The sequence below is a fragment of the Bos taurus genome, chromosome 1 (assembly GCF_002263795.3).
Source record: "Bos taurus isolate L1 Dominette 01449 registration number 42190680 breed Hereford chromosome 1, ARS-UCD2.0, whole genome shotgun sequence".
NCBI lineage: Eukaryota > Metazoa > Chordata > Mammalia > Artiodactyla > Bovidae > Bos > Bos taurus.
In genome coordinates, this window is record NC_037328.1 from 114,866,599 (window position 1) to 114,938,687 (window position 72,089).

The window sequence follows — 72,089 nt, forward strand, 5'->3', positions numbered from 1 at the left end:
ATAATAAAAAATTAATAAAATAATTATACCCATTACCCAGAATCACTGAGTCGCAGTTTTGGAATTCTAGTGTTTGTTTTTATTATTTGTACATAATGTATATATTAGTCTGCATTCTTCCAGAAGATCCTCCAACAATTATTTGAGTGCAAATAGTTTACGTGAGCTAGCAGGGGACACTAGAAGGGAAGTTGGATAGTGAGAGAAGGGGAAGCAGCTAAGAAAGAGTACTTTTTTCAACTTACATCTATGGTAAGTAACTGGAGTTTGTCCCTTGGAAAGACTCTGGGAAATAGTATGAAAAAAAAAAAAATACCAAGTCTTGATAATCCCATCTGAAGTTCAAGAGGGCTGGCTTTAGGGCTGCTGTTATGTATACATGCTAAGTTGCTTCAGTCATGTCTGACTCTTTGCAACCCCATGGACTATACCCGTCAGGCTCCTCTGTCCATGGGATTCTCCAGGCAAGAATAATGGAGTGGGTTGCTATGCCCTCCTCCAGGAGATCTTCCCAGGGATTGAACCTGCATTTCCTGCATCTCTTGAACTGCCAGAGGATTCTTTACTGCTAAGCCACCAGGGAAGCCCTACGGCTGCTGTGGGGGATGTTTGTGTGTGTTAATCCCTCAGCACCTGTAGCTCATTTTCCATGTATAGAGAGCACAGCAGCCTTCCATGGGCTGGCGGATGGCACGTGAGCCCAGAAATGTGGATAGTGGCAGCAGGGAGTCAACTGGAACACACAGAAGAGTTAGAGAAATTTGGGTGTAGCAATAACAATGTCTACTTCAATGTATCACAGAATTTTTTAGGTAAATCAATTATTTTATAAAGAAACATGTTTACCTTGAGCAAATTAGAAAAGTGAAGATGATACATTTTAAAATCATTCTAAATTTGACCATCTTATAGTAGTCATCAACATGTTTAGGTGAACACCATTCCCATTAAATAAGTGTATGTGTGTGTCCGTGTGTCTGTGTAGACATGTGTATGCATGTGTGTAGAGAGACAAATTTTGTACATTCTTCATTTCAGGAATAAATGCTTATGTCAACTGAAAGAAAAAACACACAATAGAAAAGCTGCAAGTAAAGTTTCACTGGGACCTTATTGAAGACGATAGCCTGGGAGTCAGCCACTCAGATAGCTCTGAGGAATGGCTCCAAAGAAGTAAGGGAGGGGCCAGGATAATATATCATATTTCTGCTGGAAAAACACACACACACACACAACACGTAGTCTAATCACAAAGAATTGACATCTCAAGTTAATGATTTTAGTGCTGTTCTAAGTATGGGAAGATGCTAGAATCTGAGGTCATTGAAATTTTCCTTAGATATGCATCTTCACGATCTAGGGGCCAGTATATCCAAAGCACAGAGGCTTTCTGTTTTTCTTCATTGCAAATTCCTCTCAGGGTGCACTTGTCCCTAGGTGACTGCAGTATCTCATGGCTTTGATTCTTGTAGAACTGATACGGCAGCAACATTCTTTTATTTACAGATACATCTGCTTTTCTTTGGTCAGATTCCTTATTAAGGAGTGTTGTATATGCTCATGATGGATTTTCCTTATCTTCAATATCTATTAGCCATTCGGTGATGGTTTAAAACATATATTTTGCCTCTTTCATATGCATTTATTAAAATTATCTTAAACTCTTCTTCTACGTCAGTATTTTGATTTTTATTGGTTTACTTTTTACTCTGCTTTCTTTAATTTAGCTATTTTTGTGTTATATTTTAGCCTTCTTTTATTTTCTTAAATCTGCACTTCCCTTTTTCATTTATTTTTATCATTCTGTCATCTTATCTTTGAGTTTCTGAATTCATATTCTTACTAAGTTATTCTCTAAGTTAAGATTATTGTGATGAATTTTCTTGTGCTTTGAAGTATGTTTTCTTTCACCTTTAGGATCTTTATCTTCCTTTGAAAGTCACATTTCTTTCTTGCTTGCTTTTCTCCTCTTCTCTGCATATTTTGTTTTGCTGTAGTATGTTTGCATTTTTGCCACATCACTTTCTTTCACATTGTTCAAAATTAAGTGGTTCTGTTCAGACATTTTTTGTGATATTATGTGAGTACACTCATGATTCTTCCTGGTACGGCTGTACCAAGTTTCTTTGCCCTTCTAGCTACTGTTTAAGAGATATTTTGCTTTCTGTTCATTTAAGAACCCAGTTGAAGTGCTATGCAGTCTATAATGCCATGGCTCTGGTCTCTTCTGAGATGTTGTTAATTATCGTATTGTGTTCTGTGTGTTATTTGTGCTTGTGCTCAGTCATGTCCAACTCTTTGCGACCCCATTGACTGTAGCCCGCCAGGCTCTGTCTATGGAAATTTCCAAGCAAGAATAATTGGTGCAGGTTGCCATTTTCTCCTCTAGGGTATCTTCTGGACCCAGGGATCAAATCCGCAACTCTTGCATCTCCTGCATTGGCGGGCAGATTCTTTTACCACTGTGCCACCTGGGAAACTGTATAGAAGGAGTAAAACCATTAGTTTGGTAAGTCACATGCTTATAGGGGGATTATACCTGGGTTTCAGAGAAGGCAATGGCACCCCACTCCAGTACTCTTGCCTGGAAAATCCCATGGATGGAGGAGCCTAGTAGGCTGCAGTCCATGGGGTCTCTAAGAGTCGGACACGACTGAGCGACTTCACTTTCACTTTTCACTTTCATGCATTGGAGAAGGAAATGGCAACCCACTCCAGTGTTCTTGCCTGGAGAATCCCAGGGATGGAGGAGCCTGGTGGGCTGCCGTCTATGGGGTCGCACAGAGTCGGACATGACTGAAGCGACTTAGCAGCAGCAGCAGCAGCAGCATACCTGGGTTTCACACTGTTTTCTCAATTCAATGTATTTTTTTCACTTTTCTAAGACAGTAATAATTCATATTCTTAGCTTCAGGACAAAAAGAAAAACTTAATCTATAGTTTACTCTCCCTTATATTAAAAAAAAATGCTTAGCTACTTATATATTTTCAAACTACATCTTTAGGTGGACGGATGCCCAAGAATTGAATGGGATAATTTACTTACAATGAGATTATACATATATGGTTACATGCCAACCATGATGGTGCCTGTAACTGGGTGAGCCAGTTTTTGGTTTCTTTTAACCTTCATGACAAGGGAAAAGAGTTTGTTGACTCTCATTTTAAATAAATGCTTGTTTATATCCTGGAATTGTTTTTAATCAGTCAATATTCAGGCCTGTTTTATTGCAATATAGATTATTTACAATATTAGTTTCAGGTGTACAACACAGTGATGCAATATTTTTATACATTATACTCCATTAATGTTATTACAAAATAATGACTATGTTTTCCTGTATTATCCAATATATCTTTATTGCTTATTTATTGTATAAATGGTAGTTTGTAGCTCCTAACCCCTTACCCCTCTTTTGTTCCTCTCCCCTTCCCTCTCCCCAGTGGTAAACACTAATTTGTTCTCTATATCTGTAATTCTGTTTCTATTGTTATATTCATTTGTTTGTTTTATATTTTAAATTCTATATGTAAGTAATAACATGAGGTATTTGTCTTTGTCTGACTTATTTCACTTAGTATGATACCACCTAGGTCCATTCATGTTCCAAATGACAGAAATGTTGCTCTTTTTTTATGATAAAAACTCTCCAGAAAGCAGGAATAGAAGGAACATACCTCAACATAATAAAAGCTATATATGACAAACCCACAGCAAACATTATCCTCAATGGTGAAAAATTGAAAGCATTTCCTCTAAAGTCAGGAACAAGACAAGGGTGCCCACTTTCACCATTACTATTCAACATAGTTTTGGAAGTTTTGGCCACAGCAATCAGAGCAGAAAAAAAAATAAAAGGAATCCAAATTGGAAAAGAAGAAGTAAAACTCTCACTATTTGCAGATGACATGATCCTCTACATAGAAAACCCTAAAGACTCCACCAGAAAATTACTAGAACTAATCAATGACTATAGTAAAGTTGCAGGATATAAAATCAACACACAGAAATCCCTTGCATTCCTATACACTAATAATGAGAAAACAGAAAGAGAAATTAAGGAAACAATTCCATTCACCATTGCAACAGAAAGAATAAAATACTTAGGAATATATCTACCTAAAGAAACTAAAGACCTATATATAGAAAACTATAAAACACTGGTGAAAGAAATCAAAGAGGACACTAATAGATGGAGAAATATACCATGTTCATGGATTGGAAGAATCAATATAGTGAAAATGAGTATACTACCCAAAGCAATTTATAGATTCAATGCAATCCCTATCAAGCTACCAACAGTATTCTTCACAGAGCTAGAACAAATAATTTCACAATTTGTATGGAAATACAAAAAACCTCGAATAGCCAAAGCTATCTTGAGAAAGAAGAATGGAACTGGAGGAATCAACCTACCTGACTTCAGGCTCTATTACAAAGCCACAGTTATCAAGACAGTATGGTACTGGCACAAAGACAGAAATATAGATCAATGGAACAAAATAGAAAGCTCAGAGATAAATCCACGCACATATGGACACCTTATCTTTGACAAAGGAGGCAAGAATATACAATGGATTAAAGACAATCTCTTTAACAAGTGGTGCTGGGAAAACTGGTCAACCACTTGTAAAAGAATGAAACTAGAACACTTTCTAACACCATACACAAAAATAAACTCAAAATGGATTAAAGATCTAAACATAAGACCAGAAACTATAAAACTACTAGAGGAGAACATAGGCAAACACTCTCTGACATACATCACAGCAGGATCCTCTATGACCCACCTCCCAGAATATCGGAAATAAAAGCAAAAATAAACAAATGGGACCTAAGTAAACTTAAAAGCTTCTGCACATCAAAGGAAACTATCAGCAAGGTGAAAAGGCAGCCTTCAGAATGGGAGAAAATAATAGCAAATGAAGCAACTGACAAACAACTAATCTCAAAAATATACAAGCAACTCCTACAGCTCAACTCCAGAAAAATAAATGACCCAATCAAAAAATGGGCCAAAGAACTAAATAGACATTTCTCCAAAGAAGACATACAGAGGGCTAACAAACACATGAAAAGATGCTCAACATCACTCATTATCAGAGAAATGCAAATCAAGACCACTATGAGGTACCATTTCACACCAGTCAGAATGGCTGTGATCCAAAAGTCTACAAATAATAAATGCTGGAGAGGGTGTGGAGAAAAGGGAACCCTCTTACACTGTTGGTGGGAATGCAAACTAGTACAGCCACTATGGAGAACAGTGTGGAGATTCCTTCAAAAACTGGAAATAGAACTGCCTTATGATCCAGCAATCCCACTGCTGGGCATACACACTGAGGAAACCAGAAGGGAAAGAGACACGTGTACCCCAATGTTCATCGCAGCACTGTTTATAATAGCCAGGACATGGAAGCAACCTAGATGTCCATCAGCAGATGAATGGATAAGAAAGCAGTGGTACATATACACAATGGAGTATTACTCAGCCATTAAAAAGAATTCATTTGAATCAGTTCTAATGAGGTGGATGAAACTGGAGCCTATTATACAGAGTGAAGTAAGCCAGAAGGAAAAGCACCAATACAGTATACTAATGCATATATATGGAATTTAGAAAGATGGTAACAATAACCCTGTGTACGAGACAGCAAAAGAGACACTGATGTATGGAACAGTCTTATGGACTCTGTGGGAGAGGGAGAGGGTGGGAAGATTTGGGAGAATGGCATTGAAACATGTAAAATATCATGTATGAAACGAGATGCCAGTCCAGGTTCAATGCACGATACTGGATGCTTGGGGCTAGTGCACTGGGACGACCCAGAGGGATGGTATGGGGAGGGAGGAGGGAGGAGGGTTCAGGATGGGGAGCACATGTATACCTGTGATGGATTCATTTTGATATTTGGCAAAACTAATACAATTATGTAAAGTTTAAAAATAAAATAAAATTAAAAAATAATAAAATAAAATAAAATTGAAAAAAAAAAAAAGAAATGTTGCTCTTCTTTTATGACTGAGTAGTATTCCATTGTATGTACACACTATATCTTCTTTATCCATTTATACATTGATGGATACTTAAGTTGTTTCCAACTCTTCATTATTGTAATTAATGCTGCTATAAATATTGGGGTGCATGTATCTTTTTGAATTACTATTTTCAGATTTATTCTTGAATGATATTAATACATTATATAATTACAAATTTTAAAAAATTCTTACAATACACAGAAAGAATTCTTACATTGGAGAAGTTAAACTATCTGAGCATTATGATAATTTCCAGTTGATTTATTTTATAATTCTAAATAGTATATTATGATATGAAATATGTAACTTAGAAATAGGACAATCAAAGGTGACCTCTAAGGATACTATCAAACTCAGCAAACATATAAGTAAACCAAAGGTATCTATTTTCAGTCAAAATCCATAGCAGATGGAAAAAATAACTGAATAATATTTAATATAACATTTAATAAAAAGACAAGGGAATGAGAGATTATGAGCACCTTTACTCAGGGACTAGAAACAATGGGATAGCGTTACCACCCCTAAATTGGAAGGGACAGGAGAAAGAAGGCTTACAGACCAGGTGTTAGAAGTGCAAAGGGGCTGCCCCTTACCTGGAGGAAGACATTCACAACTGAAATCTTGGAAACGGTGTTGCCACAGACTCTGATCCTTTTCTCCTTCCAACCTCAAATCTCCTATCAATGCTTGTTATTGACCAAACCCACAGAACGCTGAAAGCAGGAGGCCAGGTGTAGAAGAGCCTGGAGAGGTTAATCTCCAAGGATTTAGTAAGTCAGGGAAGGGTGGAGGATGGATCTGGAGGGACAAATGGAGGCCAGCCAGCAGAGCATCTTACCTTAACAGTGTCTTTAAACATCATTTAAATAACAGGAATGAGCTCCTTAGCTATAGAAGTAAAGAGCATACTTGTGCATTTACATAAATTTACAAAGTCAATCATGTATAATTTGTAAAATGGAATCGCTTCTTGCATGTTCTATGTATGTAGGCACTCACATGCAGAGTTGTTTCTACTACTTGAATTAGCTCACACTTCTTGAGTGGTATATGCAAGGGACTTTTCAAATGGTGTTATGTGAATTTACTCATTTACTCTTCAGTAGTAGGCACTATCGTCCCCACTTTGCAGGTGAAGAAACAGAAGGTCAGCGAAGTTGCCTCAGGTTAATAACAAGAAGTGGGACTCTAAGCTGGGATGCTAACTGGGGCATCTGGCACCAGAGCCCTTCCTCCTAACTACCATCCCTAAAGGAAGTCTATGCTATTAGCCCAGGCTAGCCAATTGCCTAATTTTGGAGTCTCAAGAGTTTTTGTGTCATTCTTATTACACTTGAGTAATAACTACTGAATTGGCAAAGTAACTTAATCTGAAAGAAATGACCCACTTCCCAAATTTTATACACAAAGTCTGAGAATCAGATTCCAAGATGTTCTGGGTCAGAAAGGAACTTAGCCAATCCTTCCTTTAGTTGTGACCAGACCAGTCCCCTCTCTAACCTCATTAGCATCTTGCTGATTCACTTACTGGAACAGATGTAACTCTTGTTTCGTAAGCTTAAAAACCATCCTCCTGAAATACTGCATAGCTCCTAAACAGTGGTGGTATGAAGATATTTTGCATCAGATATGATTCTAATAGCAATGTGTGGCAACTCTGTCAAAGGGAAAGAAACCTAAGTTTCTTCTTGTGAAACAGAATAAAGAAATAGAGATTTTTGTAAAAGAAGTAATGAGTTCAGTAGCTTCTGAAAGTGAAACTAGGAATTAAATGCAATCACATAGAAGTCTTTCTTTAAAATGAAGGTCAGTTTGGGAAATATCTTAGGTAACCCAACCTCCATAACAAAATATCTTAGATTATATAGCGTAAACAACAGAAATGAGAAACTGAAATATTCTCACCGTTCTAGAGGCTGGAAGTTCAGATCAGGGTGCAAGGCTGGGTTCTGAAGAGAGTTCTCTTCCTGGCAGATGGCCATCTTCCCACTATGTGTTCACATGGCTCTTCCTCAGTGTGCATCTGGTTTTGAAAATAAAGACAGCGCTTCCTCTTCTCATCAGCAACAATTCCATTCAGTTAGAACTCCTTCCTTTCACTACTTCCTAGAAGCCCTATGTCCAAATACTGGCACGTGGAGTTTAGGACTTCAACACATGAATTTACGAAGACACATTCAGTCCATAGTAGGAAACTACTTTTCTCCTGACTAGATTAGTAAAATAGGATTATTCTGAACTTTATTCAAGAATAATTTTATCACAGCACATTTATATTTAAAATAGGAATAACCCATGAAAGTTTATTTAAAAATAAACCAGCAATTACTGCTTTATGAATTGCTAAAATGCAGGCCATAACATGGAATTCTATTAGCATTCTCAGCTTATTTCAAATTAAATGGATACATAAAACTTCTAAAATAGATTGGGCTTGAAATTGTAAAGATAATCAGAGTCCCTAAATGTGGCCTCCTTCCACTGTCATTGTAAATGCAGATGACTGTGGTAATTGGAGTGGGTGAGGGGAGGTGAAGATTATATTGGGTCCCCTCCTTTGGAGCTTCTGTTTGTTTAGGGCAGTGAATCAAGGTGGCTGTTAATTGGGAAAAAATGATATGTCAGTGCATTTGTGTCAAAAAGACACAAATACAATCAACCCACAATTCCCACCATCCCTCAAATGAGTTATTTCATTTGTCCACCTATAAGAGGCTTGGCGTTGTTCTTGTATTACCTCTTTCCACTCTGAGTTTCTTTATATATGGCACTTAACCACATTTCTTAGGAATACTAATACCTGAGATTAGTTGGGTATAGTGGTTTAGGGGCATAATTGCTCTGGGTCTTATGCAATTCCAAAGACAGCCAAACTATTAGTACTGCAGAAGGCTGGATAGTGAAGATATGTGTGAGCATGGATAGTTGAGACACATTTTTACATGACAAACTATGCCTTTCAATTTATATGACTTATATGACTTTATGCAACCTCCTAGACTTCAACTTATTTATTTATGATATAGGTTTAATAACAGTATATAACACATAGTGTTGTGAGATTTATATGTAGTATTATAAATATTACATGTGATATATATTTGTATCCACATATGTATGTATGTGTCTATCTAGAGGGAAAGATCCTTTCGGTTGGGACCACTTGATAAACGTTAGTTGTTCTTACTACTTTTGATTTGGAGTTATAATTTCTATTTGAATCTTTTTAGGTAGATACTTTTATCACTGGTCCAATTTAACTCAGTTTCTATGTATTTTTAAAGGGAAAAAGCAAGAATAATTTTGAAGTTATAAAATAAATCATAAAATTAATCTATAAAATTGGATTGGGGTGGTAAATTAGCCAAGGTTGCAGTATATGTCTTATCTAGCTCTGATTTCTTCAACGAGTAAAAATGACCTTTTGTGAACATAAGACTGCATCTGAAAGAAAATCACAGGCTTTCAACTTCAATACTGAAAATAAATTTATAATACTAAAACAAATTATCTTATTTTCTATTTAACAGTACACTTTATTACCAAGATGTTTCTTTTTTAAAATGGAACAAGAATATGCTACATGACCATGAATACTAATAAAACCCCAATGACAATCTGTGCTGTCATCATCATCAAATGATCATATAAAATGCTTTACAATGCCCCTTGGATTATCTATTTATTTATTTATTTTTTGGATTCTTTTTTTTTAAATTTTATTTTATTTTTAAACTTTACAATATTGTATTGGTTTTGCCAAATATCGAAATGAATCCACCACAGGTATACATGTGTTCCCCATCCTGAACCCTCCTCCCTCCTCCCTCCCCATACCATCCCTCTGGGTCGTCCCAGTGCACCAGCCTCAAGCATCCAGTATCGTGCATCGAACCTGGACTGGCGACTCGTTTCATACATGATAGTATACATGTTTCAATGCCATTCTCCCAAATCTTCCCACCCTCTCCCTCTCCCACAGAGTCTATAAGACTGTTCTATACATCAGTGTCTCTTTTGCTGTCTCGTATACAGGGTTATTACCATCTTTCTAAACTCCATATATACGTGTTAGTATACTGTATCGGTGTTTTTCTTTCTGGCTTACTTCACTCTGTATAATAGGCTCCAGTTTCATCCATCTCATTAGAACTGATTCAAATGAATTCTTTTTAATGGCTGAGTAATATCTATTTAAACAATATGCATGATCCATTCTGAAGGATTACCATTGACTGTCAAAGTAAATTCAAAATTATGATTTTAAGACAATCAAGAACTGACAGAAAAGTTGGAGGTAACTGTAAAAGAAACTTTTTATTTTCCTGAACTGTTTAGAACAAGTTCTGACCTGATATCCCATTATTCCAGAATACTATGATGTATATTTTTTTACAAACAAGGACCTTTCCTACACAACTGTAATAAAACCATTGAAGTCAAGAAATTACCACAAAAACATCACTAACATTTAATCCTCACAGTCCATTTAAATTTCACCAATTGTCCCAACAATGGTCTTTACAGCAATAGGATCTAGGTTTGAATCACAGGATACAGTCAGTTGTCAGGTCTTTTTAGTCTCCTTTTCCTGGAACAAACTCCTGTCTTTCTTTGACCATCATGACCTTGAAATTTAGAGGCGAGCTATTTTATAGAATGTTCTTCTGTCTTGTAGAATGTTTGGGTTTGTCTGATGTTTCCTCATGATTAGGTTCAAGTTGTATACCTTTGGCAGAAATATCACACGTGAAATGCTGTGTTGTTTTTGTTGTAACCTATCAGAGAGCACACAATTTTGATCAGTTTCATTACTAAAGAAGTTCACTTTAGCCACCAAATTAAGGTGGAGTCTGCAAAACTTCTCTGCTATGGTTTTCCTTGTAGTAACCAATAAGTATTTTGTGGGCTACTACTTTGAAAATTGATTGCTATTTTATTCCTCAGTGAACCCTCAATTTATTCACTTATTTGTATCTGAATGGACTCACAGTTTTCTGTATTATTCAGTGGGTTATAGTTGTTCTTTGCCATTTCTATTTATTTTGGCATCCATACTGGTCCTCACTAGGCCATGCAGGGACAACCAGTCCTGTGGACACCCTCCGCACTTTCCTTAAACTTTTACACCCCACACCTGACTGCCTTCCTACATAGATGCTCTCTCAATCTACTGGGGTTCTGGTACCCCATTCTTGACCACTGCAATTCCCCCAGACTGGCACAAATGCCTACCTCACTCTGTTCCACCTAATGGCTTTGGAACTAAATTGTTCAAGAAGGAGAGATGAAGGGAGTAGAGGAAAAGAGAGGGAAAATGAGCCAAAGTTACAATTTGATAATAAATTATGTAGCCTTAAAATTCTGCAACTTAAAATTTTTTTCTCTGATATTTTCTCAATTTCATATGAGAAAACCATCAAGTCACTCTTAGGCAATTCATATCTATTTGAGCTTGTGTGTGTGTGTGTGTGTGTGCACACGCGCATGTACATGCTTGCAGTCGCTCAGTTGTTTCTGACCCTGTGACCCCATGGACTATGGCCCTCCAGTTCCTCTGTCCATGGAGTTCTCCGGCAAGAATACTGGAGTGGGTTACCATTTCCTCCTCCAGGGGATCTTCCCAACCCAGGGACTGAACCCACGTCTCTTGCATTTCCTGCATTGGCAGCCAGATTCTTTACCACTGCGCCACCTGGGAAGTTCCTATGTGGGCTTACTGGCCAGAAATTTATTTAAATTTTCTTTGAAATAAATCTTAATGATTGTCTATGTCTGCCTCCTGAGTTTGCATTAAAGAACACTGAGGGAGGATCTGGTCCTTTGAAGGAGAGAAGACTAATGATGGATTTCTGAAAGGCTTCTTTCAGAAGCTTTATAAGTATGCAATTTAAAGTGTCTGTTCACTAAAGAAAATAATAGAGTATGGAATATATGAAAGATCTTTTTGATTATGGGTGAAAAAGCATTCCCTTTTAAGGATATAGAACTGTTTGGTGAAACTGACTTGAGACCTGTACCTGTTCTGCCATTCAAATATAAACTTTAACCCCAATCTGACCTCAGTTATGTGTACACTGTTGAAGAAATCTGTCTGCATGCTTTGAGAAAATGTCCAGACTGGAAAAAGCCCAGGAGAGTGAACTCAGCTTTCTAAAGGCTCCAACTGCCAAATGATCTATAGGGCTATCTGCTATGCAAAACATGCCCTGCCTAGTGATATCTCTTCTTCTGTTGTTTCATATTAATTCTCCTGCACGTACACATTTTTCATGTTTCTGTTTTGCTTCATCAGGTTGGCTGTAAACAATTTGATTATACAAATGATACATTTAATGATTTTTTTCCTGGATATCATCCAAAATAGCAGTAGATATATAACTGTGTGTAGAATGAATCAATGAATCAATGTGCGTGCTTGCAGTGCTTAGTGGCTCAGTCATGTCTAACTCTTTGTGACTCTATGGACTGTAGCCCACCAGGCTCCTCTGTCCATGGGATTCTCCAGGCAAGAATACTAGAGTAGGTAGCCATTCCCTTCTCCAGGAGATCTCAGGTCTCCTGCACTGTAGGCAGATTCTTTACTATCTGAGCCACTAGGGAAGCCCGAATCAATGGTCCAATTAATCAGTTAATTGACTCAAGTACGTGGCATTAACCATTGCTTAAAAACATTTTTTCCACCCTAAAAGTCCTTAGGTTTGGGTTTTCAAGGGAGAAAATAAATTTTTTGCTATTAATGATCCCATTTTTATTGTTATAGATTCTGCAACTTAAAAAACACACACACACACACACACACTTTTTTTTCCCCCAATATATTGGAAAGTGACATTTGGGAAGTGACAATATATGTCAGTTCTGTGAAAATGTCATTTCTATATATTTTCCCAATATTGTTTAAGAAAATCATCATGTTCTTAGGCCATTCATCTCTCTAGTTTTACATATAATCAGAAATTGCTAGAGCAGATGAGAGATTTCCCCATATTTGTAAAACAGTCAAGGAATAATTTTAAAATGGAGTCTTCCTATGCCACCCCAAAGAAAATGCTTCAACATCATCAGATATTTGGTATCGTTAATGAATTAAGGCAAATACATGGTTTCATCAATCATAGGTTTTGTCTGTTTTTTTTTTAACTTGCCTTAGATCTATACCAGTTATTTTTAACAAGGAATCCACAAATCTTACATGTATTGTTATCACACAGAACATCTCTCCAGAACGTAAGCACACTTTTCAGTTTCAGTAAATACCATTTTGAGACAATGCTATACTTCTCCTCCTGAACACTAGCACTTTATGCAAATTTTGAAGGTGTTAATGATAAGCAGTAATATGGCTTATCTCTTAGATGATATTCGCCTGAAGAGGCAAGTATTTTACATAAAAATATAGAAAATAAAACAACAAATATTTTGCCCTTTTCCCTTCTAAATGTACTGTTTTTCTCTCAGTGTATTCTAAAAACAGTAACTGTACCAGATGATGACTTGAGGATTTAATATATAAAACAGAATATACACCCCCATCAATCACTTCCCTGCTCAGACCCTCTAATCCTCTTACTAGTGTCTGCTGGGCCAGGTGTGATGTGGCCCTCCCCACCCACTGCTTTCTGACCTCATCTCTTACTACTCATGCCTCTGTTTCTTTACCCATTCCAGCTCCTGGGACAGCCAGACTAGTTTCGCTTTTGTGCCTTTTTCCTGTGCTCTTTGCTCTGCTTGGAACTGCTGGTAACCCAAAGTACCACTCTTCAGGTGTGAAGAGAGGGTTGTTTTTTTTTTTTTTTGTATCAGCTTCCTCCGTCTCAAATAAATATGCACTATAAGTAAACAGAGTATGTTTTTACGCGAATGTCACTTCCCGAAAAGGTCCTCAAACTTCTTCCAACCAGATTGCTGCCTCAGTATAGGAACTCTGGGATCCATGTCTAAAAGTTCTTCCCCTGTTTCTCCTCAAAGCTGATTCCGCATCATTCCAGGCTCAGGTCAAATGCCAGCCCTTCAGAAAGACATAATATCATGTCCTTCTTCCTCACTCCAGTCACTTTTTTACTGTGCTCTCCACTAGTTTTATATTCTTCACAGCACGTGTAACTTTCAGAGATCAATTTATCTTTGTGTCTACTCATCATTTCTGTTTTTGGAGTGGATTGTAAACACAATGAGAGCAGGAGTTGTGTCTTTTTCTCCCCTACTATATCTGCAGTTCTCAGTGGTGCTTGATACACAGTGCACTCAAAATCTATCTGTTGAGTGTAAACAGACATAGAGAACAGACTTATGAACATGGGAAGAGGGGAGGAGAGGGTGAGATGCATGGAAAGAGTAACATGGAAACTTACATTCCCATATGTAAAATAGATAGCCAAAGGGCAGGAGCTTCCTTGGTGGCTCAGAGGTTAAAGCATCTGCCTGCAATGTGGGAGACCAGGGTTCGACCCCTGGGTAGGGAAGATTACCTTGGAGAAGGAAATGGCAACCCACTCCAGTATTCTTGCCTGGAGAATTCCATGGACGGAGGAGCCTGGGCTATAGTCCACGGGGTCTCAACTAGTCGGACACGACTGAGCGACTTCACTTTCACTTTCTTTCAGGAAACTCAAACAGGAGCTCTGTATCAACCTAGAGGGGTGGGATGGAGAAGGAGAAGGGAAGGATGTTCAAAAGGGAGGGGATATATGTATACCTATGGCTGATTCATGTTGAGGTTTAACAGAAAACAAAAAAATTCTGTAAAGCAATTATCCTTCAATAAAAAAATAAGTTAAAAAAAAGTCTTATATGTTGAATGTAGAAAAAATGATTTCTTTCCTTGACAAACTTGGATATGTGACCCAATTCTAAACCAGATGACTCTACAGTCATATTTAGCAATCCTATAACAATTTCAACTGCCCTCTCACCAGTATTTCTTCAGAATATTTAAATCTTGCTCTGTTGATAACAAGATACTTTTAAATAAAAACAAATGAGTAAGCTGGAAAACACAAAATAATATTGATTAGAGCACCACTTTTGGACTCAAGTAATCAAAAGAGGAAGTCAGTCAATTCCCATCCCTTTTCTCAGGCTTGATGAATGGCTCCACCTTTTGCCCCATTCGCCCAAGCTAGAAATTTGAGAGTCATATGTGGTCTATACTGCTGCCTCTCCTTCATGAAATACATTTGTGTTCAGAGAATTTGACAGATTTTTTTCCTAAGTGGTATCAAATATATTGCAAAAAAGTTTAAATTTATGCTTTTATTTGTTATACATTTGGAAACTCTGAAGTTGCTTCAGTTTATAATTTGTATTGAAGAACATACTCTTCTATTAGATGACAATATAGTATTTTAAGAACCATTGTCTAATATTTGTAAAATAAACAGTTGAAAGAAAATTACCTGAGGGTATTTTATTTACAAAGGCGGACTTAATTTTAGGTAATATTGGAAGAAATAATAGTAGCAATATGGAGCTAAATGCATTCTGGGAAATTAACATTGTTCAAGTGGTGTAATTAGGTGGTTTCATAGTATTATCACTTGCATATAATTAGGACCAACTCTAGTTTCACTCTAGTTTTTTTTTTTCAAAAACAATTTTGAAATTTCTAGATATTTGTGGTTTAAATATCATCATTATTTTTATTGACTTCCTCTTTTAGCAGACCAAAAGTGACACCTGAACACTTGATGTGAAATATAGAGAAGACAATGAACTAGTTGAAGTATTTTACAAATGTATAGGAAATGAGTTTAAAAAATCCACTTTGTCATTTCAATTTTATTTTAGTTGACAAGGACAGTTTACTTTTTAAATTGCTAAATAACTGATAAAGTGAAAATTTTCTTATTATGGAGAAAAACTTCAATATAAGAACACAAAAAGATTAATACTACTTTTCGCGGTTGATTTTAAAACTGAGAAGACGTGAAAAGAAACACTACAATCTACAAGTTAGGATTTGCTGTGCCATATAATGGAATTTGACAAGGCTGAAAAGATTTCCAGTCCTAATGAGTACTGTATGAATGCTAACAGGAATACCATGGGGAGTGGCTGCGCTTGCCAGAATTGGATTTGGAGGCAGTAGGAATAATATATCCTGGCAACCAGGGTCTGCTTGTTCTTCTAGAGTTTGAGAGTTGAACAGCAACAGCAGATATAAACAAAGACTCACATCACACTTAGGAATCAATACATTTTGCTACTTGACCTTTCAGAGTTCTCTTGATCCATCCCTGAGAAGATAATGTTTTTAATATTTACTTCTTGACCCTCTTCCCTCTGGCTTAAATATCTCCCCTCCCCTCTAACCATCTCGTTATTGCTAAGCCCATTTCTCTGGTCTCCCTCCACACTCAGTCTTTTTTCTCATTTACCCTTGCTTATCACTACCCACTCCAGTGTTCTTGCCTGGAGAACCGCAGGGATGGGGGAGCCTGGTGGGCTGCCGTCTATGGGGTCGCACAGAGTCGGACACGACTGAAGCGACTTAGCAGCAACATCACTACTTCCTTCTGGGTTTCTTCAGTGTTGTATTTCCTCCCTCCCCTCTTTGCTTCCCTGGATAGTCTGTCCTGGTCTCTTGAGCTGAGTCTTTTTAGATCGACACCAAGTCTCTCAAATTTCCCTCTCCCTGCAGCTAATTCTATTGACCATCTCAGGTATCCTGTGCCCAATTCCACTTCCTAGGTTCCCAGCCTCAGACCACTCTTCACTGAGCACTTACTAAGTGCCAGGCAGTTGTATAGAGTTTCAAATAAATAATCTCATACCTCATTCATACCTCAACAGCCCAATGAGTTAGGCACCACTCAGCCTATTTTTAATGGCAACCCACTCCAGTACTCTTGCCTGGAAAATCCCCTGGATGGAGGAGCCTGGTGGGCTGCTGTCTATGGGGTTGCACAGAGTTGGACACGACTGCAGCGACTTAGCAGCAGCAGCAGCACCCTATTTTTGGATGAGAAAACAGAGGCTCAGAACGGTTAAGTATCTTGCCCAGTTTCTCATGCTTAATAATTGTCTGAAAAAAAAAAAAAATTGTCTGTGCCAGGATTTGAACCCAGTTGAGTCTTACTCTTTTTTTTTTTTTGGCTGAACTGGATCTTAGTTGAGGCACTCAGGATCTTTTTTTTTTTTTTTTTTAGTTGCAGCATGCGGGATCTAGTTCCCTGAGGGGGATTGAATCCTGGCCCCTGCATTGGAAGTGTGGAGTCTTAACCACTGGACCACCAGGAAAGTCCTAAGTCTAATAGTTAAACAGCATAGAATATTAGCTTCCAACTTTGTTAAGCATTCATATTATAAGACTTGCCCTGACCTTATGCCGTGATTTCCTTCATTCTCACTTCACTCAGTACTCACAATTTACATCTTGTACTGGTGTCTGGTACAACTCTACATCTGATTTTCTACATTGTAACTCCTCTTCCTCTTAGTCTGGCCAAGGGAGGCCAGGGAAACCTGGGAAAGAGAAATACATGTGAAGTCTTGTCTTTCTTTGCTCATCAGACACTTGGAAGGTGCAGAGTCCTGTCTTGTAATGACATTTCAAGGTCTGGAGACCCAGGCATGAAGTGAAAGGTATTGCCTCACAAATCATCCTAGTAAAGTGGATAGACTATCTGCCTATGCAAAACTGATTGGGAAAATGGGGAGAGGTCAGTGTTAGACTCTCAAAAGGGACAGCTTCAGTCTCCACACAGATGTCCCCACAGAGCTTTGTGACAGAATATGGCAGCATGGATTCTGCTGTAACCTGCTCTTCTTCCTGACCTTCTCTAACTCTCTCCTGATCTAGTCTGTTGGTGTCTCATGAGCCAGACATCTCCTCTAGTGTCACTTCTCAGTTCAGACCTTACTCACACTCCTGGCTAGCTCCCTCGCTCTGGTTACCTCTTCATCCATCACTCCTGGCATATGCTTGACCTCACCATTCTAGTCCACCCCTGGCTGGCTGTCGTCACTGTTATTGTTGTTTAGTCACTAAGCCATGTCTGTCGCTTTGTGACCCCCCATGGACTGTAACCTGCCAGACTCCTCTGTCCATGGAATTCTCCAGGCAAAAATAATGGAGCCGGTTGCCATTTCCTTCTTCAGGGGATCTTCCCGACCTAGGGATTGAACCCGTGTGTCCTGCATTAGCAGGCAGATTCTTTACCACCGAACCACCAGGAAAGCCCCACCCTCACAGGTACCATGAGTTAAAATCAATCCATCCCACAGATAATGTGCCTATAGTTGTGACCTTCAGCCTCGCTAGACCTTGCTCTGGAGCTGCATGCCCTGCTCTCCCCACATCTTCCTCAACCATGGGCAACTATTTTAGCCCTCAGCCTGCCGGTCCACCCTAAGATTAACAGGCCAAGCTGTTAGAAAAGGAGAGGTCTCTCTTCACCAGCCCTTGAAATGTGTATATTTGCTTAGATCTTACGTTTCAACTCCTTATTTGCACACAACTCCTTAGCAATGCGTTCTTTCTCTTGCTTTTCTCATGATGATCTTGTCACTTCCAAATCTATCTTTGAGTATCTGTTTTAAAAGCCTTTTCCTATTCCGAGCCTTGCCCCTCTGAAAAAACATTTCTGGATATGTTCCTCTCTTGCTATATCTTCTGATAATAATAATAAAATCTCACAGTATCAGCTCTAATTTCTCAGTTGCACTCATTATTTCTCTTTCTTTAACATGAACTTTGTATTGACAAAGGTGGATACCGATAACAATTACCTCAATCATGATATGAAATACCACATTCATCAGTCCTAAAATTTCTTTATGGAGTTTTGCCATCATTCCCCTATGCCCCACAGTTCTGGCTCCCTAGGCAATTCATTTTGTCTGTTCCAGAACCTCGTGTAAATAATATAGAATGATCTATTGTGCCTGGCTTTTTCCTTAGCATAGCATTTTTGAGATTCATCCCTATTGTATGCATCACTAGATTGCTCCATTTTGTTTCTAAATAGCATTCCATTGTGGAGAAAGAAATGGCAACCCGCTCCAGTTCTTGCCTGGAGAATCCCAGGGATGGCGGAGCCTGGTGGGCTGCGGTCTATGGGGTCACATAGAGTTGGACACGACTGAAGTGACTTAGCAGCAGCAGCATTCCATTGTAGGGCTCTATCACAATGCATTTTGTTGTTCATCTGTTGAGGAATGTTTGAGCTATTTCTGGATTTGACTATTTTCATTCTCTTTTTCAATCAGTTCAGTTCAGTCGCTCAGTCGTGTCCGACTCTTCGTGACCCCATGAATCGAAGCATGCCAGGCCTCCCTGTCCATCACCAACTCCCAGAGTTCACTCAAACTCATGTCCATCGAGTCAGTGATGCCATCCAGCCATCTCATCCTCTGTCATCCCCTTCTGCTCCTGCCCTCAATCCCTCCCAGCATCAGAGTCTTTTCCAATGAGTCAACTCTTCGCATGAGGTGGCCAGAGTACTGCAGTTTCAGCTTTAGCATCATTCCTTCCAAACAACACCCAGGGCTGATCTCCTTTAGAATGGACTGGTTGGATCTCCTTGCAGTCCAAGGGACTCTCAAGAGTCTTCTCCAACACCACACTTCAAAAGCATCAATTCTTCGGAGCTCAGCCTTCTTCACAGTCCAACTCTCACATCCATACATGACCACAGGAAAAACCGTAGCCTTGACTAGATGGACCTTTGTTGGCAAAGTAATGTCTCTGCTTTTGAATATGCTATCTAGGTTCGTCATAACTTTCCTTCAAGGAGTAAGTGTCTTTTAATTTCATGGCTACAATCACCATCTGCAGTGATTTTGGAGCCCAGAAAAATAAAGTCTGACACTGTTTCCACTGTTTCCCCATCTATTTCCCATGAAGTGGTGGGACCAGATGCCATGATCTTCATTTTCTGAATGTTGAGCTTTAAGCATTCACTTTTAGTTGATAATTAAATATTCACATACAGTTGTTAAGAAATAATACAGAGATCCCATGTACCCATTTTACCCTAATGGTAACATTTCTATCACTGAAAGAATCCCTGTTGTTACCATTCTATACTTACATCCACTTCCCAACCTCTCCTACTCTGTCTTTAACCCCTGGCAACTAGTCATCTGTTCCCCAATTCTATGATTTTCTCATCTCAAGATTATATAAATGGATGAGCATCTGACCTTTTAAGGGTTTGTTTTTCTTTTCACTCAGTCTATTTTTTGGCAATTCACCCAGGTCATTGGCTATATAGTCTTTTTCCCCTCTTCTTGCTGAGTAGTATTCCATGAGATAGTTTGTACTGCAATTTATTTTACTAATAATCACCCACTGACAGATACCTGAGTTGTTTTCAATTTTTGTCTCTTACAAATAAAATTTGTATAACATTTGTGTACAAGTATCACTGTGAATACAGATTTTCATTTTTCTGGAAAAAATGTCCAGTGGACAATTTCTGGGTCATATGGTAGTTGCATGTATAGTTTTTTTTAAAGAAATTGCCAAACTATTTCTCAGCGTGGTTGTATCATTTTACATTTCCATCATCAATGTATGAGCAATCCAGTTTCACCATATCCCTACTAATATTTGGTTTTGTCCCTATTTTTTATTTCAGCCATTTTGATAGGTATGTACTGATATGTCACTGTAGTTTTAATCTGCTGATGATGTTCAACATACATTTTGTGTTTGTGCTGATGATGTTCAACATAAATTTCTATATCCTTATATTTTTGCCCACTTTCTGCTTGGATCATTTGTGTTTTTACTGTTGAATTTTGAGAGTTCTTTATATATTCCATTCCCTGTTCTTTGTCAGATATCAGGTTTGCAAACATTGTTCAAGAATGTCTTTTATCTTCTTAACAGGATCTTTTACAGAGCAAACATTTTAAGATTGGTGAAATCCAATTTATCATTTTTTCCTTCACGGATTATGCTTTTGATGTCATCTAGAACTCTTTTTCTAGACCTTTAAGATCTTCTCCTGTGACTTTTCTAAGTTTCATAGTTATACGTTTTGCATTTATGTTTATGCTCCATTTTGAGTTAATTTTTCTATCAGGAATGAGTTTTACAGGGATGGCTTTTTCTTTCCTTCATTCATTTGTTCCTTCTTTTATCCCTCCCTCTTTTTTTCTCTCTTCTTTCTTTCATCTTGGTCATGGATGTCCAACTGTTTTGGCACTATTTGTTGAAAATACTATTTTTCTTCCATTTAATTGTTTTTGTATCTTAGCTAAAAAGCAACTGGATATTTTTCTCTGGACCTATGTCAAGGTTCTCTGTTTTGGTCCATTAATCTGTTTATTCCTCTGCCAATACCAAACAGATTACTTTAACTACGTAAGTTTTGAAATCAGGAAGTTTTTATTTCTCCTGCTTTATTCTTCTTTCTCATAATTGTCTTAGCTATTCTAGATCCTTTGCTTTGCTATATAAATTTTAAGATAATCTTGTCTATAACTACAAAATGTCTTGCTGGAGTTTCAATAAAATTGTGTTAAATCTATATATCAGTTTGAGCAGTATTGAAGAGGAGTATGTATTTTCATTTATTTAGCTTATTGTATTTTTCATCAACATTGTATAGTTTTAGCATACAAGTCCTGTATATGTTTTGTTAGATTTCATTTCATTTTTTATTATTTTTTATTGAAGGATAATTGCTTTACAGAATTTTGTTTTTTTATATCAAACCTCAACATGAATCAGCCATAGGTACACATATATGCCCTTCCTTTTGAACCTCCCTCTCATCTCCTGCCCCATCCTACCCCTCTAGACTGATAGAGAGCCCCTGTTTGAGTTTCCTGAGCCATATGGCAAATTCCCGTTAGCTATCTATTTTACATATGGGAATGTAAGTTTCCATGTCACTCTTTCCATACATCTCACCCTCTCCTCCTCCATGTTCATAACTCTATTCTTTATGTCTGTTTCTCTACTGCTGCCCTATAAATAAATTCTTCAGTACAATTTTTCTAGATTCTGTATATATGCATTAGAATACTATATTTATCTTTTTCTGACTCACTTCACTCCGTATAATAGGTTCTAGGTTCATCCACCTCATTAGAACTGACTCAAATGTGTACCTTTAATGGCTGAGTAATATTCCATTGTGTATATGTACCACAACTTCTTTATCCATTCATCTGTGGATGGACATCTAGGTTGCTTCCATGTTCTAGCCATTGTAAATAGTGCTGCAATGAACAATGGGATACATGTGTCTTTTTCAAGTTTGGTTTTCTCAGGGTATATGCCTAGGAGTGGGATTGCTGGGTCATATTCTCAATGGTGAAAAACTGAAAGCATTCCCTCTACAATCAGGAACAAGACAAGAGGGTCCACTTTCACCACTATTATTCAGCATAGTTCTGGAAGTCCTAGCTACAGCAATCAGAGAAGAAAAAGAAATAAAAGGAATCCAGATTGAAAAAGAAGTAAAGCTTTCACTGTTTGCAGATGACATGATATTGTACATAGAAAATCCTAAAGATACTATTAGAAAATTACTAAAGCTAATCACTGAATTAGCAAAGTTGCAGGATACAAAATCAATACACAGAAATCACTTGCATTTCTATATAGTAACAATGAAAAATCAGAAAGAGAAATTAAGAATCAATTCCATTCACCATTGTAACAAAAAGAATTAAATATCTAGGAATAAACTTACCTAAGGAGACAAAAGAATTGTACACAGAAAATCATAAGACACTAATGAAAGAAATCAAAGCCAACATAAACAGATGGAGAGATATTTCATGTTCCTGGGTAGGAAGAATCAATATTGTGAAAATGACTATACTACTAAATGCAGTCTACAGATTCAATGGAATTCCTATCATTTCATTTTTTAAAAATCAGACTTATTGGGGTGTGTCATTTTTTTAAAAAATAATTTTTTTTTCTGTGCTGCTCAGATTTCATTGGGGGGCTGCTTTTCATTGTGGTGTGCAGACTTCTCATTGCAGTGGCTTTTCTCTTTTTGGGTAGCACAGGCTGTAAGCACAGACTTCAGTCCTTACAGCACATGGACTCAGTATTTGTGGCACATGGGCTTAGTTGTCCCACTGGCATGTGGAATCCTCCTGGATGAGTGATCGAACCCATGTCCCCTGCACTGTCAGGCAGGTTCTCAACCACTGGACTACCAGGAAAGACCTAATTTAATTTTTTAGCTATTGTAAATGTTTATTGTTAATATATAGAAATACAATTGATATTTGTACGTTTGTCTCACCCTGTGACCTTGCTAAATTCACTTACATAGTTTTAGGACTTTTATTTTGGAGATTCCTAGGGCTTTTCTACAGAGGCAATCATATCATATGCAAATAATTACTTCCTTTCCAATCTGTATATCTTTGTATTTGCTTTTCTCACCTTATTACACTGACTAGAACTTCAAGCCCTGTGTTGAATAAGAGTGGTAAAGGCAGAACTCTGTGTTGTTCCTAGTTTCTGGAGAAAATCATTCAGTCTTTTACCATCAAATATAATGTTAGTTGTATAGTTATGGGTTTGTTTGTTTGTTTGTTTTAAGATGCTCTGTATCAAACTGAGAAAATTCCTCTCTTTTCCTGTTTCTCTGAGAATTTTTTATCATGAATATTTTGTCCATTGCTTTTTCTTCATCAATGGTATGATCATGTGATCTTTCTTCTTCTTTTTCTGTTTTTTTTTTTGGTGGGGGGGGGAGTGGAGAGGAGTAAGAAGTGGATTTATTCAGAAAGAAACATACATCATAGAGTGTGGAAGTCTTGGAAGGCAAGAGGTCATGATCTTTCTTCTTTACTCTATTAATCTAATGATTATAAAGATGGATTTTTAAATGTTAAATCAGTCTTGCATCACTGGTCCCATCTGGTGATGAAAATTCTTTTTATATATTCTTATATTATATTTGCTAATATTTTGTTAAAAACTTTTTGTGACTATATTCATCGGGGGCATTACTCTATATTTTATTTTTATCTTTAATTTTTGGTACTCTCTGTCTCACTTTGGTTATCAGGGTAATACTAGACCCATATAATAAATTGGTAAGTGTTCCTTCTTCTGTTTTCTGGAGGAAACTGTGTAGAATTGGTGTAAATTTTCTTTAAACATGTGGTTGAATTCTCTAACAAAATCTACTAAGCCTGGAGATTTCTTTTTTTCCAGAGGAAGGTTAAGATACAAATTCACTTATTAATAGTTTCAAGATGACTCAAATTATCTATTTCATATGGGGTGAATTGGATATTTTTGTATTTTTGGAGGAATTTTATCTAACGTCAATTTTTATTTTCTTTTTGCCTCTTCTTATTCTAGATTCTTGACATGGGAGCATAGGTTATTGATTTGAGGTTTTTTTCCCTTTTCTAATTCAATATTTAGTGCTATATATTCCCCTCTTGTTACTACCTTCATTGGACCATCAAAAAAGTACGAAAGTTCTAGAAAAACATCTACTTCTGCTTTATTGACTATGCCAAAGCCTTTGATTGTGTGGATCACAACAAACTGGAAAATTATTAAAGATATGGGAATATGAGACCACCCAACTTGCCTCCTGAAAAGTCTGTATGCAGGTCAAGAAGCAACAGTTAGAATCAGACATGGAACAACAGACTGGTTCCAAACTGGGAAAGGAGTACATCAAGGCTGTATAGTGTCACCCTTCTTATTTAATGTCTATGCAGAGTACATCATGCAAAATGCCAGGCTGAATGAAGCACAAGCTGGCATCAAGACTGCCGGGAGAAATGTCAATAACCTCAGATATGCAGATGACACCACCATTATGATAGAAAGCCAAGAACTAAAGAGCTTCTTGATGAAAGTGAAAGAGGAAAGTGAAAAGTTGGCTTAAAACTCAACATTCAGAAAACTAAAATCATGGCATCTGGTCCCATCACTTCATGGAAAATAGATGGGGAAGCAATGGAAACTGAGAGACTTTATTTTGGGGGCTCCAAAATCACTGCAGATGGTGACTGCAGCCATGAAATTAAAAGATGCTTGCTCCTTGGAAGAAAAGTTATTTATGACCAACCTAGATAGCATATTAAAAAGCAGAGACATTACTTTGCCAACAAAGGTCCGTCTAGTCTAGGCTACAGTTTTTACAGTGGTGTATGGATGTGAGAGTTGGACTATAAAGAAAGCCGAGTGCTGAAGAATTGATGATTTAGAAGTGTGGTAGTGGAGAAAACTCTTAAGAGTTCCTTGGACACCAAGGAGATCCAACCAATCAATCCTAAAGGAAATCAGTCCTGAATTAGAAGGACTGATGCTGAAGCTGAAACTCCAATACTTTGGCTACCTGAGGCAAGAGTTGGACACAACTGAGCGACTGAACTGAACTGAACTGATGCAAAGAACTGACTCATTTGAAAAGACTCTGATGCTGGGAAGGATTGAAGGCAGGAGAAGAAGGGAATGACAGAGGATGAGATGGTTGGATGGCATCACCAACTCAATGAACATGAGTCTGAGCATGTTAGGTGATGGAGAGGGAAGCCTGATGTGCTAGTCTACGGGGTCACAACGAGTTGGACACAACTGAGCAACTGAACTGAACTGACTACTCCTTTCACCCCAGTTTTGCTTGTTTCCCATCTTTGGGAGGGAAACATTGCCTTTCACCATTGAATATGATGTTAGCTGAAATTTTTTAAAGATATGTGTTATTGTGTTCCATAAATTTTGATATTTTATATTTTAATTCAGTTCAATTTTTAAAAAAATTTCCCTTGAGATTTCTTCTTAATCTATGGGATTTTTGTGGACTATATATGTAGTTCATGTATGGATGTGAGAGTTGGACTGTGAAGAAAGCTGAGCACCAAAGAAATGATGCTTTTGAACTGTGGTGTTGGAGAAGACTCTCGAGAGTCCCTTGGACTGCAAGCAGATCCAACCAGTCCATTCTAAAGGAGATCAGCCCTGGGTGTTCTTTGGAAGGAATGATGCTAAAGCTGAAACTCCAGTACTTTGGCCACCTCATGCGAAAGAAGAGTTGACTCATTGGAAAAGACTGTGATGCTGAGAGAGATTGGGGGCAGGAGGAGAAGGGGATGACAGAGGATGAGATGGCTGGATGGCATCACCAACTCAATGGGCATGAGTTTGAGTGAACCCTGGGAGTTGGTGATGGACAGGGAGGCCTGGTGTGCTGCAATTCATGGGGTCACAAAGAGTCGGACATGACTGAGCAACTGAAATGAACTGAAGTATATAGTATTATATATAAAAATATATAGTATTCTGTAGTTTCTAAGTGCTTGGATCTGTTATCTTTCTATATTTCTAGTTTGTGTCCATTGTGGTCAGAAAACACATTTTATATAATGTCAATTCCTTTAAATTTTTTGAGATTTGTCCTATGGCTCAGGATATGAGTGCTTCCAAACAGTGTATTTTCTGCTATTGTTGAGTGGAGTGTTTTATAAATATCAGCTGAGTCCTCTTGTTGATCACATTGTTGAGTTCTATATCCTTGCTGATATTTGGTCTAGCAGTTTTATTTCTTGTTGGAAGAGGAATGTTGAAGTCTCCAACCATATTTTTGTATTTGTCTATTTCTCCTTCCAGTTCTATCAGTTTTTGCTTCACACATTTTGCATCTTTTTTGGTGCATATGATACAAATATATATACATACATGTATATGTATATTTTAAAGATTGCTATGTCTTCTTAGTGAACTGATCCTTTTATCATTATAAAACACCTCTTGCAGTTCCTGCTAATTTTGTTTTCCTTGAAGCATAATTTATCCTTAATTAATATAGCTAGTGGAGAAGGAAATGGCAACTCACTCCAGTGTTCTTGCCTGGAGAATCCCAGGGACAGAGGAGCCTGGTGAGCTGCCGTCTATGGGGTGGCACAGAGTAGGACACAACTGAAGTGACTTAGCGGCAGCAGCAGCAGTATAGCTAGTCCTATGTTTCTTTAATGTTTATATAACTTCACTCTTTTACTTTCAATCTGCTATACTGCTATGTTTGGAGTTAGTTTCTTATAGAAAGAATAAAGTCATGTTTTTAAATCTAGTCAGTCAATCTGCATTTTACTTGCTATATTTAGACCCATTCACATTCATTGATATGTTAAGTGTTTACATCATTTTTTGTTTGCCATTTATTCTGGTTTTTTTTGTTATTGTTGTTGTTGTTTCTGTTTTCTTTTCCTTGCCTTTCCATGGGTTATTTGAAAATTTTTAGAATTCCATTTTATCTATATTGTTTTCAAGTGTATCGCTTTGTATAACTACTTTTTATTTGTAGCTTTAGCTATTATATGCATATAACTTTTCCTATTTACTGTTGACATTTTACCAGTTCAAGTTAAGTGAAGTCAAGTTAAGTGAAGAAAGCTTAACTCCTCTTTATGTCTGTGTGTGTGTGTGTGTGTATGTGTGTGCTTAGTCGCTCAGTTGTGTCCTACTCTGCAACCTCATAGACTGTAGCCTGCCAGGCTCCTCTGTTCATGGAATTCTCCAGGCAAGAATACTGGTGTGGGTAGCCATTCCCTTCTCCAGGGGATCTTCCTGACCTGGGCAAGGTCCCCAAACCTGAGTCTCCTGCATTACAGGTGGATTCTTTACCATCTGAGCACCAGGGAAGTGCTTATGTCTCTTTACTGTCCCTCATTTATAATTATCTTAAATATTTTCTCTGCATATATTTAGAGCCAAATCAAATAGTATTATAATATTGCTTCAATCACCAAACAATTTAGAAAACTGGAAAGGGGGAAAAATATATTTTTACATTGAAATATGGCTGATTTACAATGTTGTGTTAGCTTCAGGTGGACAGCAAAGTGATTCAGTTATACACACACACATATATTATTGTTTTACATTCTTTCCATTATAGGTTATTACTAGGCTATTCAGTAGGTCGTTGTTGATTACATTTTACCTATAGTAGTATGTATACTTTAATCTCAAATTTCTAATTTATTCCTCAGCCCCTTCCCCTTTGGTAATTCTAAATGTGTGTCTCTTTCTGCTCTGTTTTGTAAACGGGGCTTCCCAGGTAGCTCAGTGGTAAAGAACTCGCCTGCCAATGCAGGAGATGAGATTCAATTCCAGAGTCAGGAAGATCCCCCGTAGGAGGGAATGGTAATCCACTCTAGTATCCTTCCCTGGAAAATTCCATGGACAGAGGAGCCTGGCAGGCTTCAGTCCAGAGGGTCGCAAAGAGTTGGACATGACTGAGCGACTAACACTTCAAGGAGAAGGGCAGAGGAACTGAATTTCTGCCAGACTAGCAGAAGAGGGACCCATAAAAACAAAGTTGTAGAATTGAAAAATAAATGGAGTGATATTTCTTATACAGGGGACTTCAAGTCTTACACTCTATTTTCATGGTTTTTAAAGTACTCTTCTGCTTTACTTTCCAACATCCTACTTCCATCAAAATCACTGCCATTATTCCTGGTTCTCCAGGTGGAACCTCAGGGATTTTTGACTTTTCTCTTCTCCATTTTATCCACATACCATTATTTCTTCATATGAAACAGTTTGTGTTTCCGCCTCCTTTATTTACCACACCACCACTGTCTGAATGTCTTGCTTAGAGCAACAGTGTCTCTATTTCCCCTTGCAGAATCCCCTGTGTCATTCCTTTGACTTAAAACTAGTCATGACTTTCTGTTGCTTTCCATAATGAACACAAACCTCTTTGCTTATTCCTTCACAGGGTGCTTTTATTCTTCCTACTTAACCTTATTTTTTCTCATCGCCTGAACCACAGTGAATCTGTTGTCTCCCTTTCTACCACCTAAGTCCATCCTCTTTCTAATCTACTGCCTTTGTTCATTTTTCCATTATACCCAAATACACAGAAAGCCTGGCATACTTTCCCTTTTTCATCCGGAATATTAAATTCCATTCTACCTTTAAATCCAACTTTATAATGATTACCTCCATGAATACACTTTCTCAGTCTACTCTAGTTAAACTGAAATTCTCTTCTTTGTGAAATTCTTTTATACTCACATCTTCTTGATACAATTTACCTCTTAACTATTCTCCATATAAGATTTTTTTTTTTTTTTTTGGTACCAATGTAAGTGCCTTCTAAATGCCTGGTACTGTTTGGGAAGGACGGATTATAATAACAGAAATATTTATGCATGATTAAGCACTAACTTTTCCAATGAGTCTTTTCCAATGAGTCAACTCTTCGCATGAGGTGGCCAAAGTACTGGAGTTTCAGCTTTAGCATCATTCCTTCTAAAGAAATCCCAGGGCTGATCTCCCGCAAAGAGTCGGACACAACTGAGCAACTGAACTGAACTGAACTGAAGCACTAACTTTAAACAATCTGAATGGGCATCTGGTCAACCATCCAGTTCTCTGTATGCTATGCTATGCTAAGTCACTTCAGTCATGTCCGACTCTGTGTGACCCGTCTATCGGCAGCCCACCAGGCTCCCCCATCCCTGGGATTCTCCAGGCAAGAACACTGGAGTGGGTTGCCATTTCCTTCTCCAATGCAGGAAAGTGAAAAGAGAAAATGGAGTCGCTCAGTCGTGTCCAACTCTTAGTGACCCCATGGACTGCAGCCTACCAAGCTCCTCCGTCCATGGGATTTTCCAGGCAAGAGTAATGGAGTGGGGTTCCATTGCCTTCTCCAAGTTCTCTGTATATGTGCATATAATTGAATATCATCCCTGGCTGAGGACCCACTATATATCCCTAAATTGATCCACTCCCCATCCTCTACCCCTACCTGAGCCACACCTACCTAAAAACAAAAAAGCAATTCCCATGAAAGATAACACTGCATCAGCAGTACCACCCCAACTGCAGTCTAACTTAGGCTTGTCAGGTTATATATTGCGGTGTAATAAAATATCTCCAAACTCATAAATAATCACAATCAATTTTCCTAATAGATTTCATGGGTCAGATTTTCACATATACCTCAGTAAAGATGGCTTATCTTTGCTCCATGATGTCAGAGGCCTCAGCTAAAAAGATCTAACCAGTAGGAGGGACTAGAATGGCTCAGTGTTTGAATCAGCCTTCCTCATGTTCATGTCTTATGTCTGGGCTGGTATGATTTGAATGGCTAGAGGCTCTTGTTCTCTTGTTTTCTCTCTCTCTCACAAACACGCACACCTCTACCTTTCTTTTCAAGGCTTTTCCAATGATCTCTCCCTGTGGCCTCTCCAACACGTGGCCCCAAGGTAGTCAGCTTCTTAAACCATAACTCAGGATCCAAGAGAAAATGTTCCAACCAACAAAGCAGAAGCTATGTAGCTTTTTACGACCTAGATGTAAAAATCACAGTGCATTACTTCTACCATATTCTGTTCATCAAAACGATCACAGATGCTCTCAGATTCAAGGGGAGGGACCATAGACCCCAATTCTTAATGGAAAAAATGCCAAGGAATTTGTAGCCATGTTTTAAGACTACGACACAAAGCCAATCTATTTCCCTCTTCCCTGATTCCATCGAAGTATGATCTGTCTAGGCTATGGGGAAACTTACTGCTAAAGTTCTTGAGGTATCAGTTATTTCTACCATGGGATCTTTCTACAATTTGCCTTTTTTATCCTCACAATCTACCATGACCTCCTGGATACAAGTTTGTCACAAAATTTTTCTTCTCCATCCATTTAATTCCCCTCTTCTCCCACTTCTGTCCTCTCTTGACCATGCTTCCTACCCTTTCGTCCTTTTTGGAGACAATTCTTTCCAAAGGAAACTTCTGTATCCTCAAACCTTCTTTTACCAAAAGTTGTTGACAACTTCCCAGTAAAATATTTTGCTCACTTTTTTCCCAGTAGAAGCCATTTCTTATACCTCACTATCCTAACTTGTCAGAAAAGGGATAGACACTCTCCCAGATCCTCACTGCTTCTTAACATTATTCTCTCACTGCCATATAAGTCTCTCTTTGGAGAACTGTTGTTGTTTAATTGCTAAGTCCTCTCCGACTCCTTTGCAACTCCATGAACTGTAGCTCGCCAGGCTCCTCTGCCCAGGGCATTTGCTAGGCAAGAATACTGGAGTGGGTTGTCATTTCCTTCTCCAGGGAATCTTCCTGACCCAGGGATCAAACCTGCATCTCCAGCATTGGCAGACGGGTTCTTTAATGCCAACTAATTTTTGCTAGCCATCCCATTTCTCAGTGTTTTTTTTCTCCACCAATTTTCAAAGCAGTTTCCTCCACAACTCCCAGTCTTCTTGTCACTCAGTGACCTATCCAATGTCCTGGCCTCACAATTCTGGCTCTCCTCTACTGGGATGGCTTTTACTGCCATTCAACTCCAATAACCACAGCCATTCCTTCCCTTTTTCCTGTTGATGTCCTTCATCTACTCATCTACTCTTGTTTTCTCAGCATTATCAAGCAGTCTCTATACCTTTTCTATCTCTAATCCCTGATTTCTGCTCAGACTACTAACCTTTTTTCCTCAATGGCATCACCAAAACACTTCTCGGGTGATTAGTCATCATAGCTATTTTACAGTTTAATTTCAGTTCAGTTCATTCGCTCAGTCATGTCCGACTCTTTGCGACCCCATGAATCACAGCACACCAGGCCTCCCTGTCCATCACCATCTCCTAGAGTTCACTCAAATTCACGTCCATTGAGTTAGTGATGCCATCCAGCCATCTCATCCTCTGTCATCCCCTTCTCCTCCTGCCCCAAATCCCTCCCAGCATCAGTCTTTTCCAATGAGTCAACTCTTCTCATGAGGTGGCCAAAGTACTGGAGTTTCAGCTTTAGCATCATTCCTTCCAAAGAACACCCAGGGTTGATCTCGTTTAGAATGGACTGGTTGGATCTCCTTGCAGTCCAAGGGACTCTCAAGAGTCTTCTCCAACACCACACTTCAAAAGCATCAATTCTTTGGTGCTCAGCTTTTTTCACAGTCCAACTCTCACATCCATACATGACCACAGGAAAAACCATAGCCTTGACTAGATGGACCTTTGTTGACAAAGTAATGTCTCTGCTTTCCAATACTCTCAATTAAATACCAATGCTTCTAATCTCTAAATCCAACAGACTGTATATGGCCCTTGCTGTAACAAGGGACACAGTGATTTACCTCCTTCCTGAAACCCTCTTCTGAGTCTGATTTCTTCAGGAGTCTGTCAGGGATTTTCTGACTCCAATTCTTCCCGCTCATTATGCTTCTCTATCGCACTGGTGTTGCTTATGGGTCAGCTCACTCCCACTCCTCCTTTGCTGGCCCTTTTTTGTTCTCTGATGACACATGCTCCCCTAGTGATTACATCTCCTTCCTTGGTTACAGCTATCATTTGCACATGGACAGTTCCCAAACCTCTATCTCTTGCTACAACACTAGAATGGTCTTTGTAATGACATATTGTACCTCTACAACTAGATGTCTTTTAAGTCTCTCCAACTTAGGAAACGTTGAAATCTTTACCACACCTCTCTTCCTACACCACCATTAGAAGATATTACTAAACATAATTTGCAAGTAAAGAAATATGTGTTGGTCAAAGTATGGATTGGCCAAAAGTTTGGAGTTTTCCATAAGATATTATGGGCTTCTCCAGTGGCTCAGTGGTAAAGAATCTGCTTGCCAATGCAGGAAGCTCAGGAGACATGGGTTCAATCCCTAGGTCAGGAAGATCCCCTGGAGGAGGGGCAACCCACTCCAGTATTCTTGCTTGGAAAATCCCATGGACAGAGCAGCCTGGTGGGCTACAGTCCAGGGGGTTAAAAGAATCAAAGAATTCTTTGAAGAATCGAACATGACTGAGAATGCACACATGCATTAGATGTTATGGAAAAATTCGAATGAACACTTTGGCCAATGCAATAATAATGGTGGTGACTGATCTTGGAAGAAAATAAGCAAATGGGAAATTTTCAGTCTATGTGCTGCTAAGCTAAATTCACCAGTAGGTGGAATTTGTTCAAAGTACAGAATGGATGCTGATCATCATGACCAGTAGCTCTAGGGAGAAGCAATTCTTTTAGCTCTTCTATCTTATTGAAAATGCCTTTCAAGAATGCCTCTCTTTGTTCTTATTTTAAGCTCAGCAGGCAACTTTCTGATACATAATTAGATTAAACAACAAGGCAGATGTCTGTTATTGTGAATGGGATATAGCCGCTGTATACTCATAACATGACATTCTAGTTGGTAAATGATTCTCTTGTCAGTTTGCTTGGTGTGAGTCAGTGCCCCATAGTTGGTGAACTCTAGGTGAACTGTTGAGATCAAGTTTCTAGATCTGCAAAACTGAAGACCAGGCTCTGGACTGTGGTGACTGAAAATAGACTATGAACTTGAAGGTGAAGCACTTTAAGGAGGTCAGCAGACCATTTTTGTAGATATATTTTTAGCTGTACATACTCGGCTTTATACATCTTCGTCCTACACAGTGGCTAACATGGTACAAAGCATCAAAAAGTTGAATACTTGCTTATTATTTGAACTTCGATATTCAACAGAATGTCCAAAAGAGCAATTATATACATATATATTATATATATATATTATATTTGTATATATTTATTTGTATATATTTGTATATATATATATTTGTATATTATATTATATAATTTTTCAGATTCTTTTCTATTATAGGTTATTACAAGACATTGATGCTTACTCCTTGGAAGGAAAGTTATGACCAACCTAGATAGCATATTCAAAAGCAGAGACATTACTTTGCCGTCAAAGGTCTGTCTAGATAAGGCTACGGTTTTTCCAGTAGTCATGTATGGATGTGAGAGTTGGACTATAAAGAAAGCTGAGTGCCTAAGAATTGATGCTTTCGAACTGTGGTGTTGGAGAAGGCTTGTGAGAGTCCCTTGGACAGCAAGGAGATCCAACCAGTCAATCCTAATGGAGATCAGTCCTGGGTGTTCATTGGAAGGACTGATGTTGAAGCTGAAACTCCAATACTTTGGCCACCTGATGCGAAGAGCTGACTCATTTGAAAAGACTCTGATGCTGGGAAAGATTGAGGGCAGGAAGAGAAGGGGAAGACAGAGGATGAAATGGTTGGATGGCATCACTGACTCAACGGACATGAGTTTGGGTAAACTCCGGGAGTTGGTAATGGACAGGGAGGCCTGGCATGTTGCAGTCCATGGGGTCGCAAAGAGTCGGACATGACTGAGCGACTGAAGACATTGAATATAGTTCCTATGCTATAAAGGCAGTCCTTGTTATCTATTTTATATATAATAATGCATATCCATTAATCCCAAACTCCCGGTTTCTCCCTTCTCCCCTTTTCCTCTTTGGTAACCATAAGTGTGTTTTCCCTGTCTGTGAGTCTATTTCTGTTTTGTAAAAAAAGTGCCAGTCCAGGTTCGATGCACAATACTGGATGCTTGGGGCTGGTGCACTGGGAAGACCCAGAGGGAATGGTAAGGGGAGGGAGGAGGGAGGAGGGTTCAGGATGGGGAACACATGTATACCTGTGACGGATCCATTTCGATATTTGGCAAAACTAATACAATATTGTAAAGTTTAAAAATAAAATTTAAAAAAAGTTCATTTGTGTCATTTGTCTTAGATTTCACATATAAGAGATATTATATGATATTTGTATTTCTTTGAAAAGAGCAATTTTAAATGCACTCAATCCCACAGCAAGAATTTCTAAGAGACCTACCCTCAAACTCATGATGTAAATTTCTAGAATCACAAAGCCTCCATGGCATGAAATAAAACAGAAATTTTAATATATCTATTAATAAAAACATAATAATAACAACAAAATAACATGCAGAGTGGCAAAACCTTAGCAGCCTCAAGTATTATAGACCTATCATTTATTAAGTGTGTATTGTAGGCTTTGCATATTTTATTTCACTTAATTCTCCTAAATATCTTAGGAGATACAAATTATTACAGACATTTTATAGTTGACAAAAACTCAACCAAGACGGTTGAAGTAACTTGCCCAAGATACAGAAGTAGTAAATGGCAGAGGTAGCTTCAAACCTAAGGTATTTTGACTGCAAAGCCAATGCTCTTACACACAGTGGACATTTGCTATTTTGCTGTTAACTGCTCAACACCGAGGGAATAGTATTAAGAGTTAAGCTGTCAAAGTTTACAGAGTTTCAATTATACTATCTTTAACTGCAAATAACCATCTCTAGATGTAGGCTAAATTCTGCTTTAGTCTTCTCTTTGAGAATTTCAAATGAAATCTAGAGAAGAAAACAACATTTTACAAAAGAGAATGCATGTAACAAAATGAATAACTAAGATTCTTTGTGTTGATTTAAAATGAGTTTTGAAAAACAATCTCTCATGCCCTATTCCATAACTCCATGCCACCTTTTTTTGTAGAGTAGTGTCATTTTTTAACTTTTTTGACCAGGTCCTCGGTAAGAAATTAAATGTCCAGTGTGACCTGGGATACAAGTACATGTATATATGTTGCATATGTGAGCATGTGCGTGTGTGTGTCTGAAATTGAAATCACAAAGCCTTACTCACTTCCTATAGATCTATTAGGTGAAAGAGTACCTATCATAACCCACTATACTCATTTTTGACCCATCACTGGGTCAAGATCCACAGTTTGGAGAGCCCTGGAGGTGGGAAGAATATGTTAATAGGAGTGAGAAGCCTGAGTTTTTGCAAGTTCCACCTCTAACCATGAAAATTTTACTCTCAGGCGGTGACCGGGTGGGATCATTCCCAAAAAACTCCTGTTTCAATCTATCATTAAGGGGTCTCCACCTTCACACAGGTGATCTCCCCTCATCCGGCAAGCAGGAAAGGCATTTTCCCTCTCAGTGAAGTACTGACTGCTCCACATGCCTCCCACCTCCCCACCCCCACCCCTCCTTACCCATGTCCATCTCTAAGGGACTTCACTGCTGTCAGCTGCTCAGCCCAGGGGCCTGACTCCATCCACAGCTGTCGTTTGGATCATCAGTCCTAGAAACCAGGCTGGCTGGGGATGTTAGTCCCCATGGTCTACCCCAAAGCCACATAACCTTGCAGGGTTAAAGCAAGTAAGCACAGTATTAATATTTACATGAATTTCTAGTGACATATGTTGTCTTAAATGGCCCATCCATCAGACTTCTAAACCACAACAGATCTACTTTGAATTTAGGACATGATTTTTACATTTAGAAACAGAAACTGGGACCATATTTGGGGGCAAAATTTTAAACCTCCTGAAAAGAAAATATAAACTTTCCAGTTCATCAAAGAGAGAAATTAAACACAGTATATTTACTTGTGGAGAGATAAGGTTCTCTGACTGCAATCCCGAAGTGTTTTTGAAAATCGCAGGGTGCCCAGAGCTTTATGGCAAATTCTTCCTAAATCAGAAAGATAATTATCTGTATAATTTTTATCTATGCACTAAACAAAATGCACAAACATATGTACACAGCCACAAAACTTTACCAAAGCTGATGTTAATAAGTGAGGATTTCTGAGTGGTGAAGTCTAGACAGTAGACTTCCAATAAGGAGTAGACAGCCAATTAAGGAGTTAAAACTGAGTGACAATATCGTAGGGGCTGCAAGAGATCTGCATTTTTCTATCCACAGGATTTTGTGATAGGGGACTTGTCTCAGCAGACAACCAAAAAAATCCAATGAGGAACCAATTGTGTACTTACCTTCTCCACTAAAGAAAATAAAAGTAATGCTTTAAGCACGTGTCCATTCCACGTACAGCTTTTCACTGCATAGCTACACACACACACACACACACACACACACACTCTTGGAAGAAGCAGGCAGTGTAGGCTAATAGATAAATAGAAACCACAAAGGATTATTAGAATGACTACCTCCATGGATTAAAAATTACAGGAGGCATTACATTAGATTACAGCTGACATTTTAAACACAGAACACTAGTATGAGAAATATGATTAAGATAGTATTTCATATTTTCTTCAAAGAATTAAGTCAAGTTCCTGTTAATAATTAAATAATAAATAATGATGATCTTATCAATTATCTTGTACCAGCATTCTTTTTTTAACACTTCACTTTTTACAGTCCAGGCTGCATGTTAAGAGATGCCTATACTAATTCAACACATCCTATAGTATTTGCCAGCCAACACAGTGGGCTTCCCTGGTGGCTCACCAGTTAAGAATTCACCTGCAATGCAGGAGCTGCAGGAGACACGGGTTCAATCCCTGGATAGGGAAGATCCCCTGGAGAAGGGCAAGGCAACCAACTCTAGTATTCTTGCCTGGAGAATCCCATGGACAGAGGAGCCTGGCGGGCTACAGTCTAAAGGGTCACACAGAATGAGACATGACTAAAGTGACTTAGTATGCGCACATGTAACAGTACAGGTCAAAATTTGAGAAAAGTTGCAAGTATTAATACTATAATAACATAGAAGCCATCAGACCACATTTCATAGTTTTATTGAGACTTTTTCGGTTTTCATTGTCTATGGTAGGTATAATTCTAATGACCACGATTATACCAAAGCTCTGCTGTTATTATCAACAGCAGATACAAAGTTGGCTGCCATGCTGTGAACACACACACACACACTCCAAGTTGTACACTCCTGCATGCAAACTTATAGGAAATGTACATTCCTTGTAAAACACAATTATGCACAATTAGTCTGGAATCTGTTAAGCTACCATTGATATAGATAAACCTGAGAAAGCACAAAATGTCAAGTAACACTGTTTCCATACCAGTCATTCAATGGCACTATTCATCACAAAGAAATCTAGTTCAATTACCTATATTAAAATCACAGATATTATAAAAATAAACATTTTTGCAAAAGCACTAACACATACTAGAGTTCAAATTCACAATTTTTGATATGTAATATATATTCCCCTTCATGTTAATTTGTAATGATGTGTATAATATAATGTACAACAGAATTAAAAAAAAAAAAAACTGTAACAGGATTCAGCAGCCAAATAATATATAGATATTATTGTAAAACTTGGAATTAAAGTTATCAAATGAACAGAAAAAACATTAAAATTACTAGCAATGTTGAACCTGCTGGTAGTGTGTTACTTAGAAACTTCATCTCTAAGAAATTAAGATTATGCTATTTCACCTTAAGAAGAAACACAACATAAAAACTGAAGCAGAATTGAGCAGAGTAATTGATTACACCAGCTGTCTCTTTCTCTGTCCATCTCCCTTAAGTATTTCCTTAAATGCTAATATTGTATCTATAATGCCCATCTCACCAGACTTCTAAAACATAAGTGATGTCGATTGAGTTTAGGACAAACCTTTTGCAACTAGAAATGGGAAGCTCTGACTGTATTTGTGGATACAATTCCAAACATATTGAAAAGACAATATAAATACTTCTATAATAGTATATAAAATGTAGACAATACAGACTCAGTTTGGCTAAGATATTCTGTATTTACTATTGATCCTAATGAAAGTTTGACACCAAACTGTGTCTATGTAGGAAGAACCCGAAATAAAAAGATAAATGTGCAAAAGCATTTCTAGAGAAAATGAATCACTTGTATCACAAAACAGATTTTCATATTTTAGATAAAAAAATCTGAAAACTTAAAACATTTCAAGATACTGATATTTGAAAAGCATCATAATATACAGTCACTCATTTTTATGCAGAATACATTATGTAAAATACACCAATGTGACATATTAATATTATACATTGTAATAAATATAATTTACATCAGTATGTTGGAACTTTCAAGAAAGTTTTTCAATCTGTACAATGGAAGGACTGTGAGCTTCATCAATAAATACTATTATGATAGTTACAATTTGACCAGCAAAGTTAAAGCTTTACTATATCTCTAACTAGTTACACACCTTTATTGTCATGAGTCCAATTCCAGCTGCTGTAAGCACTGACATCTCTGATATCCACAGGCAGTATAGTGCACTGCCCTGAGACAGAAAACTTAAAGGTCATATCCATTTCACAATTGGTGAACTTTGTACGAGTTTTTTTAGCCAAGGACTGGCATTCAGCAGTCCTGGAAAATACTGTAGCAGATTTCATGCACCTCTGGCTGACGATAGTTCTCTACTACATCCCCTAAGGCCCCAACAGATGGATATCATCCAGCCCTTTTAATCCACGGAGAGGGGTCTTGACAGGGTCAAGAAGTCCCACAGCTGGCCAGTGGGCAATATCGCCATTTTAATTCCAAATTCTACTCTCATGCCATATCTCTCCTGGGTCTGTGTGTTTAGCATTTCAATCCAAACACACACACTGATGTTCAATGGGTCAAAGTTGCCGACTGATGAGCCATAAAACACTTTGGCATTCAGTTTTGTAGTGTGAAGTTTAGTTAATTGCTACATTCCTTAATTTTAGCTTTTCTTTTTATCAAAATGCCAGCAGATTTCTGCCTTTACTGGTAAAATACCCAATCTTTATCATAAGTCATGAATCAGACCTTCAGCCAATAGGTCACTGCTTTATCTTGACCCTCGGTATGTTTTCATCATTAGCAGACTCATCCCAGAGACCACTTCGTGCCTGGAAGGGGTTAGAGAGATCATTCTTGTCACTATTAGGCAGGCAACTGCATGTCATCATTGTCCACTACGTGATGTATGACGTTAAGAAAGAAACTCTGTGGAAATAGCATGTCAAGGAGTAAAAGGGCATTTCTCATCCCTGTTTACCTCCACACTGGAGCCACACTCCAAAAGAAAGTTCCCTGGAAGCTGAATCAATGTACCTAACATATACTGTAAACCAGGCTGGGCATCTTCAGACCTAAAAGGAAGAACACTACAGTAAATAAAGGTGAAGGAATATTATAGAAATGTGTATCATGAGCCTTCGAGTTCAAGGATGGTACAGGCTTTGATATTTCCACTCTGGCCAATTTAGTGGTATTAATCATGTCTCACTGCACATGATATTTGACAGGGGTAACACATTCATGACATAGCTTAGTCTTTTTCTTTTAGGATTTCACAACAGACAACACTGCAGGATCCTAATCAAATGAGAACCTAGTTAACACTTCTCTTTCCTCAAAATGAGGTGTAGGTAGGACATCTGAAAGGTTTCCACTTGATTTGGTTTCTATAATCCTGTGTCTTAACACTGAACATGGGAAAAAGTCGCACTCTTTAGGGTGGTTAAACACAGCTTTTCAGCTTTTATTCATTGGTCTTAGTAGTCAGAGAAAGTCTAAGAAACTGAAGGGCTCACAAATCTGAAATCCATCCAGACGCTGCAAGAACTGAAGCCCAACTCTGACTTTCTTATCGCCAGGTCCCACAGAGCACTAAGGTTCTTACCTTGGACGCAGCCCCAAATTGCTCTACATATAAAGCACTTTCAAACAAGCTTCCCCACCATCAGTTGCAGACTCTGATGCTGGTTTGTTGGCGTGTCTTCACCATGAGAAATTCCTTTGATATCGGATTGATTTATTTGGTGTTGTAAGTGATCACCTCACTCATTATTCTACATATATCAAATTTGACTGTTTTGATATATGTAGAATAATATATATCTAATATATAACCTATACCAAATTTGGCTGTTTCAAGGGCTAGAAATGCAGCAATTCAGTATTCACTAAAAATCATTATGAAAGTTATTGAAGTATTTTATAGATTTGTCATTACTGCCTGACAGAGGTAAAATATAAAACACTGTCCAGTAGTATTCGCTTAAACTATTATTAGTTTGATTAGTAGTTTCTACACCTCACTTTGTAGTGCTGTGGTACTTCAAGTATTTAAATTTAATTCTTCATATTTCCCTTTCCCATATGTTTGGAGTTTTCCCTTCAAAAATGAGGATGTAAGACCCAGCAAAGCATTATAGCACCTCATTCTACCAACACAACACATGCAAATTCTGCCTTCTTGTTACACTGCATTCCATGTTTTCCACCATTTGGAAGAAGTCAAAAAAGAGAGAGAGAGCTTTTACACCATAATTAATTTAAACTAAAACCCTTATTCTAAAAATGTCATCTCCCCCATCTTGGTCCCTCATACATTTGAGAATATGCTTGCAGGCTATGCATTATGGATGACTGTCAACCACTCTCCCTCCTGCCGACGTCCCTCAACTTGCTAATAGCTATTCAACTTTGATCTGTAATTTCTCTGTGATTTTTAACATTGTTTTACAGATGGAAGTGAGCATTTGTACTGGAACACAAACATAATCCTTGGGCACTGCAGAGCAGTGGTGCATGTAAAAGCTCTCTGTCACAGGAACTCTAACAGAGTTTGTGGTGTTTACAAGGAAAGTACATGCACTTAGATTATTTTGAAGGCATTTTACCTGTAAGATAATATACAGATGATTCCATCCACAAACATTTAGCACCCAACACAGAGTAAGCAGTTTTCTAGAAACAATTGTGAGATAATCCCTTTGGAGACTTGTAAATTCATTGACTTGATTTTTCTATTCAATTCTCCAGAAAAATTCAGCCAGCTACCACCTATGCGTATAGGATCAAAAAAAGACACCCAGCAGCAATCTGTTCATCTGCTTCTGAATGGGCTGACTTTAGTATTTTGGTGTATGTCTCTAATCTAAGAATGTAAAGTTTCAATTTGTTCCTACCTCAGATTATTAAAGACAATAAACACTAGACAAATCACAAACTCAGGTTTCAGGTGGTCAGTTTTCTTGGAGAAAATATTAATATCCAAATAGCTTCAGTACTCATGTACACTTTAAAGAGAAGAGTTTGCAAATTTTAAAGGCAGAAGAGAAAGTAAATATTTAAGGAGGGCAGTATAATTTTATGTTACATACTTCTGGTTAGAAAGAAGGAAGCCCTGGAGCGAAGGAAGTTAGACCAGAAGTCTAACTTCTGGTTAGAAAGCAAATCCGACAAGCTAAGTGTGGGTGTAGGCATTTCCACTTCTATTTTATTTGTTAATTCACTGCTTTCTTGGCTTGAATTTTCTCTAAACTTACTAGAAACTGAAAGGGGAAAAAAGCGCTTGGCTCTATGAAGCATCCTACCATGTTACAAAGTGGGTGTTTGGGGATTCCTGCATCTTCACAAGCTTGTATCTCCATTCTGCTTGAACTCTGATAAAATATTGAGTGTCATGTCTTCACTCTTGGACTGCAAGTTTGCCTCACTTCTTCTGGAAGCCTTCCTGGTGGCTCGGGAGAGTCTCCTTCTGAAAGTATCTCCTGCCAAGAAATAGAGAATGGGGTCCACACAACTGTTGAGACTTGCTAGACCTCTTGTCACCTGATAAGTGGCATACACCCTATCATTGAAAGCACACATTTCTGGGGTCTGAAAATCCAGCCGGGCCCTCAAATTCATTGTTTTCATCACGTGGAAAGGGATGTAAGACACAGCAAAAACAGTCAGTACAATAATCACCAGGTAAATGGATTTCCTCCTCAGAGGCGAATTGTCCAGGTCTTTGTAAATCAGAGCTCTCACAATTAATCCGTAACAGCCCAAAATCAGCACCAAGGGGACACAGAACATGGCCACGGTCGTGCACATACTATAGATGAAATAACTTCGCAGGTACTCGTCTGAGGTGGTGTCATAGCAGGTGATGGTTTTGTTTTTCCGGATCCCGGTGCCAGAGTAGAAGAGGATGGGGGAGATGCCCACCACCACGATGAGCCACACCAGCACGCTAATATAGACCGCGTTCTTCTTCTTGAGCCTACCCAGGGACTTGAGCGGGTACACCACGCCGCTGTACCGGTGCGCGCTAATGCAGGTCAGGAATAAGATGCTGCCATAGAGGTTCACGTGGAAGATGAACCTCTGCAGCTTGCACATGGCATCCCCAAAGATCCAGTCGGTCTTATTGAAGTAGTAGAAGATGAGCGCCGGCAGAGTCAGCACGTACAAGAAGTCGGCCAGGGCCAAGTTGAACATGTACACGGAGATGCCGCTCCACGGCTTCATGTGGAAGACGAACATCCAGATGGCCACGCTGTTGCCCAGGAAGCCGATAATGAACACCAAGATGTAGACAGCTGGCAGGTAGTAGAACTGGAAGCCTGTCTTGGTCAGCGCGCATTTGAACGGGCTGGCGACGGCGGCGGTGGAAGTCACTGTGCTGTTTCCCCAGGGCGAACCAGGGTCGGCAAGGAAGGCAGTGTCCGTCCCGTTGGGGACCGCCGGCCACAGCACCTCGGTCATTCTCTCCTCCCCGACTTAGGCGGCAGCTCCAAGGGACAAGCGGCGGCAGGAGGGCGGCGGCGGCGGCGAGGGGCGCAGCGAGCATCGGAAAGGCTGGCGAGCAGACGGGAGCGGGAGCCGGGGATCCCTGCGGGAGGGGGCGCGCGGGGGCTCGCCCACGCCAGCTCCGGCCCCGCGTTCGCCGTGGGCCATGAAATCCGCCCTGAGCGGCGACCGAACCCGGCTGGCCGGTGGACCAGCAACTTCCCCGTCCGGCCGGCAACGCCGAGGTTACACAACGGGGCGCTCAGGACACCCGAGTAGACAACTTTCCGACTGCGCTTTCCCTAGGGACCGAGGGTTCGCGCTGGAGAGCGCGCCGGGGGCCTCAGTGAGGTTGAGCCAAATTCGCTGCGCTGCGCTCCGGCGTGGGGAGGGCGCGCCCCAGCCTCCTTCCCCCGAAGATCAACTTCGTTTGGGCATCTTCCTTCTCCCTACCTTGCAAGCCAGCAGCTCGGGTCTAGGGCCCGCGCCCCGCTGCCCTCAGCTTCTGGGGGCCATCGGAGCGCGCGTGGCCGGAGACTCGTGCGCTTCTGGATCGCGTCCGGCTCGCAGTCTGGGTGATCTCGCAGGCTTTTCTAGAGACCTGCTCCGTTTGGAGTGCAGCGGCCGGAGGGCGAGCCAGGCTCCCTGCGAGGGTGGGCGGAGTTTGGGCGCCAGGCGAGTCCGCGCGCAGCTGGGAGGAGAGGGGCGTGCCTCCGTGAAGCCCGCCCGGCTGCCTGCCCGCGCTCTCCAGGGTGTTCGCTCCGGGCCGGAGACGTCTTCGGGGAGAACTGGTCTTCGCCGTGGGCCGGCGCGTTCAGCTTCTGTCCCGGAGCCACTGCCGGAGTCGGCGGAGGACGCGGGGCGCACTCGGTCAGGGTCAGGGCTAGGGCTGGCTGCCGAGAAGCGATTGGCCCGCCAGCGTTCCTCCGCTCTTCCGCCGGCTATCTTCGGCAAAGTGAAGTTGCTGACACACAGGAAACCCCTCTGACCGCTCAGAGCCTTCTGCCTAACACCCTGGAGCCGACCGAAGGAGACTGAAGTCTCCAGGGCCTTCAAGAACCACGCCAGGTGTTTGCATGTTTCAGGCAGCCTGCAGTCCCCAGCGGGGAACGCCCTGGCATTGCAGCGCTCCGCGCTTTAATGAGACCGGATTCCTGGCGCTTGCAGAAACCTGCTACTCGCAGAAAGATTTCAAAGGCGGGAGGGAGGGTGTGGAGGGAGATGGGGAGCATCTCTTTCTGTCCTTCAAGTCTCCCGTTCCCTTTTTATTTTCGTATTGTTTTTCTTAATTAAGGAAATGCTAATGAATCGACGTCATTGTTAACATCAGCGTGAACATTTCTAAAAGGGCTTTGTAAAAATATTATTAGTTGAACCTTGACGTTGCTTCAGCACAATTTAACTCGTTACTTACCACCTACCTGCCGACTACGCAGGGTCCCCAAATCTTCCTGTTCAGTACGTTTAATTAAAGAACAAAGGCTGCAATAAAGAATAATTAAAAACATATAGTTCGGGAAATAACGACTATTAAATACAACCTTACATAGATACATAACATATGGGCTTCCCTAGTGGCTCAGGTGGTAAAGAATCTGCCTGCAATGCGGAAGACCATGGTTTGATCCCTGGGTCAGAAGATCACCTGGATAAGTGAACGGTGACCCACTCCAGTATTCTTGCGGGTAGAATTACGTAGACAGAGGAGCCTGATGGGCTGCATACAATCCATGGGGTCGCAAAAAGTTAGACAAGACTGAGTGACTAACACACACACACACACACGCACAAAGACAATTTTAACTCCAAAGTGATTAAGGTGTGGTTGGGGGTTTTATTACCAGTCCTGTTTCTTTAGGTTAAAGCGATTAGTCATAAGTATCTCTGGTAAGTACTCTAAAATACTAGTTGAGGCTTCCTTAAATACACTTAGTCAAAAACTGGTTTTCCTGGCTTCAATGTATCAAATTTTATAGCAGTGTACTTCAGAATTGTAACTAAATGTGATTGGAAAATAAATAAATTACTAATTATTAAGGGACTTATGGGCCTTCCCTGGTGCCTCGATAAACAATCTGCCTGCAATATGGGAGACCTGGGTTCAATCCCTGGGTTGTGAAGATCCCCTGGAGGAAGGCATGGCAACCCACTCCAGTATTTTTGCCTGAAGAATCCCAATGGACAGAGGAGTCTGGCGGGCTACATTCCATATGGTTGCAGAGTCAGACATGACTGAGAAACTAAGCACAGGACAGCACAGCAGGAGGACATATTTGGGCTTCCCACGTGGCTCTAGTGGTAAAGAACCTGCCCATCAATGCAGGAGACGTGAGTTCTGGGTTTGATCCTTGGGTGGAGAAGATCCCCTAGAGGAGGGCATGGTAACCCACACCAGTATTCTTGCCTAGAGAATCCCATGGACAGAGGAGCCGGGCTGGATACAGTCCATAGAGTCACATGGAGTCAGCCACGACTGAAGTGACTCAGCGCTCATGCATGCAAGGGACATATCTAAATGGGCCCACACAGGGATGGAACCTAGCAATCTTTGACAATTTGCTAATTAACAATATGCTTTATCAGAAATAGTCTTTTTCTTCAAAGGCTTCTCTCTTTGAAGAAAAAAATCATCCAAAAAGAAAATATCTGTAAAATACATACCATAAAGATTTCTTTCTGGTCCCAGATGTTGCAGGATAATGTACTCCTAAAAAAATACTCCTGGCTTTGGTATCACATAGGAAAATTCCCAACAAGGACCAGACAGTCCTTTTGAGGGACACATGTAGAAAAGACCATAAACAAACACATGGCATTGTGAACAACTCATTGTTTTGAGTTGTGGTCAATAAAACAGCATGAAAACAAATGACACAACTAAAGTCAGTAACCCAAGGGCACAGATGATGCCTCTTGATGAAAGTGAAAGAGGAGAGTGAAAAAGTTGGCTTAAAGCTCACCATTCAGAAAACTAAGATCATGGCATCTGGTCCCATCACTTCATGGCAAATAGATGGGGAGACAGTGTCAGACTTTATTTTGGGGGGCTCCAAAATCACTGCAGATGGTGATTGCAGCCATGAAATTAAAAGACGCTTACTCCTTAGAAGGAAAGTTATGACCAACCTAGATAGCATATTCAAAAGCAGAGACATTACTTTGCCAACAAAGGTCCATCTAGTCAAGCTATAGTTTTTCCAGTGGTCATGACTGGATATGAAAGTTGGACTGTGAAGAAAGCTGAGCGCTGAAGAATTGATGCATTTGAGCTGTGGTGTTGGAGAAGACTCTTGAGAGTCCCTTGGACTGCAAGCAGATCCAACCAGTCCATTCTGAAGGAGATCAGTCCTGGGTGTTCATTGGAAGGAATGATGCTAAAGCTGAAACTCCAGTACTTTGGCCACCTCATGAGAAGAGTTGACTCATTGGAAAAGACTCTGATGCTGGGAGGGATTGGGGGCAGGAGGAGAAGGGGGCGACAGAGGATGAGATGGCTGGATGGCATCACCGACTCGACAGACATGAGTTTGAGTGAACTCTGGGAGTTGGTGATGGACAGGGAGGCCTGGCGTGCTGCGATTCATGGGGTCGCAAAGAGTCCGACACGACTGAGCGACTGAACCGAACTGAACTGACACAATATCCTTTCTGTGTTGGTGCTTGTATTTAAGACTGTAAATCTCATCAGCTTTTGCACAGTTAATGTCTCTATTAGACTCTTTAGAAAAGTATCTTTTATGGTTAATAAAATGTAAAGACTGCACCTGCTATTATGCTAGCTTTCATTCTTACATATTTTCACAGGGAACCTGTTTTAATGAATTTATGTTGAGAAGTTTTAAATCAAATTCTATGTCAGGATTTTACATTAATGTCCAATAGGTGGTTAGATTTGTTCAATGTTAAAATAGGTATTCTAGTAACCTCCTCATCAGTTAAATTACTAATTTAAAGTATAACATGTTTTTTATTAAGAGAAACTAACTTATAGAGAAGTTTGGCTGAGAATAGACAACTGTTAAGGCCCTTTGTTGTACAGAATGCTGTGCTTTAATAAATAATGATGTTGTAATAGGAAAAAAACAAAAAAGAAAACAAGTCTGAATTGAAATGAATGCTATAGGCCTCAGTTTTCTCATCTGTGAAATAAGGGAGTTGACTTTGATTTTTTTTTTCCATTCATATATGATTCTAGAATTATGAGCCTTAACATCAGACATTTTTGTATTGTTTTATTAAGATAATACTAACTAGGATGGATTTTCTATTCAGAGAGAGGGAAGCAGAGGAAAGCATTAACAGTTCCACTGGTATTTAATAGGTCCTAACTCCTCTTGAGCATTTTTCATTTGCAACAAAAGCAATATATAACCCCATTCAGAAGCCTGTTGCAAAGCATTAATTCATAATGTGAATGTTTGGAAATGTACACTTAAATCTAAGTAACATTATGTACTCTCAGAAAACTTGACACTTGATTAGGAATTTGGAGAAGATAGTTGTCCTAAATGCACCACAGGCTTTTTACAATAATGTAACAAGGTTAAATTTGTAAACACGGCTTTTGTATTCCATATATTTCACTACAGATTTATGATATATTTAAGTTATATTTTAAATCAAAATTGTGTCTTTGAGGAATAATATATATATTCAGCTATGATAACTTTCTATTTGTAATACATTGGACTATATTTAATAAATAAAAAATAAAATACCATCTAAAACTCAATAACATGTCAGCATTTACTGATGCTTAAATATCAATTATAAATGCCTTAAAAGTATGAAAAGACTATTTCATATCTTTAAGTGATTATCTCAAATATTTTGTATTAATTTTTTATTTGATTAATAATGCAAGTGCCTGACTTTAGGAGATTAATGATTTAGTTGGAAATGCAAAGAACATACTGAGATGACCATAATAACATATAACAATAGCAATAATAAATAACTCTTTCCTGTATCCTCAGCACTATGCACACTGCTGAGTCCTTTAATCCTTAACATGTTAGTTGCTCAGTCATGTCTGACTCTATGCAACCCCATGGACTGTAGCCTGCCAGGCTCCTCTGTCCGTGGGATTTTCCAGACAAGAATACTGGAGTGACTGCCATTCCCTTCTCCAGGGGATCTTCTCAACCCAGGGATTGAACCCAGGTCTCCTGCATTGCAGGTGGACTCTTTACCATCTGAGCCACCATCAATACAGTCCTTAACATATCCTATGGTAAATGATAATCGTATCCTTATTTATGAGTTGTGAAACGAAGGCACAGAGAAGTTAAGTAACTCATTCATAGTCACACAGTAGAAACTGAGATTTAAACTTAAGCCATATCCCTAAAGCTCATACATATAACCACTATTCTATGATAAAATACACATTCATACAGGGCAATGATAGGAAAATTAACTGTTAGTGGCCACTACTAAAAAAGATTGAGTACAGAAATGTTTTTCCCAGAAGTCTTCTATCAAAGAGAGAACATTTTTAGCCAGATCTTGAAGATACTGATAGTCAAAAGAGTATTTCAGAAGCTTCCCAAATGTTCTGCTCTACTCAAGCTTTTTAAAAATAGCCAACAATTTATATATAATTTGCAAAGGACAGACAATTTTAGGGAAGTCAGATCTGTTCAGTTTCAGATTCATAAACAAAAAGGCTACCCTTCTTGCCTTTACAAAAATTTTAGTAACTATCTTCAGGAAGGCTCTTCTTTCTCCTTTTTTTTTTTTAAAAATTTGGTTGCATGACATAGCATGTAGGATCTTAAATCCCCAACTAGGAATTGAATTCAGGCTGGTGAAAGTGCAGAGTCCTAATCACTGGACAACCAAGGAATTCTCTTGCTTTTTATAAAAGTCACAAAAAAGTCAACAATTATTGAGGTTGGAAAGATTACTGAAAAAATTTGAATCAAGAGCTATAAGCGAACTTCTGAGAAACATAAAATGTAAAGGATGGCAGTGTGAGAGAAGGGAGAGCCAATGTGTGGGCCAACTGTTAGGATTTTGCAGGTGAGAGAGAATGAGACCAGGATTTGGGAGATAATGGGATCCTTTGAGAAAACCTTCCAAGTATAATAACTAAGATGTGATAACTTCTGAGACACAAGTTAAGAAAGTGAGGTGACTCTTGTTTTCCCTAAAAAGAATACAGGAGAAAGAAAGCAACAAGATGCCCAAGGAATTCACAGCTGATGTCCTCCAGTGAAGTAGAGAGGTGAGAGGGCTAAGGTGGAGCACAAGCGGAAAAAGCATGCAGAGAAAGGGTAAAAGGTGGTCCCGGTACAGCAGGGGCCCAGCTGCTTCAAAAATGATACACTTGTCATGGATCCAATCAGTAGGCTTCTGAAATTGATTTCATTAAGAATCACATCAGGGGTACAGGACAAAGAATAGGAGACAGCCTGGTTGCTCCAGGGTTAGATAAATAAAAGGAGAGGAGAGTGAGGGACCAGGCAGAGGAAAGGGAGAGGGGAAGGAAGAGAGAGGAAGGAGAGGGAAGTGCAGGAGGGGAAACACCAGGTGTGTGGGGGAGAAAAGAAAGCAAGTTGCTTGCACGGAACTGGGAATGGACCTTTGGAAATCTCACTGAGCATTGCCTTCCAATTATTTAGGGGTGGCTATGGGGGGAGGGGTTTGGAAGGTAGTGACATGACACATGGCCCGGCCTACGGGGTCCTAGAGTAATGTGCCTACTGAGTATCTGCCCCATGGGAGATGATAACAAGCTAGGTCTTCCTTTCTTTCTTTTTCCTTCCCCCTGGTTCAATGAAGACTCTTTTTTTTTTTTTTAATTGAAGTATAGTTGATTTACAATGTTGATTTAATGTTGTTGTATTGGTTTCAGGTATACAGAAAAATGATTCAGTTGTACATACATATGTGTATGTATATATATGAAGATATAACTGAATCATATATATATAGTCTACATTTTCCCCCTGTGCCCCATCTTATAAGGACCAGTAAAATCCCAGGCTGCCTAAATCTTTTCATTCTTTGCAAAATTTCTTGCTCCCAGAAGTTAAGATTACTCAAGGAAACTGCTTCTTTTCAGTCCCCTTTTTTAGTATTTACTTTCCTTATTCCAATCTACATGAAGCCCTAGTCCCTAGTCTTGGGCACTTTATAATATTTTTAAAGAATTTTTTATTAAATCCAGAATAAAAGATGCCAGGCCTGGCTTGTCATCTTCCTCTAATCTTTGTTATCTGATAAATATTCCCTTTGCTCTCTACGTATATGTGTGTTTGTCTCTTAGTTGAGTCCAACTCTTTGTGACTCCATGGACCGTAGCCCACCAGGCTCCATGGGATTCTCCAGGCAAGAATACTAGAGTGGATTGCCATGCTCTTCTCCACTCTTTGTATGTGACCTCTCTGGTTTCACAAAGGCATGTCTCACAAGATTTACTGATAACAGATTGGAAATGTTATATTACTATGCCGGTTTTGCTACAATTTCTTTATACCCTTAATTGTTTCAGGACACAGGGAAGTAAATGTTTGTAGAGCCTGTTGGTGCAGAAATATCTTTAGAGCCAGTTGCCCATATCTAATATCTTATACCATAATCATGGACCCATGGAGGGTTTCCATTGTAGCACAAAAGATAAGAATATGACATTATTTGAGCATTACTTGTCATCATTATTGTATCTACCATAACTAAATTGTTGACTTCTGGTACATCCATGTTTTGAATACATAAGCTAAATCCCACATAGGTAAGTGAAAACCATGTGTGAAAATTAAGAAATATTTGTTTTCCTCAGGTTAAGTCACATGTTCTATCTGTTCATTCCTGGGATGTTGATCTCAATCATGTACTGAGTGTTCCACATTTTTCTTTTTCTTTTCTATTCTTAAAAAAATTTTTTTATTGAAGTATAGTTGATTTACAATGTTGTGGTTAATTTCTACTGTATTGCAAAGTGATTCATATATATATATATATATATATATATATATACACACACACACACACACCACACACACGTGTGTGGTGTGTGTGGTATGTGTGCTGTGCTTAGCCTCTCAGTCATGTCTGACTCTTTGCAACCCCATGAACTGTAGCACACCAGGTTTCCCTGTCCATGGGGATTCTCCAGGCAAGAATACTGGACTGGGTTGCCATGCCCTCCTCCAGGGGATCTTCCCAACCCAGGGATCATACTCAGCTCTCCTGCATTGCAGGCAGGTCTTTACTGTCTGAGCCACCAGGGAAGCCCATGTGTGTGTGTGTGTGTGTGTGTACTTTAGATGTTATTTTCATATGGTTTATCATAGGATACTGAATATAGTTCTATGTGCCATACAGTGCTATACACATTTTTTAAGATTAAACTTAAAGGCAGTTGTCATTCACATTTCCTACTTTGGAATTTGGCTTGCTGAAAAGTTGGTAGGTTTTCACCGGTGGCACTCAGATTGTGAGCCAGTTTTAAGCAGATGAGCATTGTGTCCATTTTTTTATAATCTTTTAATTTAGATTCTGGAGAAAGGCTGGCAGGATGGGCCCACCCAGCAGAGTCTCCTTACAACAAGCCAAAGTTATGGATACTCTGCTAGAAAGATACCTGGGTGGCCAAAAAAGCACTTAATATGTCAACATACCAAGATGAAATAGATCTAGGCTTTGTCTATAAAAACAAAGTTGTTTAGTCATTAAGTTAGTCCGACCCTTTGTGACCCCATGGACTGTAGACAACCAGATTCCTCTGTCCATGGAATTTCTCAGATAAGAATACTGGAGTGGGTTGCCATTTCCTTCTCCAGGGGTCCTGACCCGTGGATCAAACCCACATCTCCCTCATTGGCAGACGAGTTCTCTACCAATCAGCCACCAGGGAAGTCCATAAAAACAATAAAATAAAATAAAATTCAATATTGAATTTATTATAGTTGACAGAGAACCCATATAGTCTAGGTTATGCTTCAGGTAGAAATATAATCAGTTATTCCTTGAGAAATTCTTATGTTTTCAATGATAGGGTTTAGCAGAATCTCAAGTTAGTTCAGATTTTCATCTTTTAACTTCAACTCTAGACACCTGATACTGCAGCTAAATATTTACCTTAGAGACTACTGTAGTATAATAACCACATAAGTAAAATACTATCTTAGCTCACCAGCAACATCTCCTTTGAGTCTCTTAGTACAGTTTCTCCAACTTGACTATACATATAGATCATTTGGGGGATCTTGCCAAAATGTAGTTGTAGGTATGGGGTGGAGCCCCCCAATTTTTTTTTTTTTTAACAAGTTCCCTTTGATGTCCAAGCTCCTCATCCGACCAGTACACTCTGAGTAGCAAGATTTTACATGATCCTGCCTGGACATTGCTTTTCTATGCCAATTTAAAAATGCTATAGCTGCTTCTGCCTAGTGACTAAAATACATTAAAGGCTTAGCAGTCTTGAACTCTGGTATGCATGTACCATTTGGAATGCCTTTTATGGCATTTTTGGAATGCTATGTACCTCACAATACATGGTTTAAGAGAAGAAGACAGAACTGGGTTCAAAGATCAATTAAGGCTACTTAACAGCTCTGCAGCTAGGCACATTGCCAAACCTGTGCCGTTTCCATGTTCTTATCAAATAACTCCTATGTCACAAGATAGGTGTAAGAATGTGATTGTGTATATGAAGTGTTTAGGACTATGCCTGATACCTAGTAAGTGCATTATAAATGGTAGCTATTATTATTATCACTATTATATATAATAATATCATTTTTACCTTAAGAAGAAAACTAACTTGGACAAATAAAGCAACTTTGTTACTGAAAGGTGTGGGGTCTGGCTGCTTGCCACTCAAAAGGGAATAAACAGGCCAGACTGGTGGAAAGGAAAGTTTGCTTTATTTCAGATGTGACAACTGAGGGGGAGGGCTGAAATCTGTCCAAAGGCCAACTCCACCCTCTGACAAGCCGGAGGCAGAGCTTTCATAGCCTGAGGCAGGGGGCTCCATGCAGAAACATCACAGGGAGCTCTGATGGTCATTTTCAAATTGGTCATCAGTGGTTTTGTCATCTTGTTTGTTTTCAGTGCAATCTTCAGTTCCAGGGTCAGATTGTTTCCATTTTTTTGAGGCCAGTTCTCAGAATTGTGGCAGCTTGTGTTACAGCTCCATTCTGGTGATCATGAAGTTAACTTCACATGGTGAGGGTTTCAGTATCTATAAGACAACTCACAGGATATGGCTCAGAATATTCTCTATAGCCCTTCAGGAGGAACTAAAGGTCCTCTACTACACTTAATGAGTATATTATTATCATTTGGTCTCCTTTCACTGTTTTTTTGTTTGTTTGTTTCTGCATGTTCTCATTTCTCTGATTAAACTTATTCTTTGGCTCAACTTTTCCTCAATAAAAAAGCAGGCAAAGGACCTGGGGGAAGGACCATAGGGTCCTACTCTGTTTCAACTTTATGGAAAGGGTACAGGAGTTTGGACTTTTCAGGAAAGAAGGTCTTGTACCTTAAAAATCATGTATTTTGTCTCTTCTCTCTACTTCTTTAAAGATATAGTGCCTCTGTTCTCTTTTTCTAGTCAACCATTTGTTTTTCTTCCCCTCCCTCCTTCTTTTTCTTTCTTTCTTCTTCCTCTTCTCTCTTTCCCTCTCTCTGAAAATCAGTTTTCTCTTCCTACATGGATATGACTCAACATGGCAACTCAAAGCCTACCATTATTTCCAATAACAAATTCCTGGGGAAAGATTCTGGACTGATACAGTCAAGCTCAGTTTGGCCTGGAGGTGAAGAGGATGATCCAAACCATCAGAGCCTTCCTCCAATTCTGTGACATACTCAAAGAAAAAGACAAGGGTAGCTAACTTCTCTTAGGAGAAAATGTGGGAGCAGGGAGTGAAATTGCTATCACCTCTGGCTTAGAACGCAGTAAGACCATGGATGTGATTGGTGGATAGAAAAGGGAGAAGAGGAAAACAAGGGTTTCCAGAATGTGATTGTGACAGGCAAATTTCTAAGTTTCCAGGAAGATTGTGCTTGGGGCCATTCAAAGCCTGATGGAGAAACCATGCTCCAAGATTCCTAAGATCTGGCCCTGCGCAGTAAATGCGCAGGGAAGTGGGTGAGAGTTAGTTAGCAATGACAGCACCAAAGTGGAGATCTGTAGAGCATATGGAAAACTGAGCAGATGAATGAACTAAGAAGACAGAAGGCAGAAAAATCCTGTTGCCTATGAAAAAAATAAAAATAAAAGGAAAATAGAATCTTTGCATTCCTGTTAGGAAAATGGAAGTCTTCTTTTGATCAAAGATAAGTTATGAAGTTCTGCTTCCATTTTGGAAACCAGCCCAAGGTATGGTAATTTCTTCAAGAGCTCTAATTATTAATTCAGTTGGGAGGAACCCAAGGGACATATTTATAGTAATTTGAATCTCTGGAAATAAGGAGTTTGATACAAGCCTCAGAGCAGCAGAGAAACTGAATTTGGTTTAGAGAGTGAGTGCCTCAGAAGAAAGTAGAAAGCAAGTCTGGAAAAGCTTTGTGGTGATTGCATGAACCCATCATGGCCAAGAGCTCTGTTCATTCTCCTTGGGTATGAAATTCTTGCTGTAGGATACCTTATAATTTATTTTAGCAAGAGATCATGAGAGATTAGATTAGATTTCATCTCCAGTGAAAGTGGCAGGCTGGTAAGGGTTGGGTTTGAAAGTGTGTGTGTAAAGGACCGCTGTGGCAAGCTGAGCTGGACAATCAATTACTTTTCATTTAGAGACAGATGAAGACTACTACTAGCATGGGGATCCTCAGGGATCTGCCAAAGATAGACTTTACAAAGTTATGAAATTACTGTTCAGTAAGTACTCTTGCCTGGAAAATCCCATGGACAGAGGAGCCTGGTATGCTGCAGTCCATGGGGTCACTAGGAGTCAGACACGACTGAGCGACTTCACTTTCACTTTTCACTTTCATGCATTGGAGAAGGAAATGGCAACCCACTCCAGTGTTCTTGCCTGGAGAATCCCAGGGATGGGGAAGCCTGGTGGGCTGCCATCTCTGGGGTCGCACAGAGTCACACTGAAGCGACTTAGCAGCAGCAGCAGCAGCAGCAAGTAAGGAAAAGTGGTTTGACATTGGAGGATAAGTTTGATGTCCTTAATTACAAAAAAAGGGGAAGGGAGGAAAGGCTCTTGGAAAAAAGGTCAATTTTATAGTATTCACCCCAAAGCATGCTGTATTGTATAATATAATAATTTTATTATATGCTATATTATAATTAACAAAAGGGGAAATGAAAGACCTAAGCTGGGAACACCTGCTCAGAATAAATGCAAGGAAAAATATAGGGCTCTAAGAGAAGGAAAGGACATGGAACAAGCATTTCAACAGAAAAAAAGGGGAAAAAAGGAGTTGTTATTCTGGCCATGGAAAGAAAAAGGCAAAGGGGAAAAGATATAGCAGGTATGATGAGCAAGATCTAGGTCTGTAAGTCATCCAGTATATGAGGAAAGAGACAAACTCTCCTTACCTCTGAAAAGAACATTTTGGTTAGAAGTTCTTAGAGGTAATATATGAGGAGGGCAATGGGACTCACTACATTTTTCTCATGGAGGGAAAGACTTAAGAAAATGAATAGAACATCAGCCAATGTAAACATACAATATTAAATATATTAAGTATAAAAAGATTATATGAGGAAATTGGAATATGAGGAATATGGTATATAGTGATGTATGAGGAAATGTAGGAAGAAATAAAGTATAAATCGGCAGGCAGTGAGAAAAGGCAGAAAAAGAAGGGGAAGAAGAAAGAAATGATAAAAGAAAAGTTGGCCATCAAAGAAACCTCTAAGGACTGATAAACTTCCTACAACTCTGGATAAAGCAGAACTTAAAGTTAACAGCATGGAATAAGAGAAATGTCAGGGCTCAGAAGACTGATTATACAGCACTCTGAAATGAAAAGCATATATATGTCTGAACATGTGAACACATGTGTGTGTGTGCGTGTGCCTGTGTATATGTGTGTTAGAGAAAGGAGCAGGATCAAAGGTCAAGGAAGGAGTACTTTTTGCTCTTCAGAAAGGAAAGCTGAAGAAGGATTATTGATTATTTTGTGGGTAATCTAAAATGTAATTGGAAAAAAAAAATGTGGTTAATACCTTGGTGACAGCAATTAAGAAAGGAATAATTTAATTATTACCATACTTCAGCATAACAGAAGGGAATGACCTGATGACATTTTTAGAGAGGAAACTCTTTCTAGGTTAATGGCCTCAGCTGAATTACTTTTGTAGTCTGCTGACTGACTTGTCTCCTAAGTTGTTGGCTTATGGGAGCCTATTAAAATGACAAGACTGATGAAATAAAGAGACTCCTCAATCATTTTTTAAGTATATTTAATTTCTAATAAAAATTATATAGCTATTTACCCAAGAACAGGATGGTTGCGGGAAGAAAAGTTACTGCAGATGTCACACACCACATATATGCATACACAGAAAAAATGAAAAATTCTATACCCTGGGACAACCAATATTAACATCTACTCATCCAGAGATTTTTCCTTTCAAATATAATCGAGTGAACATATATTTATATGTATGTTTTAAATTAGAGTATTATATGGTTTATCCTGCCTTCTTGCAGGAGACATAAGAGACATGGATTCAATCCCTGTGTTGGGAAGATCCCCTGAAGGAGGACATGGCAACCCAGTCCAGTATTCTTGCCTGGAAAATGGTGGGCTGCAGTCCATAGGGTCACAAAGAGTCAGATACAACTAAAGTGACTTAGCAGGCGTGCATACATATCTTACCATTCCTTTCCATTTTCTTAATGGTGACAGGACACCAGTAGTAGCTGAAAGGATAAAGGAAAGCAAACTAGGTAAATAGTTTCCTGGAATTACTAAATAGGAAAGACTGACACAATAACAGAGAACTAAATACATAAAATTACAAAGAAGCACTATAAAGGGACAAAGGGAACTAGGTTTCCTTAAGATATCATGGTGCATAGTTAAGATTAGATCAAGACTTTGAATCAGGTAAACCATGATTTTCTTTCTGGTAACAAAGGAAAAGCTTCTTACCTCTTAAGTTACTGCAAAAACTCCATATCTTATCATTCCCTGGTCAGTTGTTGGATGGAGAAGAATCAACAGGGCAGATGACATGGATATGTAATATTTTCATGTGCTAAATAAAATGAAAAAAAAAAAACACAATCACAAAAGAATCAGCATTTAAAGTGCAAAGGTGAAATGGAGAGTCTGAATTCATTAAAAGGACAAAGATGAAATGTTTAAGACAATGAAAAACATATGGAAGAGATATTTAAAAATACTTTAGTAATCTATTCAGTATGTTGCAGTAAGAGCCGTTAAACCAAAAAGAAAAGCCAAAAAGTTGCATTTATATGTAAAATATAAGAAAGATTCAAAGATAAATGAGAAGTTGGCAACAAGAAAGTGAACAGGATGAGACATAAAAAAGTTGTTTTGGAAAATAGGATGATTCAGGATGTAGTGGTTATTCACAGCAATCACCAAGATAGTTATAAAAATAATAGCTGATAGTTAATGGGCACTTACTGTGATAAGTCTAAGGACTTTACTTTTTTTTCTAACTTAATCTTTGGGAATAATAAAAAGATAGCTCTCTCCCAAAGAGTCAGGATTTTATAGAAATGGAAAAGAGACAAACACAGAAAAGACAAGGGAAAATAAAGACACTGAGACATAGGATAAGACCCCAAACTTAAAAAGGAACATCAGTTCAGTTCAGTCACTCAGTCGTGTCCGACTCTTTGCGACCCCATGAATCGCAGCACGCCAGGCCTCCCTGTCTATCACCATCTCCTGGAGTTCACTCAAACTCACGTCCATCGAGTCGGTGATGCCATCCAGCCTTCTCATCCTCTGTCGTCCCCTTTTCCTCCCGTCCCCTTAAATACAAGGAAATGTCAAACCAAATCAATATCTACAAAATAGAAGCTGCTGAATTTCATGATGAATATATAAAAAAATATATATTAAGAAGCTACAGGAAATAAGACTAGTCCAATGCAGAGCTACCCCACAGAACATTTTGTAAAACCCCCCAAACTCCTAATTAAAACCAATATAAGAAAACATGGCAGTTCTCCAAAAGAAGCATGTAAGAATAAAGTACCTCCTAATAAGGGAACACACTATAGGAAAAGATTTGGGAACCAGATGGTTGAGGTTATTAACTGGAGAAGTAAGATCAAGGAGCTGGGAGAAGTGGGCAAGTTGGAGGCTTAGATACAAATTTATTGGGTATTTTTAGAAGAAAAAGAATCCAAAAGGCCTAATCATGGGGATAAAGTCCTTCTGGGAGAGCAGGAATACAAGAGTCTGTAAATGAGTGAAGGAGACAGGAAGACGTGCCAAATGGGAAAAACCACATCATAGGAAACATGGGTAAACCACATCATAGTAAAGAGGAGGAAGAAAGAGTTGAAGGGAAAAGAAAATATAGGAAATTGATTTTCAAAGCCATGCAAATTGTTGGTTGGGGAAGAGTAATAAATGCATATATAAGTAGTATTTTTAAATGTTATCTGTAATAATGAATGTATAAAGATAAAATATTACATATAGAAAATCAACATCAGAACTCAATACTATTTCATTTGCTAAATTCTTAAATATGAGAAAGTGGGATCCATTAGGCTCTAAGTATTGAAGATGCAAGGGTAATTCCAATGGCTTCCTTGTAATGGTATCAAACTAAGACTAGGACATTTACAAATTGGTTCTCTCTGGCTATTCCTCTTGAGATATAAAGACACCCGAGATAGAATGGTTGCCTTTTTTTAAATTGGCAATTTTTATTTCCTTCATATGTTTCAGTTTCTATATTGAATATGTACAATTTTATTAAAAAAAAAAACAGATAAAAATGTTTACACATTGAAGAATGGTAAAATTCTAAAGCTATTTGCAGCAAGTAGCGCCTAGCTGAATATGTATTTCTCAAACCTTCTACATTATTGCCAAGTAGCTAGAAGCCAAACTCCTTGAGAAACTGGTATATGATCCCAAAGAAAGTAAATCTTGATATTGATAATATTATTGTTTTAAGCAGAACACATTTTTTTAGGCAAGAAGTACATTTATTAATATAGGTCACTTGTAAGAGATGCAAGTGGGCAGGTGAGGGAGCTATGCTAGAACACATTTTTTTGTGTGAAATTTAAACAAAATCTGTACTTTAGTTAATAATACTGTATCACATGTTAATTTTCTCTCTCTCTTTTTTTTATAACACAGTATTTCTTTATATTCTCCAAACTGGATTAGAAGTTTAGAACAGTCTTGTGGACTCTGTGGGAGAGGGAGAGGGTGGGATGATTTGGGAGAATGGCATTGAAACATGAATAATATCATATATGAAATGAGTCGCCAGTTCAGGTTCGATGAACAATACTGGTTGCTTGGGGCTGGTGCACTGGGACGACCCAGAGGGATGGTACGGGGAGGGAGGAGGGAGGAGGGTTCAGGATGGGGAACACGTGTATACCTGTGGCGGATTCATGTTGATATATGGCAAAAGGCAAAACCAATACAATATTGCAGAGAAGGCAATGGCACCCCACTCCAGTACTCTTGCCTGAAAAATCCCATGGATGGAGGAGCCTGGTAGGCTGCAGTCCATGGGGTCGCTGAGGGTTGGACATGACTAAGCGACTTCACTTTCACTTTTCACTTTCATGCATTGGAGAAGGAAATGGCAACCCACTCCAGTGTTCTTGCCTGGAGAATCCCAGGGACTGGGGAGCCTGGTGGGCTGCTGTCTATGGGGTCACACAGAGTTGGACACAACTGAAGTGACTTAGCAGCAGCAGCAGCAGCAGCAATACAATATTCTAAAGTTAAAAAAGAAAAGAAAAGAAAAAAAAAGTTTAAAGCAACATTCAGATTTTTTTTAAGTCACTAAAATAAGAAGCTTTCTAGACTTTTAGCAGTAATATTCTATCCCAGAGTAAGTGGAGCTATATAAAAATTTTGAGTGAATATAAATTAGAAGTCTAGAATTCTATTCATATTGAGTCAAACAAATGGAAATAAAATGTCATGAATTTTTAGTTAAGCAAATATCCACAAATTTTCTAAAATACATATTTTATATTTTATATGTATGTATATATATACTTATATATATACACACAAAAGCTTTCTTACTACATTTGATAAATGCTTGAGAAAGAACAACAGAAGAATGAAGCAGGAAGTTGGAAAACATTATCTAAATGAAATGAGAGCACTGAATATGAAATAGAAAAAGTGAAACAAACTAGGTAAAAGATCAAGATCAGCATATAATCCAGTTGTTTTTAAACACAGATGCTCATTAGAATCATATCTGGAGCTCTGGAGAAAAAAACAATATCTAGGCATTTTACACAAAATTCCAAGAAAATTCTAATGTGCATCTAGATTTTTAAAAGTGATTATAGGTTTTTCTAATAAATGGTAGCTTTAGTGATATAGAATTCTATTGTTTTCTTTTGAATAATCATGGCACAATGGTATTAAAAGAAATAATAGTTACATAATCATAATAGTAAAGGAGGTTTATCAGTTTTCACAATCAGTAGCCAGAAAAAAAATAATGGAAACATGATTAACCTGACAATATAAAATAGTTACAGACAATTTGGGGGGTTAAGTAGAGTGATGTGGTAAGTGGAAGTACATACATGAACATGTTTTCATCTACTCAGCCAGTCTATGTCTTTTTGTTGGTGCATTTAATCCATTTACATCTAAGGGAATTATTGATATGTTTTAGAAAAGGCAGAGGAACCAGAAATCAAATTGCCAACATCCGCTGGATCATGGAAAAAACAAGAGAGCTCCAGAAATACATCTATTTCTTCTTTATTGACAATGCCAAAGCCTTTGACTGTGTGGATCACAATAGACTGTGGAAAATTCTGAAAGAGATGGGAATACCAGACCACCTGACCTGCCTCTTGAGAAATCTGTATGCAGGTCAGGAAGCAACAGTTAGAACTGGACATGGAACAACAGACTGGTTCCAAATAGGAAAAGGAGTTCGTCAACGCTGTATATTGTCATCCTGCTTATTTAACTTATATGCAGGGTACATCATGAGAAACGCTGGGCTGGAAGAAGCACAAGCTGGAATCAAGATTGCCGGGAGAAATATCAATAACCTCAGATATGCAGATGACACCATCCTTATGGCAGAAATTGAAGAGGAACTAAAGAGCCTCTTGATGAAAGTGAAAGTGGAGAGTGAAAAAGTTGGCTTAAAGCTCAACATTCAGAAAACGAAGATCATGGCATCCGGTCCCATCACTTCATGGGAAATAGATGGGGAAACGGTGGAAACAGTGTCAGACTTTATTTTTCTGGGCTCCAAAATCACTGCAGATGGTGACTGTAGCCATGAAATCAAAAGACGCTTACTCCTTGGAAGGAAAGTTATGACCAACCTAGATAGCATATTCAAAAGCAGACACATTACTTTGCCAACAAAGGTCCATCTAGTCAAGGCTATGGTTTTTCCAGTGGTCATGTATGGACTGACAGAGTTGGACTGTGAAGAAAGCTGAGCGCCAAAGAATTGATGCTTTTGAAGTGTGGTGTTGAACAAGACTCTTGAGGGTCCCTTGGACTGCAAGGAGATCCAACCAGTCCATTCTAAAGGAGATCAGCCCTGGTTGTTCTTTGGAAGGAATGATGCTAAAGCTGAAACTCCAGTACTTTGGCCACCTCATGTGAAGAGTTGACTCATTGGAAAAGACTCTGATGATGGGAGGGATTGGGGGCAGGAGGAGAAGGGGACGACAGAGGATGAGATGGCTGGATGGCATCACTGATTCGATGGACGTGAGTTTGAGTGAATTCCGGGAGTTGGTAATGGACAGGGAGGCCTGGTGTGCTGCAATTCATGGGGTCGCAAACAGTCAGACACGGCTGAGCGACTGAACTGAACTGATGCTCCTATTACCATTTTCTTAATTGTTTTGGGTTTATTTTGTGTAGGTCTTTTCCTTCTCTTGTGTTTCCTGCCTAGAGAAGTTCCTTTACCCTTTGTTGTAAAGCTGGCTTGGTGATATTGAATTCTCTTAACTTTTGCTTGTCTTGAAAGCTTTTGATTTCTCCATCAAATCTGAAAAAGAGTCTTACCAGGCAGAGTATTCTTGGCTGTAGGTTCTTCCCTTTCATCAGTTTAAATATATCTTGCCATTCCCTTCTGGCTTGTAGAGTTTCTGTTGAGAAATCAGCTGATAATCTTATGAGATCCCCTTGTATGTTATTAATATTTGTCATTTTTCTCTTGTTGCTTTTAATATTTTATCTTTGCTTTTAATTTTTGTCGGTTTAATTACCATGTGTCTCAGTATGTTCCTCCTTGGGTTTATCCTCCTTGGGACTCTCTGTGCTTCTTGGACTCGGTTGACTATTTCCTTTCCCCCTGTTAGGGAAGTTTTATCTATTATCTATTCAAAGATTTTCTCAGGTCTTTCTCTCTCTCTTCTCTTTCTGGGACCCCTATAATGCAAATGTTAGTGTATTCAATGTTGTCACAAAGGTCTATTAGGCTGTCTTCATTTTTTTCTTTCTTTTTTCCATATTTTGTTCTGTTTCAGTGATTTCCACCATTCTGTCCTCCAGCTCACTCATCCATTCTTCTGCATCAGTTATTCTGCCATTGATTCCGTCTGATGTATTTTTCATCTCTGTTTATTTGTTCTTTAGTTCTAGGTCTTTGGCAAACATTTCCTGCATCTTCCCCATTCTTTTTCAAAGATCCTGTATCATCTTCATTATTCTGAATTCTTTTTCTGGAAGGTTGTCTATCTCCTTCATTGAAAGCAACTTGAAAACAACTTTATTCAGTTATTTTTCTGAGATTTTACTTTGTCCCATCATCTGGGACACAATATCTGCCTTTTCATTTTGATTAACTTTCTGTGATGTGGTTCTCATTCTGGCTGCTGTGAGCCTGTGGGCTTCCCAGGCGGCACTAGTGGTAAAGAATCTGCCTGCCAATGCAGGTAGACATAAGAGTCCTGGGTTTGAACCCTGGGTCCAGGAGATCTCCTGGAAAAGGATATGGCAACCCATTCCAGTATTCTTGCCTGAAGAATCCCATGGACAAAGGAGCCTAACAGGCTATGATCCATAGGGATGCAAAGAGTCAGACATAACTGAATCAATTTAGCATGCACAGTCACAGGCTGTGGGATTGTAATTCATCTTGCTTCTCCATCTGCCCTCTGGTGGATGAGGTTAAGAGGCTTGTGTAAGATTCCTGATGGGAAGGACTGGTGGTGGGAATACTGGGTCTTGTTCTTGTGGGCAGGGCTGTGCTCAGTGAAACTTTAATCCAGTTTGCTGATGAGTGATGCTGTGCTCCCTGCCTGTTAGTTGTTTGGCCTCAGACAGTCCAGCCCTGGAGTCTGCAGGCTCAATGGTAGGGTTAATGGTGACCTCCCATAGGGCTCACACAAAGTGGCACCTCCCAGGACTGATGCTGCCAGGGCCATCTCCATGGTGAACGACTGCCAGCACATACCTCCACAGGAGACCCTCCAACACTAGCAGGTCAGTCTGGTTCAGTCTCCTGTGGGGTCACTGCTCCTTTCCCCTGGGTCCTGGTGCATGCAAGATTTTGTTTGTGTCCTCCAAGAGTTGAGTCTCTGTTTCCCTCAGTCCTATGGAAATCCTGTAATCAAATCCTGCTGACCTTCAAAGTCAGTTTCCCTGGGAATTCCTAGTCCCTTTGCTAGGTCCCCAGGCTGGGAAGCCTGACATGGGGCTCAGAACCTTCACAAAATTGGAAGAACTTCTTGGGTATTATCATTCCTCAGTTTGTGGGTCACCCATCCAGCATGTATAGGATTTGATTTCATCATGATTGCATCCCTCCTACCATTTTTTTCGGCTTCTCCTTTGTCTTTGGACATGTGTTATCTTTTGGGGGAATTCCAGCATCTGCCTGTTGGTGGTTGTTCAACAGCTAGTTGCAATTTCTGTGCTCTAGTAGGAGATGAGCACATGTCTTTCTACTCTGCCATCTTGAGAACATGTTGGTTACCTTGAGGCTACCTTTGTAGCTAGGATAAGCAACTCGGTACTCTAAATATGATGTTTGCTTTTCCTCAATGATGAAATTGTTACATTATGCATTTTTGTGCTTTTCAACAAAGACATTGGGGCTTTGAAAATGATTGAAGTTTCCCATTTATCCTCAGAGAATAGAGTGTGCCAATACTTGTCTAATAATTCTCTGTTCTTTCTCAGTAACCCTTAAACACTGCTTGTCTAAAATCAGCAATTTGAACTTCCAATATAACTCTTGCATCTCTTTTCCTATGAATTTTAAACAATTGAGACAAGTAACATGATGAGTTACAATATATTTTATGTAAATTTGGATGACTTTCAGGATGGATAAAAATGAAAATTACCTAGAATTCAAAACCCTTGGTACACAAATATCACCTAAGTAAGTGAAAAGTAGAAGCAGTATTAGATTTTAACCTCAGCTTTCCCACTGCCTGACAAGGGGCACTTAGTCTTCCTGTGTAGCTTAGGAGTATTCATTTCTAGGTCTAACCACCTCTTGGAATATTAAGAGAATTAGATAATGAAATTGCACTTTGTGTTATTTGGAAAAACCAACGCTATGTAAATTTTTTTAAATTGTTGTTTAAAATCTTGTTCTTTGCAAAAAAATTTTTAGCTGTTTGATATTCTATATTTAGTCAAATATGTATTCTTTGTATAGCATTTACCATGAAAGCATACCCTAAGTACTGGTTTTTACTATTAATATTTACCACATTAATAATAACATGGGATCTGGATTATTATTCTATTACAGGCTAATTCTTTTGAAACACAATAAGAAAATAAATAATATGAACCTATATACAGCAAAACTATTTTTCATTTGATTTATTTTTCCTAAAAAAGGACTTTCTTTATGTTTTTTGAGCTAAAAGAACTTATATTTTCTCCCAATTTCAGCAAGTTGAGATTTTTATAAACTCTATAACAGCCACAAGTCTTCCTTTCCAAGCTCAGACCTTAAGTCAAGCAAGGCACTCTATTCTAGTCAAGACTTCTATTCCTCATTTATTCACTTTATCATCCTATTCATCATTTATTCTATGATAATTATGTTCTATTCATTCTATTCACTTGATAATTCATGTCATTTATTCTTCTTTTCATTGTCCTCCATGCCTTTTCCATTTTTTAATCATTTAATAACCTTGAAGAACTGATTCAAGGAAAAATTGAATATATCCAAATACATATGCTTATATAAGTGTATATGTATATTTATATGTGATATTTTATATTCAAACCTAATAATAAAATGCTTATTTGTATACTTTTTTTTAAACTTTTAAAAAAATTTTTATTTTATTTAACTTTACAATATTGTATTGGTTTTGCCATATATCAAAATGAATCTGCCACAGGTATACATGTGTTCCCCATCCTGAACCCTTCTCCCTCCTCCCTCCCCATACCATCCCTCTGGGTCGTCCCAGTGCACCACCCCCAAGCATCCAGTATCGTACATCGACCCTGGGCTGCCGACTCGTTTCATATATGATATTATACATATTTCAATGCCATTCTCCCAAATCATCCCACCCTCTCCCTCTCCCACAGAGTCCAAAAGACTGTTCTATACATCAGTGTCTCTTTTGCTGTCTCATATACAGGGTTATTGTTACCATCTTTCTAAATTCCATATGTATGCGTTAGTATACTGTATTGGTATTTTTCTTTCTGGCTTACTTCACTCTGTATAATAGGCTCTCGTTTCATCCACCTCATTAGAACTGATTCAAATGTATTCGTTTTAATGGCTGAGTAATACTCCATTGTGTATATGTACCACAGCTTTCTTATCCATACATTTTAAACTTCCCTACAATATTCAAAAACTTTGTTTTCTTGAGACTATTTCCAATGTTCAAACTTCCCTCCCATTTTGTTGTTTTGTCTGATGAGATGCATTCTGCTTTACAGTCTGCATCCTGGGGGAACCTGGGGGAATGAGAACGAAGAGGAGAAAATGATAGGTTCAATATCCACGAGCTAAACAACTTGGAAGAAAAGTTATGACCAACCTAGATAGCATATTAAAAAGCAGAGACATTACTTTGCCAACAAAGGTCCATCTAGTTAAGGCTATGGTTTTTCCAGTAGTCATGTATAGACGTGAGAGTTGGACTATAACAGAAGCTGAGCGCTGAAGAATTGACGCTTTTGAACTGTGGCGTTGGAGAAGACTCTTGAGAGTCCCTTGGACAGCAAGGAGATCCAACCAGTCCATCCTAAAGGAGATCAGTCCTGGGTGTTCATTGGAAGGACTGATGTTGAAGCTGAAACTCCAATACTTTGGCCACCTGATACAAAGAGCTGACTCATTGGAAAAGACTCTGATGCTGGGAAAGATTGAAGGTGGGAGGAGAAGGGGATGACAGAGGATGAGGTGGTTGGATGGCACCACTGACTCAATGGACATGAGTTTGGGTAAACTCTTGGAGCTGGTGATGGACAGGGAGGCCTGGCGTGCTGCAGTCCATGGGGTTGCAAAGAATCAGACACGACTGAGTGACTGAACTGAACTGAAACAACTCTCAAATTCCTCTTTCCCAGCATCCTGGGAAGAGTGATAATCTGTTTCTGATGAAGGAATTACTGTCTTTGCAGTGATCCTTCTACTTTCTTTGCAGTTCCTGGAGTATTTCAAGTTCTACTTTTCTGTTGAAGCCAATTTTTAAAAAATCATCAATAAGAAAACATCTCATTGTAAGTAATATCTTCATTTTGTTTTATTAAAAATTATTAATTTATTCAAAATATATTATAAAATATTGGTTATGTGTAAGAAATTAGCTTATGTATTTTAAACATTCATTAATATACATTTAGTGTATTTTTACTAAAATGATAATATACATTTTTACTTAAAAATTCAAATTATGAACTTAAATTTAAATAGCTGTATAATGATAGATAGAATCAAGAGGAATAGAATATTCAGAGCAGTGTTATAAAAATTTTGCAACAGTTAACCTTAAAATTAATTTTTAAATATGGTAGATACTTCCTTTCCTTTGTCATACATTGCTAAAATAGTTACAAAATATGAAAAATGATTAACCCACAAAAGATTTCAAAAAAAGAAGGCTGAAACATTGAGGTGAGAGATTTAAACACATTTTTGTTAATGGTGTTAATTGATATAGCAGAGAAAAAAAAGCTGTACCTTGACGTGGAGAACTTCTGGAGGAAAAATATAAATTAATCACTTCAAGGTCCACTATTTAGAAATGCTAAGTACTAAAAGAGAGTGTAAGAACAAGGGGATTGGTTGAAAACCTGGACAAGATGGAGGAGGGAAACACAGGCTGAGGACTCCGAGTTTTCTTACTTCTTCTGTACAGTGAGGTACCTAACTCTTCCACTAATTCCTTCTCTCCTCACCAACCACCACCAGTTCTGAAACTGAACCAGGGTACCAGCTCAGAAACCTCTGGTGACATCAGGTCTAAAACCACAAAGATTAGTTACGAAACTATATGATGAACCAATGGGCCTTCAGCCTCTTTGCAAGCACACCAATAGGCAGCTTGTGTGTGCCATTTATCCTTTCTCTCAACACCTCTCCCCCATGCCTGGCACTCCAAGCACATGATATACTAATTCTTCGAGTATCCAAAGGCCTTTCCTTCAATCCCACTCATCAACTGAAAGAAAGGTTTCTGAATATAGACATTTCTTAATTTCAAACTTAGATAGTCAAAACACTCCAATCCTTTTAAGACAGCCTTTAGTTTGAAATAAATGAATCAAAACAAATGAACAAAGAATTTCTACAAAAAGGACAAAAACAGCAAAGAAATAAAAAATTGTGAAAGAAAATCCTCAAATTGTAACATCTGCAGTGAGTAAAGAGAAAACATTTTACCCATAAAAAAGAACATAATACCACAAAAGAATGATATAACAATTAATTAAAATAAATAAATTTTAAAAAAAGAAAAAAAAAACTTCATAGTAATCACTGCAGGTGACTGCAGCCATGAAATTAAAAGACGCTTACTCCTTGGAAGGAAAGTTATGACGAACCTAGATAGCATATTCAAAAGCAGAGACATTACTTTGCCAACAAAGGTCCATCTAGTCAAGGCTACGGTTTTTCCAGTGGTCATGTATGGATGTGAGAGTTGGACTGTGAAGAAAGCTGAGTGCCGAAGAATTGATGCTTTTGAACTGTGGTGTTGGAGAAGACTCCTGAGAGTCCCTAGGACTGCAAGGAGATCGAACCAGTCCATTCTGAAGGAGATCAGCCCTGGGATTTCTTTGGAAGGAATGATGCTAAAGCTGAAACTCCAGTACTTTGGCCACCTCATGCAAAGAATTGACTCATTGGAAAAGACTCTGATGCTGGGAGGGATTGGGGGCAGGAGGAGAAGGGGATGGCAGAGGATGAGATGGCTGGATGGCATCACTGACTCGATGGACGTGAGTCTGTGTGAACTCCGGGAGTTGGTGATGGACAGGGAGGCCTGGCGTGCTGAGATTCATGGGGTCGCAAAGAGTCGGACAGGACTGAGTGACTGAACTGAACTGAACTGATAGTAATTTAGCAGTAACAGTCCAAATAAAAATTTCAAATGGGGATTTTGGAAGCCAATATGCAAATTGTAAACACTGAAAAATCAATACTGTAAACATTACTGAATAGAGACAAATACCCAAAGAACTTAAAATTGAAGCTATCTGTTTATAGAAATATTTAAAGTTTGATAGAAGACCTACTGTGTAGCACTCAATACTCTGTAATAACCTATATAGGAAAAGACTCTGAAAAAAGAATAGATGTATGAGTATGTATAATTAAATCACTTTGCTGTACACCTGAAACTAATACAACCATGTAAATTAACTATGCTAAGTCGCTTCAGTCATGTCCGACTCTTTGCGACCTTATGAACTTGCCACCAGGCTCCTCTGTCCATGTAGATTCTCCAGGCAAGAATACCAGATTGTGTTGCCATGCCCCACTCCAAGGCATCTTCCCAACCCAGGGATCGAACCCACGTCTCTTATGTCTCCTGCATAGGCAAGCGGGTCTTTTTTACCATTAGCGCCTCCTGGGAAGCCCCAAATTAACTACACTCCCATATAACAGAAGAAAGAAAAGAAAGCTTGATAGCGCTTGCTATACACCCTTAGCACTGTGTTTGTTTTACCTGCTTACATGAACGGTAAAAAAACAATGAAAAAGGAACAAACAAGCAAAAAACCAAATGTAGTCAAAAGGAATAGTACAGACTACATTTTTGAAATTAAAGCCTTTGGTGATTTTGTCAAAAGCAAAACTAGCTCATTGTGTGGGACAAGTAATTTTATTTCTGATGATTCAATACTCGATAGCAATTCAGGGTTAATCATTATGGATGTCAACTTGGTTATATAAGTAGAAACTGTAGAAAAGACTGTATAGATACGTGTCGAATCTAAAACACAAGTAAGAAACAAAACTAGGAAATTTTCTTTTGGTAAGTGATTTGCCTATTTTTATTTTTTCAGATTGGCAAAAAGCAAATTAGTAAAATAAGATTTTGAATTAATTTAGCTATCAGATCAGATCAGTCGCTCAGTCATGTCCGACTCTTTGCGACCCCATGAATCCCAGCACGCCAGGCCTCCCTGTCCATCACCAACTCCCGGAGTTCACTCAGACTCACGTCCATCGAGTCAGTGATGCCATCCAGCCATCTCATCCTCTGTCGTCCCCTTCTCCTCCTGCCCCCAATCCCTCCCAGCTTCAGAGTCTTTTCCAATGAGTCAACTCTTCACATGAGGTGGCCAAAGTACTGGAGTTTCAGCTTTAGCATCATTCCTTCCAAAGAAATCCCAGGGCTGATCTCCTTCAGAATGGACTGGTTGGATCTCCTTGCTGTCCAAGGGACTCGCAAGAGTCTTCTCCTACACCACAGTTCAAAAGCATCAATTCTTCGGCACTCAACCTTCTTCACAGTCCAACTCTCACATCCATACATGACCACTGGAAAAACCATAGCCTTGACTAGACGGACCTTTGTTGGCAAAGTAATGTCTCTGCTTTTCAATATGCTATCTAGGTTGGTCATAACTTTCCTTCCAAGGAGTAAGCATCTTTTAATTTCATGGCTGCAGTCACAATCTGCAGTGATTTTGGAGCCCAGAAGAATAAAGTCTGACACTGTTTCCACTGTTTCCCCATCTATTTGCCATGAAGTGATGGGACCGGATGTCATGATCTTCGTTTTCTGAATGTTGAGCTTTAAGCCAACTTTTTCACTCTCCACTTTCACTTTCATCAAGAGGCTTTTTAGTCTCTCTCACTTTCTGCCATAAGGATGGTGTCATCTGCATATCTGAGGTGATTGATATTTCTCCCGGCAATCTTGATTCCAGCTTGTGTTTCTTCCAGTCCAGTGTTTCTCATGATGTACTTTGCATATAAGTTAAATAAACAGGGTGACAATATACAGCCTTGAGGTACTCCTTTTCCTATTTGGAACCAGTCTGTTGTTCCATGTCCAGTTCTAACTGTTGCTTCCTGACCTGCATACAAATTTCTCAAGAGGCAGATCAGGTGGTCTGGTATTCCCATCTCTTTCAGAAGTTTCCACAGTTTATTGTGATCCACACAGTCTAAGGCTTTGGCATAGTCAATAAAGCAGAAATAGATGTTTTTCTGGAACTCTCTTGCCTTTTCCATGATCCAGCAGATGTTGGCAATTTGATCTCTGGTTCCTCTGCCTTTTCTAAAACCAGCTTGAACATCAGGAAGTTCACGGTTCACATATTGCTGAAGCCTGGCTTGGAGAATTTTGAGCATTACTTTACTAGCCTGTGAGATGAGTGCAATTGTGCGGTAGTCAATGGCACTCCACTCTAATACTCTTGCCTGGAAAATCCCATGGATGGAGGAGCCTGGTAGGCTGCAGTCCATGGGGTCGCTAAGAGTCGGACACGACTGAGCGACTTCACTTTCACTTTGAGCATTCTTTGGCATTGCCTTTCTTTGGGATTGGAATGAAAACTGACCTTTTCCAGTCCTGTGGCCACTGCTGAGTTTCCCAAATTTGCTGGCATGTTGAGTGCAGCACTTTCACAGCATCATGTTTCAGGATTTAGAATAGCTCAACTGGAATTCTATCACCTCCACTAGCTTTGTTCGTAGTGATGCTTTCCAAGGCCCACTTGACTTCACATTCCAGGATGTCTGGCTCTAGGTCAGTGATCACACCATCGTGATTATCTGGGTTGTGAAGATCTTTTTTGTACAGTTCTTCTGTGTATTCTTGCCATCTCTTCTTAATATCTTCTGCTTCTGTTAGGTCCATACCATTTCTGTCCTTTATCGAGCCCATCTTAGCTATAGAAAGTCTAAATTAAAAGTCTCATTTTGATATTTCTTAAAGTGAAAGTGAAAGTCGCTCAGTCGTGTCTGACTCTTTGCAACCCCATGGACTATACAGTCCATGGAATTCTCCAGGCCAGAGTACTGGAATGGGTAGTCTTTTGCTTCTCCAGGGGATCTTCCCAACCCAGCTCTCCCACATTGCAGGCAGATTCCTTACCAGCTGAGCCACAAGGGAAGCCCACTATTTCCTAAGGAAGGAGTCAATTTCATTATTATGAAGCATTTTAGTTTTACTGATTCTTTGTCAGTTGTGCATAAAGTGTTTTTAAGATTATGTCTAATTACAAAATGTATGTGATTCATATATGGTTAACTACTATTTTAATCCCAATACAATGTTGATTTTACTCTTCTATTTTAAACACAAAGAATTTTGTACTTTGTTGGATTTGGATCAAATGAGGATTAAGTGTTATAAATCATCTTTATGAATATTTCT

At 38.9% G+C, this 72,089-nt stretch overlaps 1 protein-coding gene across 1 annotated transcript; it reads right to left on the bottom strand.

The window, feature by feature from the left end:
* Positions 1-41,848: 41,848 nt before the first annotated feature.
* Positions 41,849-43,499, bottom strand: P2RY1 (purinergic receptor P2Y1). The gene has a single exon (NM_174410.3). It carries the CDS (start codon positions 43,126-43,128, stop codon positions 42,007-42,009), a length of 1,122 nt encoding a protein of 373 aa, NP_776835.1. The 5' UTR covers positions 43,129-43,499; the 3' UTR covers positions 41,849-42,006.
* Between the last annotated feature and the right edge of the window lie 28,590 nt (positions 43,500-72,089).

What these genes read in the sequence shown, in the direction of transcription:
- P2RY1 (NM_174410.3), bottom strand. Translation starts at nt 43,128, where the DNA reads ATGACCGAGGTGCTGTGGCCGGCGGTCCCCAACGGGACGGACACTGCC.